Source organism: Hippichthys cyanospilos, chromosome 10 (genome assembly GCF_059441005.1).
Source record: "Hippichthys cyanospilos isolate Australia breed blue-spotted pipefish chromosome 10, RoL_Hcya_1.0, whole genome shotgun sequence".
Classification (NCBI taxonomy): Eukaryota; Metazoa; Chordata; class Actinopteri; order Syngnathiformes; family Syngnathidae; genus Hippichthys; species Hippichthys cyanospilos.
In genome coordinates, this window is record NC_142378.1 from 16,535,769 (window position 1) to 16,607,154 (window position 71,386).

Genomic DNA, 71,386 nt, shown 5'->3' on the forward strand with positions numbered 1-71,386 from the left:
CAGCGCGCAATGTTTTCAGCTGATTGGTGTGAAGTGATACTTCACCCAGCTGTTCTAACCCTCGGAAAGCCCCTGTAGACACGTAATTAATCCGGTTGTGACTGAGCACCAGGAGACGCAGCTGTGTAAGATTTTTAAAGGTGTCGTCTTCGATACGACTCAGTTTGTTGTCATACAGCCACAACTCTTGCAGAGTCATGGGACCAAACACGCCTGCATCAAAGCTTTCCAGCTGGTTTTCATACAAGGAGATCTGCGCTAGCAGCGGAAGGCGTAAGAAGAGTCCCTGCGGAAGAGTCCTTAGTTGGTTGTTGGAAAGGAACAGCTTTATGAGCTTCGGAGTCTTTGAGAACAAGTCGTGTTGGAGATGAGTTATACGATTGTCCTGTAGGGATAGTTCCTCCAGGTTTCCCAGGCTGTCGAAACTTCCACTAGGGATAGCTTTTAGCAAATTTTTATTTAGTCGAAGATATTTCAATTTATAAAGGCCCTTGAATGCTCCATTAGGTAACTGACTGATATTATTTCTTGCGAGCGACAGGTACTCCAGCTCAGTAAGGGAATGAAAAGTTTCCAAAGGTATTGATGTCAGCTGATTCTCAGATAGATCAAGGGCAGTGAGAACTTTGATTGGGGAGAACCATTTGGAACGGAGTGCCACAAATTTGTTTCCATTTAAATTCAGAGTCTCAAGTTTCTGAAGATTTTGGAACAAGGCCTCAGGTAGATCGTGCAATTCTGTTCCGCTTACTCTCAAGGCCTTTAGGTTCACGGGGGGATCGAATGTGCCTGGCTGAATGTCCCTCAAATCAGTGTCGTTAATAGCAATCCATATTGCATTAGTTATAGAAGAAAAGTCTGCTGCTTTCAAAGAGGTGATGTTGCATTTGGAGAGGAAGAGGCCGGTGGTAGATGCCGGCAGAGGAGGTACATTTGAGATACCGGTGCATAAAATTTCTTCTTCCTTACATTGGCATCCATCTGGACATGCCCAAACAGCAACGTTGAAGGAGCAAAGAAACAGGAGCGCATGAAAGATGAAAGGATGATCCATCACGTCCCTAGAAAAAGACAAAAGTTGAGCTTTTTTTTTTTTTAATTCCAATGCATTTATTTACCTGTTTCATTTAATGCAGTCCTGTAAATTGGGGATGAGACCGGACACAAATCGCACAAGACAAGATGTCTCACGAGATTGAGTCCATGAGAATGAGATGACATTTTAGCAAATTTTGTCAAATGAAATAAGGAAATATCATGAAATTATGATTAGTATAAATTCAATTTTTTTTAAATGTTTCCTTTTTATTGAGTGGACTGCAACAAAATTAGTGCTTTAACGGGCAAATGTAAACAGGCAAAAAAGGTAGTGTCAGGCTCATTTTTCAGCTGCAGATGAGATCTTTCCTAATACTGAATATCTTAACAAAATGCATACAGCTCCCTGTATTGAATAACATACATTTTTTGCATTGTTTATAAACTGTCTATGCCTAATCTGTCAATGTCATCATTTTCTTCAACTGGAAAATCAAAATTTTGGCACAGGTGATTTGAAAGTATTCGGACAATCCTGTATTTTTCCTGTAGGGCTGTAGACATTGAGTCTTTTACTATTACCGGGAATTAAATAAAGAGTTTAATTTTTTTTAAATGTTTTTTGCTTGGTGAAAAAAATATGAATGCAGAAGACCAACTTTTACACCCATCCACTTAATTAGGAAAGATCAACTTTTATTATTAACTTTTTTTTTGTTGTTAAGTATAAAGTGTGACAAGTCTCTCCCCACAAATTTTTGTCAGTGAGGTGAAGGGATGTCAGAACCACAGAACACACATTCTAGTCAGCCTGGTTTGTTAAAAAATGATCAGTAGGAATGGCAACTGTCCCAGGCCAAATTATGTCTATTAAACTGCCTCTGAAATGTAATCCAACTGCACTCGCTAGCCAATATAAAGCATTGCATGCTTCTGGCTAGCAGTTAATTTATGGTACACGCTGTGCTAAACGCTGGCAATGGGCACATACAAGAAAATGTTAGCGTAATTAAGTAGTTTTTTAGCTCCCTTTCAGATCGTTGTTTTGTTTGTATTGAGAATTAGGACTTGCGACTCACTCTAGCAGCAACATGTTTGTCTAGTAGAAAGAGCCATACATTATTTGGTACCATATGGTTTATTTTGAAGTTTGCTGGCCTTCTTACCACATCAGGTGAAATATTTGCCTCTCTGGCAGAGAAGTAACAAACCGCATTTAACATTAGCAAGCAGTGCTTTCTCTTGTATACTCCATTGCCCAAAAAACAACCAGTAGAAAAAAAGATTCAATATTGTGCAGGAATGAGGAAGCCTCGGGTGTTCTAATCTCGTGAGAACTTGTCACATGAAATCTCATCTCTTCCCTGCTGCGTGTACTTTTACATTAAAGGGATAATAAAAATACTCAGTCAATTCAGTAGTAAAAAGATATTTTGCTTATAACTACAATTTAACTTATTTTAAACGTAGCAATTTCTTATGTATATGTAATTTCCTTTAAAACCTTTAATGCCACTTGCTGTCGACTGGAAATGACATCAGATGTACTCAGGGCTCTAATGACAACCAACCATGACTAACCTGTTTACTGTGTTTGGTCATTGTGACGATTGGAAGATTAGCCGCGAATGGTCGTTATTTGGGACAAAATACAGTATTAACTTTTTAGTGCAGAAAATGGCAGAAAGTGGCTAAATACTGTGTTTAGTATCCCTGTAGCATTATTTATTCTCACCCAGTAAGACTTCGATTTCTATTTGCATCCATTGTTTATTCAGTTGGGTTTTCTATTCTGGTAATGACTTGCTAATGGACCCTCAGTAGCTGCCCCTTTGTCTAAATGGATGCTTTTCTACAAGAATGATAACATTCCCAGTTCCCTATCTCTGAAGTCTATGGGTTGGGATTTGAATTGTCAAAAAATATTTCAGAGGGCAATATTTTTTGGAATCCTCCTCAAAAATTTGTGTCTATCATGACAATCAACCATAGCATTTCCTCTCAAATATCGCGTGAATAAAAAAGTTCTACTTTGATTCACATTATAATACTTTAGCTTGGGTGTGACCGCCTATAATGGACGCGTGTGCCAAATGTGTCTTTTTTCACTTCATCAGGAAGCGCTTTAGATTTTTTCTTTTTAGGTGTGATTCAGTTGAAAGGACAGCAGAAATGTGTTATGCACATATTTAAGCAGAATTAGAAGATGTAACAGAAAACCAGCCTCATTGATGAGCTTGTATTCAGATTCAGTCCTGTATTATCATTTCACGACAGAGGGTGTTACTTGCCAAGATTAAAGAATCAAATCTTCTCTGTCTTATGAACTTACATCAAGTCTTGGCAAGAATGTTGCCACAAATCTAATAAACCGCACACAGACAAAGACAAACATTCGCAATTGCTTACCTTGAATGGTGGCAGACGATTGAACACATGCAAGGAGTTGGTGTTATCTCTCATACACACACTGCCTTCCTCTGGAGCTTATGAAATGCTGCGCTGAAAATTTGACACTTACACTATCACATTTTCCCTGTCTTCATCACTCGGATCCCTTCATGCCTCAGTTTGTCTTTTTCCGCTTTTGAAATCTGTTGCTCATGGCCCTCATCAGCATCGTCACAGATTCCTAACAGTCCTCACTGTTTCTGCCGCAGGTTTTTGCTAAATGAGGACAAATGGGTAATGGGGGAAGCCCCACCCTCTGTGGCGTCAGAACTGGTCTGAATGCACATATTGGGCTCTTGAGATCTTGGAGTTTGCATGTGTTTGCAATTACTCTAAGTTTGCAGCAGCTTTGTGTATTGTTCAAGGAAACAGATGCTGTCGTCGAGGTTGAGGTTATGCGGAAAGGAAGTGTTTTTTTTTTTTTTTCATTGTTTTTCTTAAAAGAACAAGTTGCAGTGTTTTGTCATGCAATGCTTTTTCCCATTGATGATATGCTCAGTTGCTCCAAAATTCAATGAAAGGAAATGCCTATTGTACAGTTTACAGTATATTGTGTTGCTGAATGAGACTCAATTAAAAATCTCCTTCAAAGGGCTGAGCGATGTGGCCTAAAATTAAAAATCAATGTTTTTTTTAGTCATTTTAGTCAACAGTTTTAATTAACTTGCAAAAACATTTATTCAAAGGTTTGGTTTGCTTATATATAAGTTAACTTAAATACAAGTCCTGTGAAAATGTTCTGAAAACAATCATTTATAAGAACGTTAGATCAGTTTTAATGTAAACTCTTCGATTGTGCATAATTTACTTAAATGCCACAATTAAGTAGTTAATAATATTGTAAGCAGATCTTTTAATCCAAAATTCTGTCACTTGTCCAAAACCTCGATTTCACAATTTAGTTCATTTTCAAATGGTTGATTTTTAAAATGGCAAACAGAATTAATTTGATTCATTCTCCAGCCCAACTCTTTCGTAACATCTTTAGAAGGCGGAATTCCACAATGACGTATTCATTTCTCTCAGCGACTTCAGCATTTGGCTGCAATGTGGAAAATAACCAGAGTTCGCAGTAAATCTACAGGGAAGGTTGGACAGCATGGTTGAACCTAAACAAACTCCTTTTTTTGACCACAAAATCCAGATAGTGAGGGTGGAACCGCTGTAACGAACAGACCCCTATCAGTAAACACACAACATATAGGAAAGTTGTGTGGTCACTAGGGAGTACAGTATGTGGTGAAATACATGAAACTGGGCTGTGATACTGATCAATTTGCTAAACTTGTGTTCTTTATCACATTAATCATACCTTCCAAGACTTTATATTTAGGAGTGCCAGATTACCAGATTGAATGCGGTCAATTAATTGCAGTCATAAAGCTTTATTTATTTATTTTTAATTATTTAATTAATTATTTTTAATCACATTAGTCTTATTTTAGCCTCAATGCTTTGTGTATAAAGTACCGATCAAATCCCTTTTCACGCATCAGGATTTCTTCATCCATCTGCACAGCCACAGCTAATGATAGCAACAAAGACGTTAATGTAGTGAGCCATAGCAAAGCTCTTTGCCAAACCAAACTCAAGAACAATCCCCGTTTGGGAAAGTCTGCAATGGACAGGATGAATGTCGTTTTATTTTTAATGTTTTTTTTTTTTTTCCAAATATGTTGCGATTGACATAGGAAAACAATGCAACCTATTCGTGGATTCTTTCCTACTAATGATCAAAAAAATTTATAGCCAGCAAATTTTGACTTGTCAATACAGCACAACGTCAAGTGTTAAAACGGCATCTGGTAATGTCTGTCAAAGAAAATAAATCACTGATTTCACACTTTTGTATTGTAATGATCCCTTGTGGGTTACCTATTATTTTGAAGAACTGTTGTTGCTAAAAGTTTCTACATTAAAGGTCGTTTAACCTCAGTTACCGTATACTACAGGACCTCTACTAAATGATGCTCACAGGACTTACTAAAATGAACAACGCCTTACTTTTGATTGTTCTGAAATTGTTGTACTTTTTTCTTATGAAACTTTCATCCCGTGAGTCACTGCTTTTTTTGCAATATTTCCGCTTGTTTTTGACTGCACCATTTCCTCTGCCATATCTGCGTGTGTGTTGTGGGAGCTGGTTTATACCTCCTGTTGTGTAAAACCAGCCTACTGGAAAGTCCTAATCACGTCGTTGTCATGGCAATGAACTTGGGAACAGCTCACTAATTCATCCTCCTATTGTTTGTGGCTTGTTTTAAAGTCATGGAATTTGCGGCATCTGCAGTCATTATATACCGGTAAAAGTTCAACTCATTTTAAAAGCTTCGATTTGAAGCTCTTGGACTCTCAGCCCTAATTCAAAAGTAAAATGTATTATCATTGTGATAATTGTCCTGAATGTTATTATGAACACAATCTCATACAGATGCTAGACTTGCTATATTTTTGGAAAGTATCATTTTCCTCATCATAAATTGTAAAAAAATAGATTGGCCTTTTAGCTTCCTGCATACTTGACTATCTATAGAGTCGCTATTTGGAAATATCCGGTCATGGTTCTTACTCAAAGGGGAAGTATGATCATACATTTATGCATCATAGCCAGAAGTGCGCTGGAAGATGTGAAGACTTTCATATTCTGTAGCTATTAATGTACACCCCTATAGGGCAACTAATACCAAAAGTTTGAACCTACCAAAGTGAACATGCAGTTAAAAATTGCATACAATTATGAGCCTCAACATACCAAAACCGGGGTAGAAGTACACTTGAAAGGTACATGAAGGCAATTCAGGGCTACAGGTATGTGAGATTTTACACGGTTTCTGTAGATCAGCAAATCCTTTCAATCCCGTTTTGCATGCAACTAAAAACAAATGTAATGCTCACGTCCGAGTGCATTTGCATAATGATAGACAATGACAGGAACTGTGTATTTTTTTTTCAATTTGAGAACAAATTAATTAGAACATGACACAACTAGTATACCCCAGCCTATTTTGCTCATAGTAAAATAGTACCACAACATAGTATTTGATATGCACCTTTTCTTTAAAAACTGTCTTCCTCCTTGTACGCCATACCTCGCAATCTGTTCCGCCAGCAAGAGAGCCGAAAAGCTTATTAAAAAATATTCATTAAAAAATACGGAACTGGTCAGCATAAGTCAAAAACATATTAAAGTATTAAAACTTTGCGAATGAATTTTTACTATTTTTGTATTAATCTAAAATAAGTACAGTATATATCTGAACTCTTGTTTTGAAAGGCGTATAGTGTGGTAACTCGGGTGACGTGTGACCACAAATGAACATTTTATTTTTTACTTGTTCATGATGACAAAAGCCAAAGTTATGCATAAAATTTCTCAAGGAGCATCTGTTAAACCATGGAGTGATGAATCGCTGTCAACTATTCAAAGCTTTTTTAGTGCCACGAAAGAGATTTATTATTTTTGCATCCTGTTCTTGCCGTGTTATTGGAATTAGAATAATAAATTGCAAACGTTCCATATGCCATGTTTTGTTTTTATCTTGCGCATGCGCTACAAATTCCGTGTAAGATTATATACAGATATGTACAGTAAGGACAAATTACAACTTGTTAGATTTAGTCCACCGTGGGGCTGACAGGTATGAGCAGCTTGTTTGTTAGTGTAGTGTGTCGTGCGTTATGTGTTCCAAACACTTTTCGTTACACAGAAAGGAAACATAGCACTTTACTTCTTTGGGTGTGGAAGAGCCGACAACTGTTTATTCCACCACTCAGTCATCACCCTGGGATACCTCCCTTCAATCCAATGCTTACATTAGCAATAACTTGTGTTACAATCAGATGCTCTTTTCATATAGGGTTAGGTTTAGGGTTTTGTCAAAAAAAGGATGACTGAAAATTGGCTGGGGATATGAGTGGTAATTCTTGCACCACATTTAAGTGTACTTCAAGCCATGGCACATCTTGAAGCCACTTTTCAGAAAAAAAAAAAAAAAAATCAGCTTAAGTTCGGTTGTCATGGATAAAAGAAGGTAGGAGCGCAAAAGCGCATCAGTGCTTTCTGTCGCAGATACGTACCTGCGTGCCACTTATGTGCACCGCTGGTTGTAGTGACTCTTTTGCTTTATATTGTATGCCTTTAGTTTGTGAAATTTTATGTAAGAGATCTACTGTGCAAGAGGGACTGCATGGTAGCAAGTCTGCCTTACAGTTCAGAGGTCCGGGGTTAAATCCAGTTTGCCTCTGCCTTTCTGTGTGATGTTTGCCTGTTCTACCTGTGTCTGCTTGGGTCTTATTCGGGCACTTTGGTCTCCTCCCACATTCCAAAAACATGCTGGTAGGTATACTGGACATCCCAAATTGCCCTTAGGTGCGATTGTGAGTGGGAGTGATTGTATCCGTGCGCCTTGTGATTGGGTGGCAACCAGTCCAGGGTGTCCACTGCCTACTGCCCGAGGACGGCGCCAGTGACCCGATGGATGGATGGATGGATGGATATAAAGGCAATAAAACTACAAACTCTTTTAAGTCATTTTATTTTTCACATCCAGAAATGCTTGGAGCTCTTTAGGAGGTACTTGACTGATTTTTTTTTTTTTTTCACAAAACATCATAAAAAAATGTTGAGAACTACTGCTATATACAATACAAAGGAAAATGTGCACATACATTAATGAGATATATATAAATATATCTTTTTTAATTTGCACAATGGACTAGGTGTGAATAAATCTTATTGTATTAACTCTCTACTCAATTTTATGTACAATAGCTGACAACATATAATGTCTTAAATGTTTACATATTGTGCCTTTATCGCCTCCACCCTCTTGCTAAGAAGTTGCATACCATACATTGTAAAAAGAATGAGGAATATGCCCATAGCCACAAGAAAGATGTGCGAAAACATGAGAAAGCCTGTCAAGGCTGTGTTGGAGGGCAAAACCCACACATACACCCAACCACTGTGATAGTTGTGGTGGACGAAGTTGGGTCCCTGTTCAGCTACAAGTACGTCATAAAAAGGCGGTGAAATGTCATAAGTAAAGGACGTGATATCTGGTTCAATGCTGGGCTGGGGGTGTTGAGAGGAAGTTGTTTCAGGAGCTGTCATCAGAGTTGTAGAAGAGGACTCTTGAGTTGTTTCATCTGTCAGAATGACACTTGGAGTAACTGTTGCAATGCAATTGTTTAGTTCCTCATCATGTAGAGAGTCAAGGGGACGGAGTATTTGATAACGTGGGCTGTGACACATGACATTCTCGCTATCAAGAACTGCATGCTTGTTATTTTTTATCCATCTTGCAAAACCTCTAATGCTGCAGCCACAGTCCCACGGGTTGTCACTCAAACCAACTTTTACAAATGCGTTGGACTGGAAAATATCTTCTGGAAGGTTTTGGAGCTGGTTGTGTGTCAAATCCAGCATCTGAAGTTGTCTAAGATCCTGAAATATGTTTTGGGGTAGCTTCTTGAGGGTGTTGTTATTGAGCAGTAGTATGTCCAGTTTGTTTAATCTGGAAAAGTGTTGTGGATGAAGCTCCTGAAGGTTGTTGGATTTCAGTGACAGCTTTTGCAATTTGGGCAGACAGCAAAACAGATCTGGAGGCAATTCACTTAGCCTGTCATTAAAATGGAGGTTTAGGACCTGCAGCCCAGTCATGTTGGCAAACAGATTTCCAGGCACCGTGATGAGGTTGGTGGCATACAAGTAAAATTCTGGCATTTCAGGCATGTGTCCCATCAGCTCATCTGGTAGCGACAAAAGCGGGTTATTGTAAAGGGTCAGCTTGAACAGTTTGGGCATGTTATAGAAACTCCTCTCAGGAATATATTGAAGTTGGTTTGTAGACAAAGTGAGGTTCTTCAAGTTCCTCAGTGACCAAAACACTCCTGGAGGAATAGTGGCTATCTTGTTGGAGTAGATAGAAAGATACTCAAGATTCACTAGTCCATCAAAAATCCCAGTTTCTAATCTCTCTAATTGGTTCTTGTGAATGCTCAGATCATTAAGTTTGATCAAGGAGTGAAAGCTCGTAGGTGGAAGGGCTTTCAGGTAGTTACCACCAATGTTCAGTTTCTCAAGGTTGATCAGTCCCCTGAAAATTCCAGAAGGAACCTTGGACAATTTATTGAAACTCAAGTTTAGATCCTGCAAAGCAACGAGTCCTTCAAACATGTCGGCGGTAATGGTCTCCAGTCGGTTTTGATTTAAATGGAGTTGCTCCAGAGTAGTAAGTGGGCTAAAAACTCTTGCATCAAGTGTGGAGAGATCGTTGTATGACAGCTGGAGAGACTTGAGCTGCGGTGCCACCTGGAAAGCCCGGGGATGGATAGTATGGAGGTGGCTGAGAATTAGACTAAAACGCGTCGTCAGCCCCCTGTTCTCCAGACTCCGTTCATTTATTATATGCATGCTTGTGTTCCTCAACTGCAGTGTATACGTGTGAGTAGGCAATTGTGATGGTGTATCGATGATAGCATGACTCGCGCACACGACGATCCCGTTGGTAAAGCACGTGCAGACACTGGGGCAGGCTGTATTGTAGGTGAAAAGGGTCAACATGGAGAAGACTAGTATCCGTACCAATTCTGCAAAAAAAAAACAAAAAAAACATTATACATTCATAATCATGTGAGTTTTCACTAGATTTGTTAACTCATCAACGCAGCGTAAGGTTCAAGGGATGCTCAACTTATTTAGCCATTTTCAACAGTAATGAATGTTTTCTACGGTTAATTGAAAAACTGACTTATTTGTTAAATACAATTGATAACTTTAAAACACATTTTCCACTTGCTGTTGACCAAAAATGACCTGATGTGTACTCAAGACTTATTAAGTACTGCTACTAGAGGATCCGTTACATACAGGAATGTGCACATACTGATGACGTCAATCTTTATTAATATATTTCTGGAATATATTTGCCTCTACGCCTGTCATCCCTTGGTTGTTGCATTTTTATATTCAAGTAAAATAAAAGGAAGTGTATTGCTGCTGCATTGGCCAGGCGTCTCGCACGCGTCACTTTTGCTTATGCCCCAACATTTCCTGAAAGCTTCCCGCGCGAGATATGATCGAGCTGCAGAATATGAAATACTTCATATAAAACATGTCCAAGTTTTCCTTTTGAATAATCATTAACACCAATCTCGATTCCCAGACATTGCTGTGGTGTAAATGCTGGATACTGATGATCTTTGATCATGGACCTGACATGACATGTTTTACATGTGCTGTTGAGTAAAACGTTATTGACAAGGTTGCAGGTCATCCCACCTTTTTAGGAGCTCAAGAAGACGACAATTGCCTCGCCAATATTGCAGTAATGCACTCGTGTTTAAAAGAAATTCATAACCAACAAATGCAACAGCCAGTTGGTGAAATGGAGGGAAAATAAAGTGGTAAAAAATATAGTATATTACAGAAGTTTTAGTCAATGGTGTCATCATCAGCAGTTGCATAAGTGTTACAAGGTGATAGCATTGTATACATACAAAAACATAGGAATGGTGCCTGGATGCCACCTTAAAGCCATCTATCCTCCTGACGACCAGCAGTTCAAATTTGTCCTCTGTAGAGGACATTTCTAAACCTAAATATCTCCCACCCAATACATCCAATCGCATTGATTCCTTTTGTGCTCTATAGAGGACATTCAGAGCTTTCTAATGATACCAAATTTGTAGGGGTGGGGCTTTGTTACCTTGACTACACCGTAGAAGAAAATGGCTTCCCTCAATGCAAGCACTTTTTATGGGAAGAGGAAAAGTAAGTGTTCAATACTTTTTAACAAACACATTTTGTCTTGAAATGCTGTTGGCATTTTATTTATAAGACTCTTATGAACACGTTAAAGTGTCTTTTGAGTTATTTTAAGTGTATTTGAGCCTAGTATTCAAGTGTTTAAAACATGTCCTCAGTAATGGACATTTGAAGTTATATCGTCCATTTTGCTCTTTTTTTCCCAAATGACAAGAAAGGGAGTCATTCTCAGAAGCAGAGAGAATTTTACTGCGGATTGTTGATGGAAACTCAGACATTGAGTTATCTGATGAAGATGATCAAGATCCGCTGTTTGAGGTAGAACTAGAGGAAGATGATTCAGGGAGCTCTGAGGAGGAAATTCAGGCAGGGCTAGCAGATGCAGAGGATTCAGATCAAGCAGCACTGTCCACATCTAAATCCAGTCGACGTCTACTATGGAGCAAGAATACAAAATTCAAATCCCAACTTGATGATCCTCCCATTATTCAGAGCAATGATGCTGCAAATGGTTCATTTTACTGGTCGATGTCCAGTGCGCCAGTATGACCCAACTGGACTGGAGGTATTTGTCTTGGCTGCACCAACTGGTCTAGTTTTGGATTTTGTGGTCTACCAAGGCTAGACAACTTTCTCAGCTCCAGGAGGAAAGGGCATCGAAGAACAAGCTGTTCTTCAATTGACAGAGTCAGTTCCCCAAGGCACCCACCTGTTCTTTGACAGTTACTTTACAACAATCAGCCTCATTGACACCCTGATGACAAAAGGACTGACAGCAACTGAAACCCTCACGAATAACAGGGTTCCAAAGGACTGCAAGATCATAGGTGATAAGCTCTTCAAAAAGAAAGAAAGAGGGTCATCAGAGATGGGTTCCCTTGGTTGACCACTGACTTGTTGTCCAACCATTTTATGACAGCAAGTTCAGGTGTGAAACCACAGCCAAATGCAGCTCTGAGACACTATGGTGCTGTGCATCTTCCAGAGATGGTGGATGAAACACATGCATCAAGGTGTTGCCAAGCTGGCTGCAACAGTAAAACATATGTTCTGTGCTCCAAGTGCAAGATTTTTCTTTGTGTTTCCAAGAAAGGGAATTGCTTTTTGAAGTATCATACCAAATAAGCATAATAGAAGCAAAAGTGAAACAAAAGAAAAGAGATGATGGACAGTTATGTTTATGTTGAACACTTGTCAAGTTGACTTGTTGATATTTTTAGTGGACAAACTTTTTCGAAATAAAGTTCTGTTTCCCCTGTATTGGGTTCCGATGTCCACTGTAGAAGACACATCATAGCTTAAAAACAAAAATAAAAATTTCAAAAATTTGTTTTGCAATATTACAATTACTTCACATAGATTGGGGAATTTCAAAATAAATGTGATCGGACAACATTTTTATTCCTGGTAGTCAGGAGGCTATAGCAAAGTTTACTCCTGGCCAACTTTTATGAAAGGATATTATATTAGGTTTGGTTTTATGCATTCATACAAAAAACTTTTTTTTTTAATTAAAAGATGCTTGAGGCATAAAGGTTCAAAGGAAAAAATTAAAGAATGTTGTCCTTTTCTATGCTGGAAAAGAATAAAGTTTTCATTTTTCCTTTACCCAATGTCGTTGTCCTATTAAGGTGAAAGTAACATGAAGATTACACTTTTTTAACCCTTATTTTCTGAATTTCATCATGTGATGGTCACAAGCTACGCCATGATTGGTCATTGAGTTTTGTGTAATTGTATTTTTTTTCATGTGTAATTTTTAGTCAACAACAAGAGGAAAAAAAGGCCTTAAATACATTGTACATGAAAAATAATTTAATTATCAACTTATAAAGAAAATATTAGTTTATTCTTTCATCTCAAAATTGCTAAATATGTTTATTATCCTTTTAAAAATTGAGATACTGTAATGCGATCTACATACGTGTAGTCAAGCATGACAAATTAAAGAGTGATATTTCACTTATAAATAAGAGACTTTAATTATTAAATGTTCTACTGACCTGAACAAAAAGAATCCATCTTTTCCAATGTTGCCATTATAATGCTAAACCCAAACGAATGTTGGATGACAACTTCTCCAGTGCCTGTCCAAAACTTTGTCTAGGTTTTCAAAAATTTCTAAGCAAAATTAGAAGTCCTCTCCACAATGTGTTGTCACTGATAACCAGTAAAGAGTGGCACACGGGGATGCTGGATCATTTCCTTGTACGTACACTGACTGATGTTATGTGACACATCATAATTTAATAAATGAACAGTGTGGGGGAGTTACAGTTTGTGTCTTGACATAGTGATATAATTACCAAGAGTAATATTGAGAAATAGTAACACTATTGGACTGCTGTTGCTCTTGATGACTCCACTTGTTCTATGGGGTCTTTTATTAACTTTTATAACAATGAGTGAATCCTCTCGCTCTCTAACGACTATCAGGCAGTGATGACATATGTGTTCACTCATTATTTTTTCCACAGATATGCTTTTAGAAGTGTGGTTCAAGCACCATCCTTAAGGAGTTAATTTTGAATTTAGCACCTAAATATGGTTCCTCCTCGTTCTAAAAGTATATATATATACCCACCTGCATGGCCTGCACTATATTTATCAGCACGTTTTTTAAAATTCAGGATGAGAAAAAACCAAACCCTAGCTGCAAATTTACAAACTATACTCTGGACTACAGACATTTACTCAATGTCTGGATCACAGTCAGTCTGCTTTTGTTGAGTCCTCCACTCTTCACTATGGCGTGTGGGATTTTTTTTCACAGCAGTTCTCCCTTTATTCTGGCTAAACCCAATGACTCAGCTATGTCACGCTCCTCTAAAACTTCATTGCACATGAATTCACCTGCCACGACAGAGGCTACACTACATGTCAGATCCTCTTTACTCAAAAACAAAGCTCCAGTGTGACCTCATTTGCTATCGAAGATAGTTATAAAGAGAAAAAAAAGAAAAAAAATCCAAAGATGCTCGTTACAATATTTAATTACAATATTTAATCTGTTGTTTTGCCAGAGATCGCTAAAATCACACAACACACCTTTACATTCATATCATAATTTATTTTTAAAATTAACAATGTTTTTATGATCAGAGACAGGTGTTAGGTTTGCTGGCAATTTACAAAAAATGTTATGCTCCATTCTGCCACAAAAGCGCGACATGAAGACACACAAAAGCGCAAGGCAAATCATAAAAAATCTGGTAATGGTCAAGTATTTTCTGTGTGTAGCAGATGATGTAAACCTAATAGTCTTAGAATGGCATCCGCTTGATGAGAGCACCTCGAAGCGACGTTTTATTAATGACGTGGATTAATGATGGTCCGTATTGCTGAAATTAAAAGTGTTCACATTTGTGGTGTTGTTGGTTCTTAAGGCTATGTTGGGCTTTGCAGCAAGATTTCACATTGGTCCTCATTTCCCGGAGTCCCATCTTACACACAGTATTTCCAGAAACAAGCTGCAGACAAAAAAATCATTTGTGAGGTTACACGGGACATGACTGCGACATAAATTTAAACGTAGAATCATGGGTACAAATGAATGCGGAAATAATAAAAGCGACTTACGTTCACCCCTTTTCCTCGTTATTGGTTTGTCTACGAAATTGGCTGTGATTTCTTTCTCCAGTTCCAGATTGTCCCTCAGTGCCTCCAACTTCAAAAAAAGAGACGGGCATTCAAAGTGAAATACTGCAGCGCGTTTGCTTTTGAATGGCTTGTCGAGAGCTGTAGAGATTAATCAATAAAAATTCAATTATCAAATTAATGACTTTTTTGATAATCGATAGATTGGTTTGGGACTTCCTCGATATTTAAGTTCCTCGCCAGTGAATGTTCTCCTATTCCTGTAGTCCTCCACGTAAGATGACCTAATATCTGTGTTGAATCACGTTAAAACATTTGCTTTTCAAATTTTCATTTTTTTATTTTTTTTTTTTTCTTCTTCTTATGGTATAGACCAAACCAGGACCTGAATCTTTGGCCAAGTAATTATCTTAATAATGACATGTCTTTGAATGGCAATAAACATTTAAAACTTTTTTTTTTTTACATCAGCTCCATCGATCAATCACAATAATCGACAGATTAATCGATGTTTGAAAGAATCGTTACTTGCAGCACGAGTCTATGACACTTAATATCCATTCGTAAAAGCCTTACCTCTTCTAAATCAGCTAATTTGTCGACCAGCTCAAGACCTGTCGACAGAAGAAAAAGTCACCATCTGAGTAACGTCCCATTGGTAGAATTCCCTCAATTTGCCCAGTTACAACCATCTCACCTGGAGTGTCATTCCTTTCAAGAGGTACTAGGCTTTTGTGAAGCAGCAGCGATAGAATTTTGCTCTGGATATCTATGTCGTCTTTCGGATTCAAAACATGGTTACCTGTAAGAAAAAAAAAAAATCTGCATACTCAATACTTTCAAAACTTGCCTTTCAAAAACTAGATATTGAAAATCAATGAACATACCTGGGTTAAATAAGGTCCTTCCTTGCACATCTATTACACCCCGCAATAATAACAAACCCAGAAGTCCCAAAATGTAGTTGACAACTCTAGCCCTATCCATGACACTCAACGTATGGTCCCAGATGTAGCGTTGCGTCAACTCCTCAAGCCGGCGATTCTGTTCCCAGGGTCCGTTCCTTCAATATATGTATGGGTTCCGAGGCAGAAGGCGGAGCCAGTCATCCACCCGCGTATTAAATCAATATCGTGTCACTGTGTCGTCAGTAGTCAACCACCTCACTGAGGCTATAATGCAACTGACGGAAATATGACGTTATAGGCAAGGCCAGCAACTCTATATCACTTTGACACCAGTGAATCAAGCGTAGAGGGGATGTAATCAATATAATTGATGGTTATGAGGGAACTGAATCACATTTTTTGGCACTTGCAAGTCTTTTTCTTTTATATTAATTAATCCCTTAAGTAGCTTCATAGGATTGTGTTGGTACAAAAAAGTAGGGCTAAGTAAATTGATTCTTTCCCAAAGTGCATTTCGCAAGAGATGAGCTCCACAATCTTGGCTGCAGTACTCATTTGGAGGTGAGGTTGCATTTATCATAGCAGCTGAGCCAACTAACCAGCACCTCACTATATCACTATACTTTGTGCGTCAATGAAGCGCTGCCAGAAGAGCAGGTATCGTGCGGGCATGGTGTTAAGGAAATGAGCTGGCAGGCAGCAGATGAATTTGGCTGGTCAAGGTGTCATAAAATTTCCTGCATGTCTCCACGTCTCGCATCCCTCGTCCAAGCACCTTTTTGCGAATCCATCACTTTAGTTATTTTGCGACTGAATTTAACCGGCGCACTGGGACTCAATGAAGAGTGAATTGCCATTGCGCTAAATTAAAGGTCAGACCTGGCTCTCTTGAATTGAAATGCCAAAGTCTGAGCTGAAAAAAATAAGTTGTGATGAACCAAAGACACCATTTATTTTCAACCAGTTACCTTGTTTTGAGTGTCGAGGTGATGCGGTGTACATTCAGGATTGATAGTGAAAATATTCTTTATTTCTTAGTGCTGTCAAGACATCAACACATTTAGATGAATTAATACCTCTAATACCATACCATATACCATTTAGATACATAGTATTATTGTGAGCGAATCAAAGGATCGATATAAAACAAAAAGTGGCTTTAATCATTTTTGTCTTTAACAGATTTGGCTGTAATAATTTCGCCTCTGCTGAATTTGAGCATAGTCCCAAGTGCTAACTGCAACCTTTAGTCAACCATTAAGAGGAAGGTGCTTCATTCTTTGGTCAACCACCAAATACAGTAATTAGAAATTAACATTACTCAAACATGGATGTTCTCGGGTTTAGCTCATTAAATTGCTTTGCTCTGCTCGCTACATTAGATTGTTTGTTGCTATCATTAGCTGTGGCTGCAGTCTCAGCTGGCTACAAGTCAGTTTTTTTTTTTCATAGCCCTCATCACCACAGTCTCAAAGGGCTTCACATATGAAAAAGAAATCACAGATAGCATAACACAGAACATCACAAATACACAATGGCATCCCCTGAACAAAGCTCCCTGAAGAGGAAGGAAACACTCAAAAGCCGCATCTGGGGAAAACAGGAAACCATCTGAAGGGGCCGCAACTAGGAGGAGCCCCTTTCCAGGCTCAACAGGCTGCACTAGATGCCAAGAGCCAAAGATAACATATTGTGCCGTATTAAGCAATAATTTCCAGTGTGAAGATGAAGACATGACACCAGGAGATGCCATCGGGTAAGATCTTCCTCACAATCTGACCAGCCAGTCAATCAGCACATGTCCACACCGCAGCCTTCAATTCGTCCCTCAGCATCTAGCCCCCCTCTCCAAATCGGGAGAAGGGAGCAGATAGGAAAAGAAGAAAGCTGCTGTCAAACAGACCTTTTAACTAAATGCCGTAGTGTAAAAATGCGTTTTTAGTCAGGATTTAAAGATTTCTACTGAGGTGACTGCGTGAACTTCCATAGGTAGGCCAATCCAGAGCACTGGCACATGAATAGAAAAAGCCTGGGAAGCAAGAGATCTCTTTTTTTTTAGTTTTAGGGACAGCACATACAGTGATAATAAGGTATAAATGTAGGTAGAGTGCTTTGGATTTATGTGTTAAGCTAAAATTGACCTGCTTCTGTGGTACTAAGATGAACAGTAACACTCAAAAACACACCTTAGGACAATTTAGAGAGTTCAATTCACTTATTTAACATGTTTTTAGGATGGAAGAACCCTTCAAGAAAAAATAAAGCTTTTGAATAGCTGCCCATTGTTGTGACCACTACACCAGAAAGGAATTTACTCCCCCCCCCGTTCTTTTGAAAATCAAGCTAAACCTCAGAAAAAAAGACATCAAACAGCATGTATTTTTAATGTGTACCATCGGGACTAGATAGCAATTAGAAATCATGTCCACTGGGGAGCATACACACTCTGCTGTGATTCAGACAATTATCGCTAAAAGAATTTATTCAGTAGGTTTTGTACATCATCTGTCACATACACTACAAGAAAAAGCAACTTTTTGCTGAGCTTAATTTACTAGATACTGTAATGCCTTTTTTAAAATGTCTTATTAACTTGAATTTCCTGGCTAAGAGGCAATTAGACTGCGACTTTGCAAGATACCCATTGGTTACTTGAATGCTATCACGTCCCAGCCATCCCAGAATGTTTTGCTATGTGGAAGCAATTCGTTCATTCAAATTATATAAAAGCAAAATAACACAAATATCTATTAATACTTAATTTTAGACGCTGTTTTTTTAGGCCCATGCAATTAATGTGTTGAGCTGGGTTGTGTGCAGTATACATTTCAGTTCATAAAAACATGACTGAAATGCAGCACAAACATTGAAATTCCAGCCATGGCTACTTTCAATGAAGATAACGTGTTGCTGTGTGCCATACATAAGGCACTCATAAGGACTTTTTCTTCTTATGTCCTCATGAGCTGTTGCATACTAATACTTTACTTGTCAGCCAGTTGGCCATTCCTGGGTGCATTTACATGTGCTGGCTGCCCATTTAGCAGAATGTTCACAGGGATGAACAACCATTCAGGCACACAATAACACCTAAGGACAATTTAAAAGTGTCCAATACACCTACCATGCGTGTTTTTGGAATGTGGAGGAAACCAGAGTGCCTAGAGAGAACCCACGTGGGCACGGTGAGAACATGCAAGAGAACATGCAAATTCCACACAGGAAGGCTAAAGTGAACTGAAATTGAACTTTGGGACTCGTAACGGTGAGGTGGGCATGCTAACCACTCTTCCATTGTGCCACCCATCTCTACTTTAAAATCATATTTCTGACTATTTTCAGCATTGTGACTTTTAAATTAGACACCTGATGATTATCACAATTTTGATTGTCAGAATGTTTACTTTGAAGTGATGGGTAGTGGGACATCTGACTATAATTCCGACTTCAAAGTCAAACTTCTGAGAATAGTAATTTTGATATGTCAGATTTCTGGCTAAAGATAATCCTGACTAAAATGAGAATCTTAAGATTAAAGTCGGAATGCTGATATATAGTAAATGTGGGAATCCCAATAACATTTTTTCCCACTGGCCCTAATGCTTTTCTGCAGGAATTACTCCATGTTGGAAATGTTTGAGCTGTGCAGCCATCATTCCAGTTTAACTTTTATGAAAAAATCCAGGGTCAATTTGGCTTTTCTGACCATAGCATGATTAAAAATGGACATTGTCTGGAGGAGCACACTTAATGGTGTTATTTATAGTCTTGTAAATGGACCGCTAATGGCGAAGTATTATTACAACTTTTACCAGGCTGATGGGTCTGTTGGACACTTTAAAGCGGTGTTTCTCAAGGAGGGGGGGGGGGGGGGGGGGGGGTAATTGTGATATCTTTTTACAGGACCTTTGATGCACTTGGGTTTTCTTCTGCTTGGACAAACCTTTAAAACCTGTAACAAAAAAAGAAGAAAAAAGTAGCTAACAGTTGTTGAATTTTTTTTTTATATATATTGGCCATTTTTATATTGTTTCTTACGGGTCTTTGCAAAATATAATTTAGAACAACTGCTTTAAAGAAACGAAAGCCTGACACTAGAGGGAGGCGTTCCATTAGCATTGTGGTCTGTGCTGAGGTTTAAAAATTCATTGTGTAATGTAAATACGAGTTTTTCACGGTGTAACACGCCTCTCGTATGTATGTGTACATTCTTGATTTGGGCGCAAACCCAAGCCACCCAATAAAATATTATTCATGTAACTTATATGGCTGCTTCGTCAGTGTGGAAGTGTACTGCGATTCGTGATGCGTCTGCAGCAGCTGCTGCAGACACAAGCGAAAGAGTAATTTGTCAAGGTTACGGTATAGGAGTTATGACGGAAGTATTAACGTATTTCTTTCAAAATAAAACATAAGCTAATAATCAAGTGGTCAAATCTGTAATAGACAATCACGTCTCGAATAAAGACAAATTTTAAATGGCTCAATATATAAATTATTAGAAAGTTAAAACTTTATGAGCGTTTTCTCCGTCACGTCGCAATTATGTTACTTAATTTTGACATGACAAACCAGAACCCGCGTTCAAACACAGTATTGGGTTTGGTAGGCGTGAAACAAGAAGGAGATGCTTGTCAACCTTAAACACGCTAGCTGGGGCAGGATTGTTACCATCGAGAAAGAGAGAAAAAAAGTGAGAGAGCGAGAGCGTGGCCACTGAAACCAATCAGGGACCGTTCGAGCACCTGAAGCATTGGTTGGGTTTATGAGTTAAGGCGATCAATCAGCCGACCGGAGGTTTAACGTTTGGGGGGAGAAACGCAATTTACGGTCATCGGCTCCTTATTGGTGACGACATGGCTGAGTGTAACGTTAGCATCGACCAGGACAAACTGCCTGGAGTGAAAGAGGGTAACTTTCATAACACACTTTGTTGAGTTGTCACATCTAAACATGCATACACAGCTAACACAGTCGATGCTAATGCTAACAGTTAGCAAACACAGACAGGTGTTTCCTGCTGCGGTCGCGCCTAGCAAATATAGCTAGCAGATGCTAGTACGTCTGTCTCAAATCTCAGCTGTTGTCTTTATCTGAGTCGGTATCAGTAAATGTGCGTTAACGAGGAATGCTTGGTATTACCTGAAATGCATGTTGGGAATGGGTTAACATGTGTATTCAATTAATTTACGTGAGACTTCTTTATCGGACCGAGCTTTCAAATATGAGTTTATGATACATTTTTTGTCAGCATAGGCAGGTATTAATTTCCTGTGACATATTTGAAGGACGCCATTACTCTAAAACCGTTGAAAATGCAACACTTTCTTTGCACTTTAGGCAAAGTCAATGGGGTTCGAGAATTGAGATGTAACCATTGTGTTGAGTCTGAATCAGAGTTCCAAACTTTGGAAGCTTTATTCATTTTTATCAAAAAAAAAAGGGAAAATATAATTGGAAAGCTTGCTAACGCAAAAGCAAAGTACTAGTAGTTTATGAAATGATTCAATTTCTATGTTATTTAGTAGGTAAATATCAGGATAACTAAATTGTAATTTGAAGAGTAGAAATCACATTGAAATTTCGAACAGTCTAAAACCCTTTAGGAAAGCAATATAATGTACACATCTAAACTAATATAATTGTGGTGAAGCTATTGACAGTGCAAAAAAAAAAGATTTTATAATAGGTGCCATACAGAGAAGAAAAGTAAACCTTTACATGTAAATGAATTTGCCAAATTTTGTATTGGCTGGTGCCTTTCTAATTTGAAAATGCCTCCCTTCCCACTGACCTTAGTCCTTTTCTCGCCCAACTGCAAAGGTGATTCACAGGTGAGGTGTCGTGGCATAGTAAAAAGAGTTTGGCCATTTGGGATGTTGCGGCTGTGAAAAGCAGCAGCTGCTCACTTGGATGCTTGTTATTCTGGTCACAGAGGCCAGCTAGGCTAGTCTGCAGAGGGACGTTGGCAAAAAGCTGCAGGGGAAGGGCTCTATTTCACTGTTAACATGGGTCAAAAAGCTTCATGACACTATTAATGTGGTTTAAACAACTTCATGACATCCGAATGACGTTGACTTATGTGACCAGTATTCCTTTTCTCATGCAGAGTTCCAAGGACTGTTACTAAAATAGTGATATGTTGCTGGTCAACACTGATTTGTCAGCTAAAATGCATCGTAGGTTTCCTGGTTAAGAAGATTAAGCACATGGTGGGAACATGTTAATCAAATCCCACCATGCTTGTTGAGTCACCAGGCGCTTTAGTCATCCAAGCATCTGTTCAGGCCACTAGAGCTGCAGTACAAATTTGGTTTAACCATGTATAGTATGTCAAGCTTTTGTTTTAAAAAGACAACTGTTCAGCTATGATACCCATTTGATGTCAATATAGTTTGCTTTTTGTGTGTGTGTTTTTTTGTGTGTTTGTGTGTGTGTGTGTGTGTTCTTCCATAGTAGAATCTCCAGTGTTGAACAAAATGTGGGATTTTGCTGTAGCACTTTGTTTGCATTACAAAACTTTGTTTTTTTTTTCCGCCGTGCATCTTGGTCAGTTTTGCTTGTTGAGGATAAATGATAATGAAGTGCACTGTACATGTAACATGTGATTCATATCCTTGAAATAGCTTTGTCTGAAAGCGCTTTTTTTAAAAGCAAATCTCCTCTTGCGAACAGTGTGAATGTTTCCACAATAAATACAGCCAGCAAACTACTACTTTTGAAGCCTGAAATGAAAACTGAGCTGCTGTAGTTTTTAGGTTAAACAAAATTGTTCTAAGTATATGCTTGTAAAATTGAGAAGCCACAGAAAGGAAACCATACTGTTATTTTTAATCTTCAGATGCAAAGGGGCAATGTTAGCCAGCTGTTCTTGTTGTTTTTATTTTTAAATATGTCCCTTCTTTTCAGTGCAAATGAGTTAAGTTTACAGAAGTTTTCAAATAGGGATGCAAACACTAAACACCCTATTCGTGAAGAATGGGACCGGGTCAACTTGTGAAATGTAATAATCCACTTATTGAGAGCCACTGAAATGCCCTGCAAAGAAAATTATTTCTTCACAAAATGCTGAATGAATATTCAATATACAATTACAGTGAAAATGGCAGGGAAATTAAAAAACAAAGAAATGGAATAAGTATTACTAAAAAACGCTGAAAATTGAATTACTGTTGACAAGCTGACAGGATCCACAAATAAAAATCCTAAATTGGTGAACAGTTTTTCAATAGGCAGTTAGCAAACAGCTAGCTTTACCCGTATCCCGCGTGAAGTCGACATAGGTGAATATGTATGTACGTACATACGTACGTACGTATGTATGTGAATGTAAAATGGAAAAGATTTGAGCGCATCAAATCAAACCATATAATTATTTACATTTTTAAATATCTGGAAATAATGAAATTATGCTTTAAGATTTACACCCAATGCCTGTGATATGTATCTTACATCCATATTTTTCTTAAGAGATTTCTCTTCTAAATACTTATATACATACAAAGCCACATTACACCCATCCTCATTTTCTTTATTCTTACACCACAGGAGCCAAGTTTCGGGCATTGCAATTAACTTTAAGGGATATGTAAATTGGCTCGGATAATATTTATCATGGAAATTGGCTTTAGAGGCTACAGCTGTTTTATTTATGAATTGATCATTTGTGAACAGTGCCCTTTTTCTATCAGCTGCTTGAGTGTTTTTTAATTGTATGGGGGAAGTTAGTTCTGAGTATATTTGGTAAGTATTTTTGTTAACTGGCTGCCACTGGTCTTTGTTATCCAGCGTATAAGTGACTTGGAGTTGTCCTGGTGTACAGCTCAACCAGGCTAGTTTCTGCGAAGTGGTTACTATACGATGGTGTGGTCAGAAGCAAAGCGATCTCTCCCCACTCTCACTCTAGCCACTCTCAGCTCAAGTTATTAGTTCTTTTCACTTTACCTTTGTGTAGTCTTCATTTTTAAAGATCCTTATCCCTTTGCGATTACTTGGCTTATTGTACAATGGTTGATCGACCCTTGAACGTCAATAGTTTAACAAGCAATTCTTTTGCCTCATCAGCATTTCTTAACTCTCCAAAACCTTTTTGTTTTATGACATTTTTCAAAGTGTTTAAGTTGGCTTTTCATTATGGTAAAGAGCGCTATCATGTTAAAAGATAGTCTTACATCATATGAGACTTCATAAGCATTCATTACACTTTTAAACTAGTTACATTTGGGTAATATTTTTAATAAGTGAAAATCATTGCTGACGTAGTGACAGGGGTCTTATTGCGTCTCTAGAAGAAACATCTCTTCATAGTCACACTGAATGACTTGGCATTGTACATTCTATTCTTTTAGTATTTCTGTCATATCATCATTAGCTTTAACGAAATTGCACTATGCGGCAACGACAGACTTGTGTGTACTTCTGCTCAGTTTGATGTTGCGAAAGTATATTTAAAAAAACACTTTGTGGACCTGAACTCTTCCATCAACATGGGCATTTTTTGGGGGAGTGGGGGTTGTATGTCCATTTGAATTTAGTTGTTCTCGTTCAATTACCTTTTATTTATTTATAAAGCATCAGAAAAGGAACAGAAAAGCACACTGGTCCATCACTGGTTGTGGTGTTTAATATCATTAAAGGGGACGTCAACCCAAATATTTATTTTTTAATTGTATGCTCTATGCATCCCCACTATTCTAAATGCAGTTTTCTGTTTGATAGTGCATTTGTGGAATACTTGTGGAATACTTGCAACTTACAGTTGCTGAGTGCTCACTTAACTACCATTCATGGCTAGGCTTACAAACATCACATGACCACACTCAGAAAACAAGTGATTGGTTATTACCTGAATGATGATGTCATGTTCAGACAACAGCAAGTGGCAGCCCCATGAAATTGATAGTCATAGATTAGTCAGCATTTGAGCTAGTTGGGCCACATAGAACATATTATTGTAAAGATTTTTGGGGGCGTTGACTTTCTTTTCAAATAAATGTAAATGCCTGAAACCATGAACCGTGCTATAGCTGACATCTGTTCACTTATTGATTATCCACACAGCTTTAGCCACACAGATTTGCAGAGAAAGAGCCTATTGTGGAAAGAAATTACTGTATTCTTGTCTAACACTGTTATTCTCTCCTAGTGTGCAGAGACTTTGCTGTTTTGGAAGACCATTGCCTTGCCTACAACCTCCAGGAACAAGAGAGTAAGCCCACTCTTTTTCCCTCCGTTTTCCACGAAGCAAAAAAAAAAAAAAAAAAAATCTCTTGATGTTATCGTTAACCAGGAAGCTGAGCCAGTTTAGATGGCTTTGGCCTCCCACTTCCGTTTAAACACTCCTCTGTACTCCACAGCAGACACATAATGTCACATGACTATTTTCAACGAGCCGCCTGGCAGCAATACTGGGCCGCGCTATGTTTTGGCTCCAAAACTAGGAGTGGTATATTTGAAGTATAATGACGCAAACAGCTTATTCTCTGGATATTATAGCGAGCCCAACCGGGCAAATGGCAATAAGCCTCAGTTGTTGTGGGAAGCCATGCAGTCAATTGTGCGAGGGTTTGAGGGAAGATTTTCAGTGATATGTAGGGACTGTGTTCATTCAAGATTAATTAACTCCTTCCCCACAATAGTTGTAAAAACCCATCTGAAAATATTTTACCCAGGAGTGATTTGCCCAATTTGATTCAGTGCATTACGGATGCACCAAAATGAACATTCTTGGTTGAAATTGAAGACGGAGAAGAAAATTAAAAAAAAAAAAAAAAAAAAAAAACAGTAGTGAAACCCAAAACACAGAAACAAATGACCGAATCACCTAAAGAAATGTGATACGTAAACATACGAAAAAAATCACAGCTGCATATTGAAAATATTTAACCCTGCGTCGGTCACTTGGGTTTTCAAACATGGTTGGTCATGGGGGTGTTTGCAAACCCCAATACCAAACCTTTATAGCAGGGGTGTCAAACTCCTTTTAGTTTACGGGTTCGCAGGGAGGAAAATGTATCCTCAAGTGGGCCAGACAGGTAAAATCATACTTTATATTAAATAAAATAAACTGTCAAGAATATGTAGATTTTTTTTTCTTTTGTGCACAAACCTGGACTAAAACTAAATGTCTGATAATGCGCCAAAGGACAGTCCCCGTTCATTGTGAATCTCGACGTGCTCTACATTCTGTCACTGAAGTGATCAGCAAGCTATATTTCTCAAGCTTGGCAACTGGTCACTTTGGCTTGTAAGTTGGATTTACTAGCCAAAGTGACCATTGGCCACGCTTGGGAAAAATAGTTTGCTCTATAGCTTGCAAAAGTACAGATTTTTGTGTACTGTAATGATTCTTTGTTGTTGTCCTGTCACGAGGAAGACTGCAGAGGAGGACTTAAGAGAGTTAGTTGTTATCCGGAGCATTGAGGCTAACAGCATCTCGGGACTACGCGCCTATTTACAGTTCTATTTCTTTTCTTTCATAAAGTAGCGATCCAACAAATTGAGCAAATCCTTTAGCACATGCAAGGGCATTACAGCATTATGGACAGCGGACTAATGGGTTCACTCCTATACATGTTTGTAATACTTCAGAAATAACCTTGCAAGCCAGGTTAAACCTCCTCGAGGGCCGGCTCCAACCCATGGGCCATACATTTGACACCTCTGGTATTGTGTTACTCATACAACTGGTTCAAAGTCAGCAATGTGCCTGGGAAGAGAGACAAAATTGTAATATAGAAATTAAAATTATGAGCTTTAAAAAAATTTAAAAAAAAAAAACCACGGGACCAAAGCATCGTTGAATATGTGCCAAAGTACTAAAGAAACTTTAGTATTTCTTTCGCAGTTTTATTATACCAGATTTTTCAGACTAGAAGGCAAACTGAAGTATTATCATTGAATGATTGCATTTTCTCCAAAATTGACAGTGTACATTATCACATGTGCCTGATGCAAGTCAGCTTTTATGTTCTTCATCTGAAATTTTAAGATTTCTTCCTATGTACTTTCATCTTATGGCCTGAAAAATATGGTATAGGTATGTAATATTCATCCCTCCATTCTGGATGGATTTTACATGATATTCCTTGATCCTGTGAATAAATATATATGGATATTCTGTGATACTGTGACACCGTGATGTGATAGAATAGAACAGAGTTGAATTGAATTGAAATGAATTGAATTGGCATTGTACACATGTATAGAAGAAAAATGGGAGCTCTGCTTCAATTGGTGCATATTAATAATAATATGAACAATACATAATAAGGATGAATAATATACATATAATAAATATGCTACAATATAAATGAATTGAGATAAATATTTTTCCTCAGGTTATCACACCTGCAGAATCTAATATCAGTCCATGGCTAGCTGCAAGATAACATTTATTTTGGACACTGATCTGCACTTTCAGAACAATGACAATAAAGTTTGTTCTCATCAATCATTTGGGTGAAGGAAAAAAAGAAAAACCCTCAAAGCCAGGCTTTAACACACAGCGTAACACACAGTTTTTTGTTTTGACTTTTACAAACTTGGCTTGAGGATGGCCTGTCTTTGTGTTGTCATTAACCCCATTTAAGGCTCTGGTTTGAGCCTGAATTACTTGCTGCACAATTTAAACACAACCGTTGCTTCTAAGTGAATGCCGTCAAAATTACAGAAATTAAAAACAAGTCACTATTTCAGTGCAATTATTTGGGTATTTGTATCATGTATTTGTATGTGCATATGTTCCTTTCATAGACCATTGTGCCTGCTGTCAGCCATAACAATTCCAGTGTGCAGTCTCACACACCCAATACCTTACAGATTTGGGAAGTCTTTTGAATGATGTGACACCTGTTCAAGGTCTTGGATACGTCAAAAATATTGAGTAATAGACTCCTTGGCTGAGCTTTCAAATATTTCATGTATTGTGTGCTTTAAACAATTGATCAGTGTCATGAAAGGAAAAAAAATTATGATTTGATCAATAATGACTATTTCCTCAATTTTTAACAGCGGTGACTCATCATGCTCCTTGTTTAACCTCGGCAGCCTCGCGCTAGAAAATTGCCAAACGTACTGTAGTTTGAGTTTGTTCACAAGGAAGTGGCTCAAAGATGGATAGTCAGGTGAAACATATCTGAGTGAACGAGTGAGTGATGTCGTCCGAGCTTAGCGAGCGCCGCGAGTGCGTCAGGCAGCGAGATTTATCTTCTGTTATGGCCACAAAGTGCATTCCGCTAACCTTGAAATGGCACGGCTACCACAAACATTCATTTCTCAAGTGTCTTTTGAGTTTATCACCAGAGAATGACGAGTCTTCGTCCTTGCCATTTATCTTGTTCTCAACAAGCAATCCAAACAATACAGCAACTGGAGAATCAGAAGATATGTCTTTTAGTATTGGTTCTGTGCTTTTCCAGAGTAGAGTGAAGCAATGCGCTTTGTGTTACAGTCGAGAGCCACTTGGCATCCAATGTCCACAAGAGCCGGCTGGTGCACCAGGATCTGCAGGTGGCCAAGAAGCTGCAGGAGGAGGAGGATGAGATCGCCAAGGTCGTGATCAAGAAGCAGCATGTTGCCATGTGGGTGTCTCGTACACGCTGACGCACTCTGCTTTTTGCCTTTTAAACCATTAAAATAAATAATCAACATTAACAATACAACATGTTATTGTTACAACATAAGCATAAAACTAATTTAAACAAGTACAGTGGTGGCTTGACTTACAAGTGCCCCAACTTAGGAGTTGTAAGAGTTGTGAAACCTTATTTCTAATAATGTATTTTACAGGCAGTCGTTGGGTACTCGTCTTGACTTTATGACTTCTGAGTCTCATCCGACATTTTGTCCACAGTAGCCCACTAGTGTAGAGTGTCGTTCTGTGCTCTGTAATTTTCAGGTGTACACTACGTTTTCACCCATTTTTTTACATCGTGGCTCCAAAAAACGATAATGGAATCTTCCAGCGATGGTGATCCAACCACAAAGAAAGCCATAACGATGGAAACAAAGCTGAATACAGTATCATCAATGTAATGTAATGATGGACAAAGGCGAAACGACAACATGTATTTGGGTAGTTATTGAGACATTTAGGTGGTATGTTGGGCTATTAAAAGGTTAATTCTGATAAATGTGGAAATTCGGGTTACCTCGCCGAGGACTGTTTCTATTTACTTTATATTGTGAGACAGAAATTGAAGTACAAGCAATCTATAAATATGCAGCTGGTCAAGTAAAATTGGAAAAATATGGAGCACTTAAGGCACTGTGAGGCCTTTACAAGTGGGTTTGGAGACCTTATGTGTGTTGATGACGAAACACTTGAACGTGACTCCATCCATCCATCCATCTTCTAAGCCACTTATCCTCACTAGGGTCGCAAGCTTGCTGGTGCTTATTTCTGTAATTGTCTACCAACTGCAACATTCGCTCTTTAACAGATTGAACAAGCCTGCATATTTAGTCCCAACATTATGTTCCTAGAAAATGGATGGATATTACCAACAGAATACTGCAGAGATAGTAAATATCAGTTCAAACTCAAAATCAATACTTTGATAGCATTCTGTCTCCCGTTTAATTGAGAGATTATTTCAGTGAACATTGCACACACTGCAAATACATGGTTATTACAATCATAAATTTATAAATACAATCATATATACTGTATACTGTATATCAAATTTCACGTCACAAACTTTTATACAAGATCTTATTAAATTTAGACCTTTTTTAAAAAGAAAATTTTTAATAATATATTTTAAAACCATTTTTGACCACAGCCATTGATTCACCTATTTTCAGTTCTATTTCATAGTTGTTCCATAAAGTGACTCCTTGAACACACATTTGCTCGACCAGTGGGAAAAACGAGCAGATAAGCCGCACTGGAATATAAACTGCAGGGCTCAAATCATGATAAAAAAAAAAAAAAGTCGCGGCTTATAGTCCAAAAAATATGGTAGTTAAAATGCACGCGGTTCACAACCTGGAAATGTAATATGTCATAAACCACAAAGCCCCTATACTAAGCAGCATAAGAAAATCTTGAAGAACTAATGATGCTTAACTTGCTAATTTGTTTCAGAGCTATTTATCAAATAAATAATGTCTCCTTTAATTAGTCTAAATCTTTGCCATCACAAAACCTTGACTAAATGTAAAGGGAACGTGTTTGTGACATTTTAAGTCTTGCTTGTCGCACGAGTGTAAAAACTACATTAACCAAAAGTATCAAAGTGATCAAGATAAAACATCAAATTTGAATTACTCTCACTATAATGGGCTGGAGCCAGGTGGTTTTCCCAGCACTACTGTCACCTAGTGCTGTTTTAAAGTTAGTGCGAGAAACATGTATTGCATGTAACAACACATTTGGTTCTCATGCTTGCTGCTTTTGCTGAGTGGGTGTGAGCTAGATCGCTCTCTCCTCTGCTGCTTCTACCAATTAATTGCCAGTGTGTCTTCAACTTTTACAACAGTGCCCCACCTAGTGTTTCACTGTCAGTACAAACACTCGGAAGGCCCAGTGCAATGTTTGGCCTATTCCCATTTAACACCGTGGCCCATGTGCTCAAAGTGAAGAAAATAATAAAATAAAAATATCACTCTGTATTTTAATGGGACACTTTGACTGAGTCATAGTTGAGTCTCCAAACAACACGTCCTGCCCCTGTGACTGGAGAGAAGCATGACAGTGTTGCTTATGTTTGCTCACCAATGCATAAGTAATGTCCTTATGGCTCCCTGGCGCAAGGCTCCTGCAATGGAGGCAGCACGTTAGACATCAACAGCTTAAATGTGTCTAAAGCAGGAGCTTTCTTCTTGCATGTTCAACAATGTAATATCAATATTATACACACATCTAAGGTGTTCATTATCAGTAATAACATTTACAGATACCATAGCAAAGCTAAACCTTTGTGACATACTGTATGTTGCATTATCTGCCCAATGTACAGGAAGTTAGGGACAAGAAAACGGTCTTAATGCCAAAGGCATTTCAAATACAAGTATCACAAAGACAAGAATTGTCCTTTGTGGACATGTTCGTGTTGTCTTTGCAGAAATAAGGTTGGAATAACAATACAGAGTTGCATGGAGCTGTCTAATAATGAGCAAACTCAAGCAGTAATTCTTTTGGAAACAGTAGGTGTGCATTACATGTTGAATGAACCACCTAAGAATAGAGTCATTCTTTCTCCAAGGTAGTTCTCATATCAACCAAGCCCCATTAACCAGGGACTCAGTATCTACCCTCCTTAAATGAATCTGTATTTCTTAATCGCAGAAAAGTTCATTTTGGCATACCAAAGAGCAAGAGACTGCTGGGTAACACGAAAGTCTCACGGAATGCATGAACCAACCACAAATAGTCAGTGTGCAAGTATTTTGAATGTAAATTACTAGGGACGGGCAAGTACTGATGACAACTATGTTGCTTGCTTTATTTCAAGGTATCACTACTCACGATGGCAGCCAATACGAGTATTGTGTGCTCTCTGGTAGCAGTTTTACGATCCTGAACTTGAAATTACAAATTAGAAGAATATTGTCTTTGGGGTTGAACTTTGGGCTATCAAAAGTATTAGTGACATTTGTACTTGGTTTTGGTGACCTCTGTTATCGATCGGTCAAAAAAAAGGAAGGGGGTATTAAACACAGATTACAATGTATACTAGAGTAGCTATTAGGCCCTGACCAATTAATAGCCAGCATTAGCTCAATCCACAATACATAATACAAAGTTAATGAAATTCAAGCATATTTTCCATGCACACACAAACAATGTTGAACAATTGCTCAAGGGCAAACTTTAAAATCAAAGTTCATTATACATGTTTTTAATGAATCTAACAAATATTCACTTATAAGAATGTCATTCACGTCTTGTCTTGAGCTTTGAGGGACCAAAAATAGATGTTAATGATTCTAAATGTTATCATCATCCCAATAATTGGTCATCGGAATTTTATTCTTCCAAACTGAATCAGCCTAAAAAAAAAAAAAAAAAAAAAAAAAGGATCGCCACCTAGGCCTAATTATATAATTTCAATGTAAAAAATGCGATACAAATGTTTGCCATGTGTTTGTGTATTCCTTTTGTGTAATACCATTTAATCACAAACATGTTTTAAATGTTGTAAATGTCATAGTAAACTGACATTTGTCAGTTTCTTGCATCCCTTCATTCAAACTACCAAGCAAGATGAACGACTTCGCCCAGAGTCAGTTGTCTTATTTCATTTAATAAGCTTGCTTTGTCCTCTCCCTTTCCCCTCCCTACGTGCATGGCAACGCACGCAAAACTCAAGAGAGCGCCAAGATAACGAGATTGCCCATGAGATTCAAGATCAACTGGTCCGACAAGCTGAGCAGCAACGTAGACAGCAAGAGGAGAAGGATGCGGTAAGGAGGTTTCCGCACAAATGCACACACACACACCACTTAGTATGACTTAAATGCCTCGCCCGCTTGTTAAAAAAAAGGAATTCCCACCCTACCTGCTCATGTTGACAACACCAATGAGGTGCCCAAATATTGATGTTTGATGTCAGACGTCCTATTGTCATTTATGATATCCTGAAAAAGTCTAAAATTGTGTTTTCTAAAAACAACACTTTTAAACAATTGTGAAAAACTAGATAAAATTAACTCATTCAACGACCTTGCTGACTATAGGTTGCACGGGTGCATTATAACTGTGAATTATGTAAATTAAACTTTAGAGGAATTTGAATTCTACTTTTTCAAATTAGAATAGAATGAATGGATTTTGCGCATGTGTTATGCTTTCCAAACAACTGTTAATTTAATGAGTTTCATATAGGGTTTCAACAAGGTTTCGAGAGTCAAATTATGGTTTCAAGTTTGATTAAGGTTTAAAATGAGGGATTCTAACAACGTATGATTGAAATTAAGGTTTCAAACTTAGGTTAGGTTTTTAAGTTTTCTAATACAGGTAAAGGTTTCAACTTAGAGTTTTGATTAAGTCGTAGGGTTTGAAATAAAGTATTCAAACCTGTTAAACAAGGGTCAGTTTTTCAAATGATTATTTCAAGCCACAGTTGAACTTTCAAAGTAGGCTTTGAAATCACAGTTTGAAGCCTAATTCAGGTTTCAAATTTGGGTTTCACACAACGTTTTTTTTTTAAACAGGTCATGGTTCGTCAACAAATATCAGGAAACGCTCCTCAGACTTAAAGCATTCACTGCCCTTGACGGCATTTGAACTGGGCTGGCAATGAATGAGTTAAGTGAATGAGAGGTGTCCTTTAATCAAGAAGTTTGTCACTGCCTTCAACCTGCAGATACCCTGTACATCAGAACAGTAAAACATTAGATTTAACGATAACAAAATAGTATAATTTATTTGCATTTATTCTTATTGTGCCTCCGAACATGTCCTCCTTGCACGTGCATATTTGCAGGCTATTGCTCGTAAGCTGCATGAGAAGGAGATGAAAGAGGAACGACGGCGACAGAAACACCAGGATGAAGAGTACTATGAGGATCCAGGAGGTGAGTAGAATACTGTTGCTTTCCCAGTTTTTCCCAGTTTTTCCCAGTTTGTGTCTGTGCACTTTTGGATTGCCCAACTCTTGACAATTGAGTGGAAGGAATAACGACTGCTTAATAGAAGGGAGAGAAGAAGCGAACACGTCGACCTCTTTGGCTGCATCACACACAGGCACTTAATACCGGCAGAAACATTATTTCCGTAGTCAGCAATGTCCTGTTCCTCATCCTAAAAAATGGTGCTGAGAGAGTTTAGGGCTAAGCAGCTTCAACAGGCTTTCGTCCTCTCCTTATTCATACTGTGGTCAATCACATCGCAGATCGTCAGATGCCAGGAAAGTGAATTGCTTTTAAAAATATTTCCAATACTACTTGAACGCATCGCTGTATTAAAGCAAAAAGTGAAAGGTACTGCAATTGCTGATTGCATTCTATACAATGTCAGTTCTCCATTTTGGTTCCTTTTTTTTTTTTGTTTTAAACACACATTTCCACTGCCCCTATCTTCTTAAATATTCTAGGTAACTAACCATCATCATGTTTCGTCTACTTGTTTCTTCCTTGGCAGGTGCGGCAGCTCATTTACTAACTACTGAAGTTCATATTTTGAGTCTTTATTACTTTTCACGTTTCTGTGCTCCTTTGAACCATTTTGTTTTCAATATCGGTTTCTTCCAAACTTTTCTCCATCCGCTCAGCTACCAGACAGCCTCTTGACCTGGACAAGCCCACGCATCACACTTCAGTCTCCCCAGGTCCTTATGATCTGCATCCTCCAGGGAGCTCCCAACGTGATAATTCGCCAGATTCTAATTCCATAGAGCCAAAAAAGAGCAGACAGCCCAAACAGGATCCGGCAGCACTTCACAGCCGCTCCAGGTACCCCGAGCATTTCCTGGCAGAGGACGGCCGGGGGAGGCATGTAGATCCGTACTCTGATAACCTGCCATCACCCAAAGGCAAGCGTGGGGACAGGTACCCTGATTATGAACCTGCTGAATCTAAAAGAGCACAAGACATAATGAGAGAGGATCCCAATAAAGTAGTGAGAAGGAAAGAGAGACCAGCCCATTCTCCAATGAGCCCCAAGGAAAGAGACAAGGGCTGGGAGAGAGAGAGAGACAGAAGACAGGACAGAGACGGAGGCAGGGAATTAGAGCAGGACTATCAATTGAGGAAACACCAAAGGTCGGACAGGGAGCACGACGTAAGGATGGCGAGAGGAGGTAGAGAAAGGGAGCGCTCCAGAGATCGAGGACACATTGAGGAGAGGCCTGAAGGGAGAGACAAGCATACATACAAAGGCAAGGACGGACAACGAGCGAGGGCCAGAAGCAGGGAACGGGTGCGTCGTGATGATTTCATTGAGCTGAGGGGGAACAGAGATTTCCGGGAGGAGGACGACGATGACACAAGGGGGGCCAGGGGCCGCCAGCGGGTTCAGTCGGGCCCCGACGATGTGTTTGAAGAGCAAAGGAACAGCAAAGTAAAAGGTGATGGCAGAGAGTTGTGGGAACCTTCTGGCAAGCGTCCGCCCTCCAGCGGCGAGACAGGTACCACCCGCAGCCCCCATCTGGGTTCTGTAGGGCTTTGCTTTGGTGTGCTGCGGTTGCTTATTGATTTGGCAATCTCAGGTGGTGGGCTGATTGAATTGGAAGTCTTTAATGATCACCTTGATTCCATTGGTCAATGTTGTGGTTTGATGGCTTGACATGATTCTTCATGCTGCTTTTCTGCTGTGGCTTTCCCCCTTTTATTGTGAACATTTTAACAGTGCTGAGAAATAAGTGGATCAAAGATAGGGTTTTCTTGTAAATTTTGGGTAGAAGTGCAAGACTATGATTTGCTAAAAGGACCTAAGGGCTGCGCAGCAACTTGCCTGGTCTGTTTGATTTCAAAGGTGGTCCAAAGTAGTAAAGCGCACACCTGCACTGCCCTTAAAGGTACCTTAATAACTTCATAGTCTGCTATATCAATGACAAAGAAATTGAATTGATTTTTTTTCCCCTTTCAAATAGAAGTGATTTTTTTTTTTTTTATCAGTTATTGACTTTCCACCTCTTTTTGGAAATTAAAACAAGTGAAACATAATTTCATGAGGCTATTGTTAGGTCAAACCTGTACCATACTGTTTTGAATCAGTAATACCAGGCATTCACTTCCGCAGGTCGAATTGTGCACAAAGGGAGCGGCGCATTTGTAGAAGGGGAGTATGGACTCGGCGATGCCACCAGGGGCCTGACCAAGATGGATCTGCGTGAGCAGGAACTCAAGGACTTGGAGGTGGCCAAAAGAATGCAGGAGGAGGAAGTCAAGGTGAATGCCTGAATGCATACATTGCACTGTTTGTATATACAACATACTGTAATTGTGGCCCTTTGTACTGCATGCATCATAGCACATCCTAAGACAAATAGGGATAACACAAAATTTGTATCGACTCTGATCAAGGTCAAAATACCTATCGGAATGTGTTTGTTTAGAACCAGTCTGATCCTATACTCAACTTTGTGATCGTCAAACCAGAACTACAACTACGACAATAGCAAGCGAGATGTTTCTTGTCCAGTGTTGTGCCAATGTTGTTATTTACTCTTGAAAGTATTATATCATGTTCGCTTTGGAGCACGCATTGTTGTGAACACAGTGCCAGTGAAATTACTTGAAGACATGAAGAACACACTTTAGTGTTTTGTCGATTTTTAGTTTTATAAGCAAGGGTGTGCAAAAAAGAAAGAAAGCAAGTAATGTAATCATGCTTGGAAGGAGAATCTATAGAAACACTCATTCATTGCACCAAACAGCAGTGACTGGTATGTCAGCACATTGCAGTAGGTGATTAAAAACATTTTATCATTTATTTGATGCTTGAAAATTGCTGTGCCACAGTTTAATGTTAAGAGTAATAAATTAACAAATGTTTCTGCGTACCTCTGCAATGTCTTCACTTAGAATGTACCCCTGTTTGGAAACAGTATTAGGGAAACTGGAATAATAATTCTATCGTGAATGTGGGGTTTTAAAGTCAATATCAAGCAAAGTACATCAACGTATTAAAAACCTTTACAGTAGCACCCCCTCAAAACAAAAAAACAAAAACAAAAACTTGAATCTGTATAGAATAAGGGTGGCTTGCTCACAGACAGGTTAGCACGCCCACACCTTACAATGCAGAGGTCGCAGGTTCATTTCCCGCTCCAGCCTCTTTGCGTGGAGTTTGAATGTTCTCCCTGTGCTTGCATGAGTTTTTTCCAGCGACTCCGGGTTGCTATCACATTTCAAAAACATGTACATTAGACATATTGAGCAGTCTAAATTATCCTTGTGTGTTTGCACTGATTGTAAGGTTGAATGGCTGTTCACCTTTGTGCCCTGTGTTTGGCTAGCTATCAGTTAAAGATGTATCTGGCTTGCCGCCCGAAGCCAGCTAGTATAGGCGGTTAAGATGATGGGTGGTATAGGCCAATATCTGAGGCTGCAGTATTGGTATCGGACATGAAAACGTGGGAAATGAGCCATCCCTATATATGTAAATGGGCATTATTGGACTGTATCTTCAATCTCAGGATGTTATGCCAGTGCTCATAATGTTGTGGCTGCTCAATATATGCGTACTGCATGTGCGCCACACCATCACAGTGGGGGAATCATTTCCATTAAACTGCCAAGCAATACAGAGGGACCCTAAAACTGTCTCTTGTGCGGTCTTAGACTGTTTGTGATAAACAACAATGTCATCAGCCAATGATTCAATATATGACACGTTTTATTACAATAAGAAATATTTATGTACATCATTTTATCACCCAGTTGAAAGAGGTAAAACTTAACCCTTTGTCAGCAGGCTTGTTTTTTGCACCCGTTTGAACTAAGTGTCATGAATATTTTACCAATTTTTAATTTAAAAAAAAAAAAATGTTTATCTGTTACAGGCAAGCAAGAGTCATGTGCGTGCAGCTCAAGTTGCACAGGATGAGGTGCGTTGGGTGAACCTTTTCTTACTCTTGACTTTTCATGTACTTTAAAATTGCTCTGTATGCATTCCCACATAAAATGTAGAATAACATCTCCATGTCTCCGATTCATGTTTATTCATCAGTTCATTCTTTGTTCATGAAATTTAGTCTAGATTCGAGTTTGCAGATGTGTCAAGCTAGAAGTACATTATCAATATTGGGTAGAAACCTATAATGTTAAAATGTTGTCATTCGTTACTGTTTACGATGTATAGGTCAGCTCCCATTTGGCCTTGTTACATATTAAATAAATAATCGTCCCGATTGTGTATAGTTAAGTTTTTTTTGGGGTGGGGGGGAAGCTGACGGTATTAGAGTTCAGAAGATTTCCCTTGACAGTAGTGGAATGCAATTGACACTGTCTTAACTGTGACAGGAGATGGCCCGGCTTCTAATGGAACAAGAAAAGAGGGAGTACAGAAAACATCGAGAGAGGGAGAAAGAACGGGAAAGGGAACGTGAAGAAAAGGAACGAGAAAGGGAAAGGGAGCGCTTGGCAATGGAAAAGATGGCGATGGAAAAGAGGCGACCAGACGGTGGGGACCACAGGGTACGTTCCAATTGATTTGTCATGGATTGATTGTTCTGATTCGAATTTTGGTCATCTGATTTCTGGAAGCTACTTATCAGAAATTACAGTGCAATGCATTGCCATTTCAAAGCAATGCATTTTAGAACGAGCCATAATTTATAGGGATGGGACGAGACACCAATCCCCCAAGACAAGACGTCTCATGAGATTAAGTTCATGAGAACAAGAAAACAAAACAAAAAAAAATTAATATAAAGTCTATAAGGGCACTTATGTGTGGCTTTAGTGATTCTTTTTTTTTGCTTTGTTTCCACATACATTTGCAATGGGGGTCCTTGGAAAATCTGCTTTCTAAAAGGGGTCCCTGACTCCAAAAAGTTTGAGACCCCCTATTTAAACTACCTTTCAAAGGTAATCTGACTGTTCTTGCCTTGGCAAGACAAAGTATGTGACCCCTTTGGTATTTCTTGGAATTCTGCATAAATTGCTGATAAAATGTGTTCCGGTTTTAATGTAAGTCACAACAATACAATCGTACATTCTCTTAAAGTAATACTCCACAAAAAAAGGGTTGATTTTTTTTTTTTTTTTTATTGGGCACAATATGTAAACATTCACATCACAGGGTGGAAAAAGTATGTGAACCCCAAGGTCAGTGACTTCTACAAGAGCTAATTTGAGTCAGGTGTCATCCAACATGGAGTTAAATTAGTGTGACGAGTTTGCAGAAGTTGATTCAAGCTGTCCTGCCCTTTAAAAACCTCACACTAGTTTTGAAAAAGCTGTTCAGAAGATGCATTTCATGGGAACCATGCCCCACACCAAAGAGCTTTCTGAGGACCTGCGAGCAAGAATTCTTGAGATACATAAGGCTGGAAGGGGATACAAAAAGCCTTGCTGTCCATGTCTTAACAGTTAGACAAATAATGTACAAATGGAGGTAGTTCAAGACAGTTGCCACTCTCCCCAGGTCCTGCAAAGATGACCGCAAAAGCGCTGGTCAGTGAGGTGAGAAGAAATCCCCGCGCATCAGCCAAAGCCTTACAAACTACTCTGGTGCATGCAAACAATTATGTTCATACCTCCACAATATGTGAACGTCTGAACAAGAATGAATTTCATGGGAGGACACCACCGAAGAAACCTCTGCTGACAAAAAACATTGCTGGACGTCTGATGTTTGCAAAAGACCACCTTGATGTTCCACAGCAATTCTGGGACAACATTCTTTAGACAGATGAAATAAAAATCGAGTTATTTGGCAAGAACACACAACGGTATGTGTAGACGAAAAGTGTCACGGCACATTGTCAGAGCAATCTATGAAAGAAGACTAAGACAAGCCCAGGCTAGGCTGCAAAATAGTAACTCAGACCACAAAGATTGACTTTTCTTGCTAGCAAGGGACAGCAGAAGGTCACGCGCCCGTGTTCGCTTCAGCATCTGTCCAGTGAGCTGCCGTCCCCGCTCACTTTTTATTCATTCAGTGAAGCATTGCACATTAGAAGACATAACCAAAACCCCAACTGCACACAGTCGGGCGCCGCTGGTCTCAACAACTGGGAGAAAGTTCAAGTACACACTTTCCTCCGTCAATAGCTTTATCGAAGAACTTGGGCGAGATGGACAAGCACTGCATAGATGGATTCTAATACATGCTATTCTGGTTATGAAATAAACACATAATGATAACCTCTTAATCTACGCTTTCTCTCACATATACCAGCATCAGATCATCATCCCAACAGTGAAATCTGGTGGAGTGAGCATCATGATTTGGGGCTGTTTTGCAGCCTCAGGGCCTGGACAGATTGCTTTCTTCAATGGAAAAATGAATCCCAAAATTTACCAAGACATTTTGCAGGAAAACATAGACCATCGGTCCACCAACTGAAGCTCAAAAGAGGATGGGTGATGCAACAAGACTTCAACCCCAAACATACAGGGAAATCAACAACAGAATGTTTCAAAAAGAAGAAATGGTATGTTCTGGACTGATTCAGGACCTCAACCCCATTGAGATGCTGTGGCATGACCTCAAGAGAGCCATACATACCAGACAACCAAAAAATATTGCTGAACTGAAACAATTCTATGAAGAGGAATGGTCCAAAATTCCTCCTGGTTGTTGTGCAGGTCTAATCTTCAACAACAGAAAACATTTGATTGAGGTTGTGGCTGCAAAAGGAGGGTCAACTAGCTACTAAATGTTAAGGTTCACATACTTTTCCCACCCTGTGATGTGAATGTTTACTTCTTGTGCCATATATATAACAAAATATAACATATTTTTGTGGCATTACTTTAGTAGAATGTATGATTGTATTGTTGTGACTTACATTAAAATAGAACACATTTTATGGCTAATTTATGCAGAAATGCCAAAGGTTTCACGTACTTTTTCTCACCATTGTAGAGTACTCGAGCACTGCTAGCTAGTAGCTAATTTATGTTCTAGGCTTTGCCAAATGCTGGGAGCAAGCACTCTACATACAATAAAATGCTAGTTTAATTAAAAAAAAATTTAGTCCCCTGGATTGGCAATTGAATGTGAATTCAGGACAAAGTTGTGTTGTTTATATTGAGTCGTGCAACAGGTTGCGTGGCATAATGACATCCTTTTGGGAACAACTTCAAAATAAAAGCCTGCGTGTCACAATACAAACATTCATCTCCATACATAATTTGATATAGTCACATTTATTTTGTTAAAGTCTAACCAGGTTTTGTTTTACTGTCATGTACCAAGCAAACTTATATGCAGGAAAAAAAAAATCTTATTTATTTGGTGGCTTTCTAATTTTGTGAGCTCGACAACCCCAAATAATTATCATTATTATTATTATCATCATAGTTGCAGGTGAGTTGGAACCTATTCAAGCTGACAGGGCCAGATGTTGTCTGCATCCTGGATTGGCTCTAATTGAAATCCACAACATTTATAACTGTAAAGCAGAACATCCTCATGATCAAGACGTCGAACCTAGAATCTTAATACATACTCTAAATTTAACAATGAATCCCTTTTCTGCTCGTGTCAGTCAAAACAAATCCATTAGGTTTGCAAAGGCGCAGTGTTGAATGTAGGTGGACCTATGGCTGTTATGTTTATTTTATTGATTTGGTGCTTTCCAGTCAAATTCCGAGGATGTCGTGCGACCTCGAACACGTGATGACTTTGACCACCAGAGGCACAGGAACCACCACAAGCCTTCAAGGTAACGACACACTTCTCCATCCAGTCAAGAAGACAAACGTCATCCTTTTATTTTATTGTGTTGTTGTTTTATGTTTTTTTTTTACATAACATTCTTAATGACATTGACATTGTCACCGTTGACGTCCCAGGCCTCCTCATCCTCGCACCCCCGAGTATGAGAACGTGAACCCCGGTTACGGCTACAGCGACCACGCCGCTCCCCAACGGGCGCCCGCCAGACCTGAGGCTGCGTACAAAGGTCATTTGTCACATTAATTCAACACACATAATACAGTGTAATTTCCACATTCAAGCACCACAGACAGAGGTCAGAAACAGAAGTATTGGAAGCTCAATGTCATCGGGGTTCATTACATTGAAATACCCAGTGACGCGTGCGAGACAAATTGTTCTGGAAAAAAAGAAAAGTGAAATGTAAGAAAGGAATTGTTTGACCTACGAGGTTTGACTCTCCTCACTTTAATCAAACCGCTCTTGACTCGCACGCATTAAGAGTAGCCAAGAGAAATGATGCCAGCTGTAATAAAGGAAAAACGATGTCTGGAAAAACTTCAATTCCAGTTGTGAGCCTTCTGATGGATGTCGTCTACTTTTACAGGTGCCTATTACAAGCGGTGACTCAGGCTCCAGACAGGCACTCAGTCCTCCTCTGTCTTTGTCTCCTCCCTTATTTATCCTTTTGTCTTCAACCATTCACTGCTAACCAAAAGCCTTGGGACAATCTAATGAGTTGGCAATGTTTTTTTTTTTTGTTTTGTTTTTTTTAAAATCAGCAATCATCTCGTGTGCAGGAACCTCACTCATATTTTCACTCCCCCAACCATGTTGTTTTAATAGTCATAAATTCTGAGTCCTGTACCTGACATCAAGCCTAAAGAGCAATGTCACCTCAAGTAGGCCCTCCCAATAGTTCCCGGCAGTCAATCCAGACACTGGGTTGGCTGCGATGTCATCACAAGGGCTCCGGGCCTCTGCCCCTCTTTGCTCATCGGCTCGCATTCCTTGACATCTGACCGTGTTTTGATTGGACGTGCCTGCTCAGTCCGATGTGGCCTCAACATTTGGCAGCTGCTTCCCTAAAATCTGTCATCACCGTGCCATGCAACAAAAATGCAAAATAGTCTTATTCTTTTATATATATATATATATATATATATTCCAGCAACACTGAAGTTGCTGCACTGCAGAGGCTTAGGGAACGTTTTTAAAGCTCAACATGCCTTTCAGCATCTTGTAAAACAAACAGGTGGGGAGCTCATGCTGTTTGGTGAGCAGTCAATGGCCTGCTGCACAAATCCAAAACTTAACTGACAGGAACTGTTACAAGACTACAAATTCTTATGGAGTACAACATGAAGCAAATGTATACTAAAGCACAGCGATGCAGTAGCACATCAGTCATGTTACGTGTTAGTGGTTAGCATGTGCGTAAATGTGCCCTCTGATTGACTGCCTCACGCCCAAACCGAGCCGACAAATCTTCTGAGAATGATTATTGTACATGTGATTTCTAAGTCACATTTGCTTTAATAATTCGATCATGGCAATCAGAGGGCTTTCTAAAATTGCCTCTGATAAGAAATGTGTTTCCCACGCCACCCATTTAACTCTTACCCTGCTCAACAATATCTCGTACATGATATATCATTGTTTTCGGCCTAAAAACTGCATACAGACTGCTTGTGCTCTGATGAGATTGTAAAGGTTTTTTTCTTTTTTCCATTGTTTGTTCAAATATTTTATTTTTTTCATTATGTATGACCGAATTTGCAAAAAAATGGGAACAAACGGAATTTGTCATTTATGTCTGGCTAGAAAGGGAGACATTTGATTTAAATTTCACATTTCCGTCTCTTTTCAAATGGAAGAGAAGCACACGCGGAAGACGAGGGATTCATTCAAACAAAAATACAGTTCTTTAAGGGACATTTTCTTTCAAGGTTTTTGCTGCTTCCTGTTCTGTTTTTTCATATTGAATAAGTAGAGCCTGCAGTGACCAAAAATAGAAAAATCAAAATCTTTCATTTGGTTTTGAAGGGAACTGTATCACCCTCCCCTTGTACCTCCAGCGTTGTCATGTATGAATTGGTGGCTTTTTTTTTTTTTTTGTGTGTGTGTGTAAGATGTGCGTAGTTGCTCTTCTCAGAAAGGGATATGTGCCATATTTTGTCCATTTTCAAGCACTTGTAAATCGAGAGTGGGCCTCCAAAATTTAGCGTATGATGAGAGCCCCACCTTGTGGTCTTTTTCAGTACAAGAGCTGTATTTGTTTGTCTCTGGAAAGCAGGGATTCTTTGGGACTAAGTTTCAAAACTGCTCAGGATGTGTGTGTTCATTCAATTCATGTCCAGGATTGAGCATGTTTTTTTTGTTTGTTTGTTTTATTTTAACAGGGCCTATATGCAATCTCTTCTTAAATCAACATGTGCTGGAACATGCTGTAAAAGTTTTTTTTTTTTGCTGTTGTTTTTATTATTTTTATGTCACAAATGATTTCTTTTACTTATTGCGTCCCAAATTGTAATAAATCCGCTTTTGGAGTCATTGACTTGTTCTTTTAGTTTTCATGCCAGCTTCCCTTAACCACAAGTATGACACTTTAAACCTGTAGTGCAGGTGTTCGTGTTTCGTTCTAACCTTCTTAAGATAAGGACATCTGCATGGCAAATACAAGTGAAAATAGTGTCAAAGTTATATTTTGAGCCAAATTCTGTCTACTTTATGTGAATGTTTGACATTTCTCCAGTGTCAGCCTGCCCCTCTCGAGTCAACACGAAATGAAAGGGAAACCAGTTGGTGGGAAAAACCTGTTTTTAAGTACATGCGCACCTTCAGCTGTGTGCATACGCAAATAATAACTGCATTTATAACGTGGAAGATCATTGATGACCACGTTTTCTGAATATGAGCTACAGGTGCATCTCAAATTAATACAAAAAGCTCACGCATTTCAGTAGCTCGTTTCCAAAACAAAGATTCATTAAACTCATTGGAAATTACTCTCCATTAGGGGAATTCTAGGAATTATTTAAATTATACAGTAAAACTTTTAATTTGTTCATTCGTAGCATATTTTTTGGTATAAACTTGTGTTTTCAATGAAAGCTTTAAATTTGTTCATTCGTAGCATTTTTTGGCTATGATAAAGTTGTAGTTCATTAGCCGTGATAAACTTTTAAAGTATCCTGTTCTCACTGTCAAAAAATGGGAGACTGGTATAGCACAACTTGAAATAGGTTTATTTGTCAATCCCAGGTGTGGTTTACTGTAAAACCGACACACAAAAAGCAAAGAAAATTCAAATTGTAGCTAACACAACGTTAAACTAAGCCAAACCATTTTCTCTAAAGAACATATGCCACCTTCAAGCTACTACAACGCAAAAATGGAGATTATGATCATTCTATACCTTCACATAACATATAAAAATGTATATTTATACAGTATTCTCTCTGCTTGATGGGAACAAGGATTACCAAAGCACAAAAGGGTGTATGCTTGGCATTAAAATACTTTTAAGAAACAATTGCCTAAAAAAGATGTGGTGGGGCTTCAACAAATACGAATTAAAACTCCACAAATGTGCTAAACAAAATGAAAATAATGAAATTCCGAAATGATCGTACGCCTGTTCTTATCCTAGTCTTTAATTGACAACATTCTCAGTAGCCTCTGTAAAGGGAAAGGGTTACACCCATCGTCATCATCATTAAGTTGAGCTGGTTCACCAACATACCACACATACTCACACACAGTCTGCATGTGGCAACATCACTTCTGTGGCCTTATGTCACCAACAAACGGCTAGGTTCGATTATAAAAACAAATATTTATAGAGTAGTCACTTTAAACACACTTAGCAATAGTTGCATCCCAACCTGAAAGCTCCCATTTGTTAACGAATATCCACACTTTTGCTCGGATGCACGTTGCACACACGACCAGAAACAATGACTGAAATGTTTCAGGCGACAAATTCCCAGGCAAAGTTTCTAGCGGTGCGGGCAACAGAACAGCTGTGAAGCACTACCTGTGGGCACAAAACGTCACGCAGATGTTAGCGTATCAAATCCCAAAGCATCTGACGCTGTCTGCAAATCGGCTTCGCGGCGCTCACCTGCTCCGGCGACACGTCGGACAAGAAGCCAGCGAGTCGGTGGAGAGTCGCAGGTGAGTGTTTTTCACTCGTGTGTCTCACCTTGGCAGCTCAGGTGCGAGTGCAGCTGTCTATCAAGCCCAGCACACCGTGTTGAGACACGACGGATGACACACCCACTGGAGGTGCACACCCCCCTCTTCTATTGCTCTCATCCAGACATTATGTAAATGTGTTTTAAAAAAAATAGCTGTGTTCTTTTGTGCCAAGCAACTGAATGTCTTTAACTTTGAAATGTTTGTTGTTGTTTTTTTTAAGTTTGTTTTGTTTTTTAGCTATTAGACCAAAAACGCCTGGGGCACCTCATAAGGAAGAACCTCTTAAGGAGACCCACAAGGTAATGATTTAAGCCCTTTAAACTTCACATGTCAATGAACTGCATCAACGTGTGCACAGTTTCAGACTTTTTTACTCAGGTAAGTTTTCCTCTACTGACAGGCAATCCCCCGAAGGGCCACACCCTTCCACAGAGGTGATTGAAGTGACATTTACACATTTTTTGTTGAACGTATAGAACAAGGAAACGTTTTAATTTCTGGATTTGAATATGACACCGAGGCCAAAACAAAAACTGATCTGCTTGGGAGTCTTCAAAAGTGAGATGGGCCGTTTGGCCAGGGGGCACTTGCTTACTGTGCCTGATGTAGGAATGATATCTGACTGGTTGGAGCAGGAGTCAAGCCAAAACGTACAGGGAGTCAACTTTGGATGCGTGACAAGGCAATTATGAGTGCTTTGTTTAAGCTTGCACAAAGGACGTAGTGCTGCCTCATGTATTTTTAGGGCTAGGCTATTGATCCTATGCTGCTGTCTCAGAATATGACAATAGGTCCATGCTGTTTTTCATTTGTTAGTGGGGATACAGCTTTAGACACAAGCATTGTTTCAGATCAATCAAAACAGTAAGATATCTTTTGTCGTGTTTTCAGGTCGAACGTAACGAGGTTCCGAAAATTCCGTTTCTTCCCCCATAAGTAATGCAAATGGAACTTTCTACCAAATTTGTGCCCAGCAAATAATATGCATGTGACAGTAAAATACATTATTTTATATAAAGCAAAGTGATCTGTCTTCATATTTAATGAATACAGTTTGAAAGATGAATAAAAGTGATCTAGTCTTTCACTACCGATTTTTTGTTGTTGTTGGTGTCGAACTCCAGGCCTCGAGGGCTGGTATCATGCATGTTTTCTGTTTTTCTCACGCCAACACGCCTAATTCATATAATTAGCTTATTAGCAAGCTCTGCAGGAGTTTGAAAACCATCCTAATCATTTAAATCAGGTGTGTTGGAGAGAAGTTTCAAAAACGTTCAGAATACTGGCCCTCGAGGACTGGGGTTCAACTCCAGCAATCCTAATCGTTTGAATCAGGTGTGTTGGAGAGAAGTTTCGAAAACATGCAGAATACTGGCCCTCGAGGGCTGGAGTTCAACCCCGATGGTTTATAGTGTTACCCCTGGGTCTTCGCATCACTACCTAGTAGTCTGATGCAGGGGTCCCCAAACCTTTTTCATCTGAGGGCCACATTATTCTTCTCCTCTAGAATATATTGTAAAGAAAATGTTTGCGGCCACTTCGACCTTTAATTTCACTGTATATGTGATGATATTTCAACTATGATCTGGGGTGTGTGTTACTATCAAAAGATTTTTTGCTTTACAATATATATTTTTGTTGAATGCCTGGAATGTGCTTAGTGTGGTGAAAAATACTAATGGCATTTATGTTAAGATGAATGGATGGATAAATGGATGAGATGGCGTCTGTCTGAATATTTGACATCACACAAGGACAATGCAAAATGGTGTAATTGTTCAACTTTCGGCTTTGTTGCTGTCAGTTTTGGCAGTAGGGAATCTTAATAAGTTTCTGGCCTCAGATGGTGAAATGGCGTGCTGTCGCATCCATTTCCATGAACATATTCTTGGAGCATCGTAACTGGCTGACAAACAGGAATTCCAAGTTTGAAAACATGTCTTGGCAGTGTGGAAGGTTTTCCACTAAACTTGACCCCACACACGTTTCTAAGACATAATGAAGCAGTATTAAAAAAAAAAAAAAAAGTCGGAAAATACAAGTTTTCGGGAGGAGGTGTCAAATGATCAGTTTATGTCAGCAAGTGGTTTAGCAAAATATTGGATACTTTCAATAGATATTTAAAAAACCCAACTGTTCAAATACCAGATTTTTTTGGTGATATTTCTATATCACTACCTTTCTGCTTTATCAAAAAATCAAAAGATCCCGAGATAGCGGACGTAAAACTGAGTGAGCGAAATCTTCCCGTTTAACATTAATAGTACTCACTTTGGATTAAGACCCACAGGGAGGAAGCAATTTGGGACAAGGAGCCGTCCAAGACCTATCGTTGGGTTATACTTACAAGCACACAGTTGATGGCGTCTTCCTGACATATTATCCTGCTTAACTTGTTTGCAGGGCACGTTGTCTCACTGCAGGTGGAGCAGACTTTATTTATTTATTTAAATCTTAATTTGTTTGATCTGTCTCATATCAAACATCCTTAAATTGTGGTACCATAGTCTACAGCAACTGTGAATTCAATCCAATCAAGAAAGAAAGAAATTAAGAGATTCATATCTTTGAGATTATTTTCATTTAAATGTACTTCTTATTCCAACAATGGAAAATGAAAAATGTTCTTAATTTTAAAAAGTAAACACTCAAATGAATGCATTTGAAATACATGTTTTAAACAAGTATGCTGTTTCGCTAAAGGAAAAAAAAAACAAAAAAACAAAATCAAGACGTCTGTTTTCACTTGATCAAGAAAACAATACACCCAACCTGGAAAATGAATTAAATTCATAAATGAATATGTATTATCATTTGAACATCTAATTTAAGCGTTTTGATTGTTTTTATGCTTTTGTTATACACGCACACACACTCACAGTTCAGCCTTGGTGGATGTTTGCCCTCTGAATGACATTGTAGTTACAGATCATATCGGATTTTTCTGATTTTATCCCTATTTCATGTAAACAAGTAAGATATGTAAACAAGTGAGATCTTAGGTCCTTGATGCAGTATTTGAGCTAGGAGCAATCATGTTTGTATCATATAGTTTGTAGATATGATCAGAATTAAAGTTTGCATAGTTAAGAAAACAACTGAATTGACTTGATTTGGCTTAATACATTGAAAAAATCCTTCCTTCCTTCTGTCCTGTTTATAATCTGCAGACACACTGTTGATGACAAGCACACTATTTTAAAAGACTGAACATATGCTGTATATTCATAGTATATTGTCTAGTCAGAAATCAACATCTTTTTGCCAGATGTGTTGTAATCAATTACAGTATGTGTATGACGGAAAAAAACTGTTTTAACTTGAAGCTTATTGCAGGAAAGGGTGGAAGCTGATGCAATCAACAAATGTAATCTGTTTACAAACTGGCATCCCCTTCACCAAATATGGTCAAATGGTTTACTTTAATTATCTGTGTGAAATAAAGACAAACTTGTTTCCTGTAAACACATGCTAGCCTCAATACATTTCATTGGAAAAAAAGATAATTGAGCATTTTCACCCTCATTTATCAAGCTGATTTATTAGACCTCCTACTCGTATTATTTGTTGTAGTGGTAAGGAAGGTGAGGAGGAAGTTATTTCAAAATGCAGAAAGGCGGAATGTACACAAAATTATAGTTTAAGTCCGGAAATGTGGCCAAATAAAACAGGTTAAAAACGACAGAAATTATATCAAAAACCCAGAATAGATGAATACAAACAAGACTCAAACACATGTCGCGGAGAAAACAGGGATGTAACTTACAGAGGAATTCATGTGGTGATCATTTCAGCGACAACGGAACGACATCATCACAACAACAATGACTCAATGAAAACTAAATGCAAACAGGAAAGTAAATACACTCAAAACTGAAAAGACAACTGAATACTTGGAAAAAAAAACACAGGAACAGGGCAGCTCCCTGTCTTAGCAATGATAGAATGATCCCTTTCTTTTTATACATAATATTGATTTAGGGACATATCAATTTAAATTGTAGTAAGTGAGAATCATGATTCTTATGACAATCCATTTTTGGCACACCCCTATCCCCGATCAATTTACATTTTTCATTATTTATTCATTTATTTTTTTCAGCATCAAACTGTTGAGTTGGTAAAAAATGGTTTTAGTTTGAATTAGGATTGACATTTTTTTTTCAGGCACTTTGATGAACTTCAAGTTATTTTTTTTCAGATTGAGAATAAACTGTAACCTGTATCAAGCCGTGTACAAAGTAAAGTTAACATTTCTTTTGTTATTATACTATACATTTTTAGGCATACTCATGCATTTTTCATAGATAATTAACTCATTTATGGTTACCGCAGTGTTTTCATTTTCCTTGAGGGAGCTTTGAAAAATAATTGAGCACCTTGCAGTAAAAGATGAAAGGTGAAGAATTTAGGTGAAATTTGGTAAAATTTGTGATTTGTCCTCGATCCCAAAACTAATTTGAAGATTTATTTAGTTTACATTTCATCTCCAGAAAAGGTTTGCTTGGTTTTATCATTGATACCAGTGTGCGTTTGTAAGCCTGTGTGAGTGAGTGTGTGTGTGTGTTTTTATGTGCATGCATGTTTGTGTCTGATGGCAAATTTGATTAAAGAATTTTGTCCTAAGATTATTTGTCATTTGGTGTGGTCTGTGACTAAAGTCTTTGGCAGTATTTTATCATGGATATTACACCTTAATTGCATTTAGCCACAAAAAGGAAATGAATATACAGTGGACCCCCGTGTTACAACATCTCTGACTTACGTTATTTTCATGTTGCGACCTGGAATACAGAGTTTTTTTTCATCCCCTCTTCATGATATTTTACCGGTTTTGCGACAAAAACAACTGATGACCCTAGGGGCTTGGCTGTATTTGTGTTGTTTTCGTCTCCATCTGCAGGCGTTTTTAGGTAATTACACATATTTTCAATTGCCGTCCCTGCAACATGTCACTACACTTCTGGTCTGCTATTTGTTGGTGTCTCCTTCTTGGCGTCTGCTAGTGGTCTGCCTCACTCATTTCAAAATGGCGGAACAGTAAAGCTTTGTTCTATCGTATTTATAGTGCATTTTACTGCTTAATTCAAAGCTCAAATGGTTAGCCATGGGTCCCAAGATTCCTAGTGATGTTAAAGAGAAAAGCAAGAAGATGATATATATGGAAACGATGCTGGAGATAATCAAGAAATATGAAGCTAGCCTAGTCTAGGCTACGCTTACTAGGGAATATGGGAATAACAAGCGCCACTCAAAGGTAAATAAACCCTTTCTGTATCTTTTATTTATGATTTTTTCTGATTGTATACATGTATATTATATATACGTGGCACTTACTATACTATTGTGGTACCAATTTTAATACATATGTACAATTTTGATGTTTTTACCTGGGGTTCTAAATGCATTAGCTATTTAACCTAGGTTCGGATTGCCTGTCAAACGGCGAATTCGCCTTACGACCCCCACCGCGGAACGGATTAATCTCGTAACACGGGGGCCCACTGTAGTTCAATACATTTTTTAAAAAGTAAAACAAAATCAGCACCCTAAGTCCCCTCAACTTTGGTGTGTCCATTATGGAGCAGGGGTAGGACTAATGGTGACGGCTTTTTGTCGGCAACGTTAACATGTTCTTTTTAGACTTTATTTCCATCCCACTTAATAAGGCAGAAAGTGGACTTGTCACAAGCATGCTCGTGTCATCATGAGGAAAATGTGCGTGAAATGATTACATTGAGAAGTGATCAAAAGATTACATGATAGACATTAGATTAAATTACATTAAATTGTTACATGACATTATTATATGCAAAGCATTTCAAAACTTTTCCACTAAATGTAATTTTCAGTCTGACTCCTTCCTTTATTTATTGTAGTTAAGTGTAATATCAAAGTAAATTCATTCTGGTAACACAGTTACAAAGGCCTACGCTCATTGCATTGACATCCATGCATTATTTGTTGTGTTTATTTTGAAGGTGGCCCTCGCAACACACATTCGAGTTGTGCTGTGTTGAAGTGTTGTTCGTCTTGGTAGGTCTTTCATTTCTTTGGCTCACCCGTAGTCCCAGGAAAAAAGTGGAAACCTGTAGCGGTATTTACTCAACCCGCTGGATTGCTTTACTATGCAGTCCTCTCCTTGTGCACCGGTGTAAAATTCAGACAAAAGTTTTTCGCGTCATCACAACAAAGGTCTTTCAGACGAAAACTGATTTATTTATTGTAATTTTTGGCCCCAAATTGCCTGAAATCCAGTGCATCCCTAAATCACTTTTCAAATGTCGGTCAGTGCTCGTAATAGTGTTTAGGCTGGCGCTGAATAACTCGTTGGCCCACAACCAGTACCCAATCAACAAATATGGTGTTGGATAAAATGTGTGTCAAAGTTCACTGCATTCAAATGGGATGTTTTCATCTATTTGTGGCGGAATCAGATAAAGAGAAGGACTTCCCATCATTTGGTACCGTTGGAGCCCGCTCATGCGTCACAGACGGCATAAATAGAGGCTGCAGCACACAGCAGGACGACACTCTGAACACACAACACATCACGTCTCAATTAACTCAGTTTTTCGTTGGGGTTTATGTGTCCCCCCCCCTCCCATTGTGCTTGTTGCATCCTGCTTAATCTCCTCTCTCTGGATGTCATGGCCAGCTCAGCACTGCAGCTGCTCGGTTTCTTCCTGTCACTGATTGGACTGGTCTCCACAGTGACCGCCATCATCATGGTGGAGTGGAAGACGCACGGCCATTCGCATCGCATCTATGAAGGCCTGTGGATGACCTGCAGCGTTGGCCACAGGACCACTTGCGAGTTCCACGACTCTCTACTCAAACTGTCAAGTAAGTAAGGCTGACACTTGATACAGGATGTGGAAAAAGTAGTTGAGCATTATTCCAAAAAGGAACACACTCTAGAAGTGACTTGGAATAAAATGACCAAAAATGATTGTGGGCAGAGACTTCATTGATTTCTCCACGTTCCCAGATCAGGTCCAGATAACCAGGGGGATTCTACTTTTGAGCTTGTTCCTGTCGGCCGTGGCATTGATGGTCTCCACTCTAGGAATGAAGTGCACCCGCTTTATGGAAGGCAGGACCAATGCCAAGGGCGTAGTGGCTAGAATTGGAGGGGTTATGTTCATGGCTTCAGGTATGATTTCTGCACCAATTTACCGTCCTTATTGTTTGAAATTAAATCAGTTTTCTCAAGAAGCATGTCAAAGAAAGGTCAGTCGATCCAAAATTCTTAGAGCAAAAAGCCTCGCTTTGGTCATAGCCACCTCATCCCCTTCAAGGAGGAGAAGGGGGGGGGGGAGTAGGAGAAGCGGCAGTAAAACAGGCCAAATAGATGTCAGTAGAAGAGGTATGGAAAAATCTAGTTGCATTCAAAGTGTAGTCTGCAAGTGTAAAAATTTGCCTTGAGTCAAAATGTAAACATTTCTTCAAGCGGTAACTACTCTTAGTTTTAGAGAGTAGTGCATTCTTGAGTACCAGAGGCAGATTTTTAAAATGTGAGACCACACACAAAAGATGAACATTTTTGCCATGTGTGTGCCACGTTATTGCTTCTTTTGGGTGCGGTGTATTTTGTTATTGTTTTGTTGGTTGCAGACTGATGAAAAAATACAATAACTAAAACATAGAGTGGTAGACTAACAAATAGGAGAAACAAGGCTAACTGTTAGCTTTTCTGGTGACTATATTATTTGATGAATGAATTTTCAGCCACAGCGGGCCAATTTTTACATTCACTCTTCTTTGCAATCAAAGTGAGCAAAAACATCCTTACCGGATGTCTTGGAATAATTATCCCAAGCGATGATCTTGTGACGTGGATTGTCTTAAAAGCCCTTCTTCCTTCCTGATCTGTTCACAGAGGCGTCTGGGGTGATAATCGTAAATGTAACCTGTTCAATATTTACGATCACAAATCCTCTTGTGTGGTCAAAGCTGAGTTTGCAAGAAGCAAACAGAGCAGCAACTGCTTTTGTTTTCAAAACCGACCATGTTGAAAAGAAATGTCCAATTTCTTAGAGCGCATACAAATGAAGCCACCTCAAAGCGGGTCGAAAACGGACGACCATTCCAAAAGTGCTTTAATTCCACCACTAAGTACTTAAATGATTTATTTTAGTTTGATAGCACCATGATTAACTTTTCCTTGAACTTATATGATAGTTAAAAACTATTACGAAATTCATAAACCACTCCCAGATGTCTTAAAAAAGTACCTGACATTCTTTGGTGAAAGTGCACACGGGAATCACAAAATAATATTCACTTGTCACTCAAAAGCTGGAATCAGTTGTTTTTTGGTGGGGGTGAGGTTGGTGGGAGCAAGTTTCTACGCTGCTTCCTTTCACTTAGCCCAAAGATTGAAGAAAACGCCAGTCCATGTAACAGTAAAGTAAAATCATCATTTGCATATGAAGTGCTTTGTTACTCATGCTAATCCGTGTATAGATCCATACACATGGGAATACGGTCCACAAATCAAACACAAATTCTCTTGATGTTGACAACATAGATGAACATTTGAGAGTCGGTTTTCAGACGCTAATACTTAAACGCTGTTAGCTAATGATGTTCAGCGCTACTTTTACGTATGTCCTGTTTACAACTGCGATAATTGGAATGAGTCTTTCACGTTCCCCTGCAAGAATTTTGGACCACTCATCTTTGCAGGATTCTTTCATCTTATTTTGGATGGATAACGAGCATGAAGTGTTCGATCAATGTCACATGACAGCATCAAAAATTGATTCCAGACTTTGACTTGGCCACTCCCAAATCTACATTATGTCCTTTTTGAACTATTCTGAGAAGAACTTCCAGGTGTGTTTCGGACCATTGCCCTGCTGCATGACCGCAGAGCACTTGAGTTTGAAACTGATTGCCTGAAGTTCTCCTTCAGGATCTTCTAATCAACAGCAGAATTCCTTTTTCCCCTCAATCGTCGCAAATTGTTCTGGTCTCAACGAAGCAAAGCAGCTTTAGATCATCACGCATCCGCCACCATACTTTATTGTTGAGCATTTTCTTTTTTTTCAAAATCTGTGCTATGTTTACGCCGGATGTAAGAGTACAGTCCAACTTATTCCAGTGAGTAGCTACCTGGTACAACACCAGATTGTGTTCTAAAACCAGAAACAAATATCTCATTCTTCATTTGCTGTCCTGTGAAATGCTCAGTGTCTTTCTTACAGTTGAGTCATTTTCTCCATTTTGTAGTTATTTGCTTTGACACTGGTTGGCTGGAGCCCCGCAGCCTTGGAAATGGCTTTGTAGTCACCTTTCAATCACCTTTTTTTTCTCATTTCTTCTGGATTTCCTTTGTATCGTGGCATGTGTTAGAAATTGTGCATTTTGTCTCTTGGTTACCAAGGACTAAGCCAGTGCTTCTCAATTATATTTTACAAATGCCCCCCTTTGGACAGAGAAACATTTTGCCCCCCCACTTGCCACGCCGACCATAAATAAGATTATTATCTATAAAAATTCAACTGTTAAACCAACTGTTTACTACTTTTTGACAGCATTTATACAGGTTAGAGGTTTGTCTAAGTCACACCTTCTCAAATAGTGTGATGGGCCCCCTGGGGGGGGGCAGGTGATGCCAGCGGGGGCTCAGATGACCACAGGTGTAAAAGTTAACATTTAGGCTTAATTTTTAACATTTGTTGAAAGATTATTTATGTTGCTTTTCTTCTTTTGTTAATGTTAAAAAAAAGAAAAATATGTTATACTTACACATTTTTTAGACATAATGACCTTATTAAGCAGAAAAAAAAGTGCATCAAAGTGCCTGGAAAAAAAAGATGACAATCCTTGTTTTATCACAATTACACTTCACATGGCAAAAACAAATCCTTTTCCCTGGGGTCATCTGCACCTCCCCTGGCATTGCCTCGCACCCCCCAAGGGGACCCGCCCCACTATTTGAGAAGGACTGGACTAAGCCCAAATGAACGATCAGTTATGCACTTGCCCAAGAATGCATGTTCTTATTCTCACAAAGGATTACCAATAAAAAATTGCACTTGCGCCTGCAATTTTGTTTCTCTTTATATCCAGAGGTTAACAAGTGTAAAAATATCAGGATCCTGGACCATTTGTGTCATTTTAAGACAACTTTGGTACTTCTCAACCCGCCAAGCAGATGAGACAAAATAGCGCCGACTTTCTCTCAGCCCAGTATCTTACACAATTGTCCAAACTGCCGTTATCATCCCATCCTCTCCGTCTTCATTCCAAATGGAAGGAAGGATCGGCTTGCCAAGGATCTTTTTCGGACTTTGTCACCTCCCCGTCCTCTAAACATTTGACATACAGCTTAAACAAAGAATTGCTTATAAAGTAAGCTATGACTGAACAATCTGCTCTTTGAATGTAAACGCTTCAAAAATACTCATTAAAAATCAAACTTTAAACTGGGAAAATGGTGTCTAATAATGATGCTTAAAGCGCACCAGTATTAAATGACTTCCAAAAACAATATTTCAAAGTAATGCCAAAGCAAAATTAAATGAGAATATTAAACATCAGTGTTTGACTACATCTGAGGTCAATTATTCAAAAGGGATATGACCATGATGTGTTTGTTCTTGGGATTTGACGTTCTTCGGGCAATTTATTGATTCAACGAAGGGGGTGAAAATCAGGTTTAGGTCTGGCCTGTGACCTCAGCTTTGCCAAAACTGCTGTTACAGTTGCTTTGCGATTTAACAGATATTTTCAAGTCAGGTAGTATAATATATATATATATATATATATATATATATATATATATATATATATATATATATATATATATATATATATATATATATATATATAAAGCAGTCTTCCAATAATATCCTCCTAATTTTCACTGGACGTTGAATTTCAGCTCAAAGAGAGAAATGCAAGCGACATGTCAACACTCTCGTGTCTTATCTTTGCGCAGGTTTAATGACGTTCATCATAACATCCTTGTATGTCAAGAAAGTCGTCGCAGACTTCCATCATTCCCATCATCTTCACACGTAATGCCACCCCACACATACACGCATGCATTCCCGCAATTCTCTGTCTGATTTTTATTTTTTTATAAATGTCTCTTTAATTAACTGTTCAACTGTGCAGCTTTGAGTTTGGCAAGGCGGTGTTTGTTAGCTGGGCTGGAGGATTCCTCACAACGTTTGGCGGAGCGTTCCTGACCTGTCAGAAGTGCTCAAGGTCAACGGCATCCAGGTCTATAAACTCAAACGGCATCTTGCAAACCAACAAGCCCAACAGCAATTATGTTTAGTTGCCAGGAAGGAGTTGCCATCATTGCCGTTGCCGTGACTGATTAATTCCTGTTAGTCATCAGCAGGCCTTCTTTGTCCTAAAATGACTCACACCTGCTTTGCACTGGGGTTTTTGATGCACGGTGGAACCTCCAAAGTTGAACAAACTAGATTTTCTGATTACTGCATATATGCCCCAAAAGTCAAACTGCCATTTTTCAGGGGGTTCAGAAGCCTCAGTGGTAATCTCTTCAACACAATTTAAATTGTGAGATAAAACATCTAAAAATTTGGTTAATGAAGAATGTATGTGTTTACTTACTTTACAATATTTCCTGCAGGGAATTATTGTTTTGAAATCACAACAGTGAGAACACACAAGTCAATCGGTGTGACATATTACTTTTAACTTTGGAGGTTCTGTTGTCTACGACGAATACTTAAATGTACTACTCACAAGTAGATTTTGTTTGTATGCTTTGTTTTTATTGTTACATACTATAATCGAATTTATGTACAGTATTTTATTAGAAAAATAAAATTGTGTTTATCTTTCTTTTTTTTTTTTTTAATGGAGTGTAATTTATTGGACAGGGTGTGGCAGTTTCTGGATAAGATGTCCCCGCATTTCTTGGGATAGAACTGAGCAATTAGCAGACATGAGACATACTGGACACGTGACAAAACACAATCAGATTGGACAGAAAGATTAGACAGTGCTTGTGCAGGAAGAAGTTACTCCTCATCAGTACTCTTCAACAATCTACATTTTTTCCCCCCACGCAACTATTTTAGGTATGCAAATAACAGGTTTTGGACATTTAAAAAAAAGTTAGAATGATGCATTAAAGATACATAGATAGATACATTAAATTTTAACATTTGTATTACATGTCTGTATTGGTTTTACTCCTTGATGACGGAGGGTAAAAGCGTTTAATAGAAATTTCTGAACAGTGCAAATCAAACCTTTACAGAAGACGCATTCAATTTTTGCGAGCTTCGTCTTGGCACGCCCCTAATTGTCGTATCGAGGGTAAATGAAATGCAGTCGTTTTAAAGCAAGCTACGTTTTATTTCGAACAATTTACGCAAAGTAGCGCACTTATTCAAGACTGTCTAGTTCGCCAACATAAGCATAACAACATCTGGTCGGGCGCTCATCTGTTTTTCAAAGTAAAAGCATAACAGCTAGTACCACACTAATACTTCTGTAGTATGCCAATGCCGTCGTATGGCTGTGAACAGTATGATACGGTAAATTAAATATTCGAATCGGTCTGCTTGGGTTCATTCATTCATTCATTCATTCATTCATTCAATATTAATAAGTAAAATGGCCTTTCAGTAATCATTGAGAGAGGAAAAAAATAATAGCTAATTGCGTACAAACTATTAGACAATAATAAAGCAAAAGTTTATATCAAATTAGCTTTGGGCTCCTCGAATGACAAATCCAATTTAGTAAATGTAAGGTAGGAATAGGGTGTATGTAAAAAGTCAAAAACTTAACGCAGACCTGTTATAAAATCACCAATGTGGACATTTTCATACTCACGTATAACTGATTTTTTTTCCTCACTCGATTTCCGCTCTCTTCAAAAGATTTCTTTTTATTGTATGAAAAAAATCTGCCTATCCGACATGTTACGGAAAGCGTCATTGGAGACTCATGTCGCACAGGCAACAGCATTTTCCCCCAGCAAAGTACGTCCTGCCTTGCTTCTTCATTGGAAATAACGGAAAGGTCTTACTCTTACCGCATACATTTTTTCACCACAAACAAAAATAAAGAGGTTTCCTAAAAATGATATAGCATTTTATTCCCTAAAACAATCTACCTGCAGAAATTTAAGAAAGATATAGATATTAATTGCAGTCTTTGGTGATGAAAACAAACATTAGTTTATTCTGGTCTTGTACAAAAACAAACAGTTTTTGTGAAGATTATAAGATTCCTTATTGACAATATTTATCCAGAATTCTCTAATGCATTATTCGGAATAATTAATACAGTATATGAAAAGACTATCTGCTTGCGATTTTCTCTTAAAATCATCTTAAAGATTACAGTTCAATGTAGTTTACAAGTTCAAAGGGAGTAGGAAGAAATCCAAAGCTACCCTTGTTTTCTATATCTCATATTTTGTTCATAATTGGTTATTCATATCCTAAAACAAAACAGGACACTCTCCTCCCACCCAATGTAAGAATACACGTAAAAACCATCGTATAAGATATCAAATGTATTCTGTATTGGACGCTCTAAATTGTCCTTATAGGCGTGATTTGGTGCATAAATGATTGTTCCTTCCTGCGTGCCCTGCAGTTGGCTGGCAAAAAGATCAAGGCGCCCCACAACGATTGCCCGAAGTCAGCTGGGGTAGGAATTGAACTGCCATTGAACTGCCACGTCTTTACCTAGGAGTGCATGTCTTTTCGACTCAAGCTTTCTTCTATTTCGTTCATTGTTTTCAAATGACATCTACAGCTATACTGCATTTAAATAGAATTATTTAAAAAAAAAAAGCTTGTGGGAGACGAAAATAATTTTCTTCCATTCGTTTCCTGTAAACCAATTAATTGCATATTACTTAATTTAAACAGGGAACGAGACTTTTGTTCACGTGATAAAAACAGCAACAACAACAACAAAAACACTCGTTTAAATAGAATTATTTAAAAAAAAAAAAACGTAATAAAAACAATGACAACAACAAAAACGCGTTTGTTGACGCCGGTGATTTGAGAATGCAATCGCGATATCTGCAGTAAGTGCTAACTACCACTAGAGAGACACCTTGTATTTCAATTGGAAGAATGAAGTCAAGTCGTGAGGAATTCTTGGGAGACAATAAGAGAAAGTGGGTAAGAAAGTTTATTCAACGTTGAAGTTCTTTTTCTTTTTTTTTCTTTTTTTTGCCACTTGAACAAAATGATCTTTTGAGTCGTTCTTGTGACCGATTTATGTGCGTTACTTGGAATAAACACTTTATTGACGACAATCGAGACTCGCCGAAGACCCCCAGTGGAGAGAAGAGTGTTGCCCATTCATTTGAAGGAGGAGGAGCCACCGGAGCCAAAGTGGGGGCCCGACCAGTTCGTAAACGTGCGTTCCAGAAGAACCCTTTACTCTCCCAGTCCTCCGCCCCCAGCATGCTGCGCGACACCTCCGGAGCTTTTAAATGGGCGGCAAGTCAAGGTTGACGGCCTAGTGTCGACTGACAGCCACCTTGAGTCGCGACGTCATCGCCAGCCACCAGAATGGACGCCAACTTCTTCGTCGTCTTCTCCGCTGCCCTGCTCGCCTGCGTCCCCTCGTCCTCGTCCTCCCTGAAGCCTTACGACCTGTTGTACGAGGACGCGGTGCGGGCGTTCGACGGCGGCGACTACGGCGGCGTGGTGCGCACCATGGAGCAAGCGCTCAGCAGCTACGCCGGAGTTCGGCGCTCCAGAGTCCGCTGCCGGCTCAAGTGTCAGGACCAGCATCCGTTCGCTGACACCTTCTCCGAGTTGGACTTCTTCGGCGTGCTCCTGCGCAGAGCGGCGTGCATGGACGGCTGCATCGAGCAAGACATCGGCGTGCAGTCAGTGCATAAAGTCAGCGAGGATGTGGTGCAGGACTTCCACAGGCGGATCCCTTACAACTATCTCCAACTGGCTTATCTCAAGGTAGGCACTGACAATGGTGGGGTTTCTCAACCACTTGTGAATGGACACCATTGTTGTCCACTCAGCGGGGTTGGTTGATGTCCCTGCTGTTTTCCTCCTTCTCCTCCTCCTCCTCCTCATCATCATCAACATCAACATCACCATCATCTGTTGCTGATGGAAGATGTTGGTAGTTAATTAAAAACAAACATTCTCTGCTGCCCTAAGCGCTGACCTTTACTTTTACAAATGACATTTTAACATAGGTTACTGGCAACGTGATAGTGGTGGTGTTTAACTGTTGAACAAGTCAGGTATCCCCCCCTCCAAAAAAAAAAAAAAAAAAACTTTATAAAAAACTTTTACTCATGCAAGGAGCATGAGTATGCAACATCTGACAAGGTAGGCCTACATCAACGGTGTCCAAACTACGGACTGCGGCATATAGAAAAAAATGGCGTTTGATATGGCCGGCAAAGACAGTGCAAAAAAAGCGAGAAACATAGGTAAAAAAAAAATATGATGCCACTAGTATTAAGAAATCACTATATATATACTATATATATATATATATATATATATATATATATATATATATATATATATATATATATATATATATATATATATATATATATATATATATATATATATATATATATATATATATATATATATATATATATCCTACACAATAAATCAGCAGATTTTCTAAACACGCAAGATATAATGAAAAACAATTGACGACAATTTGTACTCCAAACACAGTGCCGACTCAGGTGCTTTTCAGTGTATGTATGGGATACAGGGCACCCAAAGAATCTTGAAAATTCTCTAATTATTTGTCTTTTCACTTTCAACTGAAAATAATTCAATAGCACTTTATCAAATGGGCAAAACAAATAAAAATACAAACTATATATAAGTGCTTCTTTGACTGATCATTCTGTGTTTAATAAATTAAAGGCAATGCATTTTAAGTGGCCCTTGCATCCTTCCAATTTTATGTATGTGGTCCTGAAACAAAAAAAATGGACATCCCTGGGCTGCATGCACAATTAAAAGAGGGTCATTTCACATCATTTCATCAACTTTCTAAAAGTCTTCTCTGAATTTCTTAAAAAAATAATTAATTACCAAGACACAGTTGTTAAGAATAAATCCAAAATTTGGTCTCTACTGTCAATAACTGGATCTCTTTAGAACAATGGTGCCTGTGTGTTTTATATAACCTGCAAAAACATTAACTATGGCCCAAAATGTAATTATAAAAACACACAAAATTGCAGAGGAACTCTTATTAAAAGTCCCCAACTGAAATGGCCCCTTTAGGAAAACAACCGCTGTGCAGACTGCACCTAATGAAGTGCCCAATGAGTATACACAGGGGGGACTTGCATCATCATTTTCTGCATTAAATCCAGACGCATCTCAAAAGCATCATTGTTCAATCAACCGTGTAGATTGATGGCTAACACAGATCAGAATGCGCTGTAATATTTTAGCACATTCAAGATTCAAAGTGTTTATTGTCATGTATACGCTAATGATGATGTTTGTCATCATGACAACATGTCACAAAAACTGACTGATAGTTATAGGTGGGCACGATACATTACATTTTCGTCACTTCTCTATCATTCTATTTCAACATTTTTAGTTCATCTGCTGATTTTCTTTGCCTCCAGGTATTCAGGCAGACAAATGGAAGTGAGTGTATTTGCAGGTAGTTTTATACAGATCTCTGCTAGTTGTGTCTTCACATGAGACATTGAAGCTATTTGTTCAGCATTCTTCACATTTCCTGAGCTCTATTTTCCCATGTGATCCATGTGTTTGGCTGGGATGTTGTTGATCACCCCGCGTGGGAACAATTCAAAACACTGACAAAACACTGATAAAAAAAAAAAAAAAATAGAGGAGTGAGCAACAAAGTGTAATTTTAAATGTACACCACAAGAGTGGAAATTGTGTCTAAATCAGCAAGGACAGATGACTTTTACATCATTGCATAGTAATCCTGAAGTAGCTGACCAAACAATCTGATCCAAAGAAACGTAAGACTCACGTAAGAGTGGTTTCCCCATGAAGCAACCCCTGAAAAATGCAGGTATTCTGTAACCAGCTAGGAATTGGTTGAAACTAGTAGCAGGTTGAAACTAGTAGCAGGTGAAAAGTCAAGCATGACCATGTCTTAGCTGTATTAGGTGAAAATGTGAACTTTTTTAGATGGCTGAAGAGGGTAATAGAATGAGTAGAGTTCATTCAATGAGTGAATTAAACAAGTAGTAAATGTCTTGCTCTCCTGGTGGTCATAGTATTCAATTTTGTGTGTGAAATATTGTCAATTGGCATTGATGCAAAATGGACTGCACTAATTGGCTCATCCAATGAAAGGAGACCTATTATTGTATCATTGCAGCAGATTTTTTTTTTTAATGTCTATGCTAATTAGACTTTATAAAATCTGAATTTTTGGGGCCGATCACGATACGATCACTAGATGCGGCAATAAAACTGTTTTAATACCTTGTTTAGGTATTTCATATTCTTGTACACTGTTTATAAGGGCATCAGAAAAAGTATTTGTATAATAGTTATAAAATCATTTTTTTTAACAATATTTTCCCTGCCCAAAGTTGACAGAGATGAAAGTACAAATTTGAATGACCGACAGTAGGCATTCAAGAACTGGCCAGACACAAAGTGGAAGTTGAGTCGAGACAAACAAAAACAACTGTGAAACACAAATATTACACGCAACAACTTACTGTAATTAAATTATTATATGTTAATTCAGTTACTTTGCACCACTAAGTACAGAAGGAATTGATGATGAGTAAAAAATTCCTCTAATTCTATAATTTGAGGAATCACACAAATGAAAATAAAATTTGAATCCAAAAAACAATGAAAACTGAAACGATACGTCTTAAAATGATGCATGAAAATATATCACAAGGGTCAAGGGGGCGCTGGAGCCTATCCCAGCTGTCTTCGGGCAGGAGGCAAGTGTAACACCAGGTTGCTAGTCAATCTTAGAATATCATAACATTTAGCACAAAAAAGCTGCATTAAAATTAAAACACTGACAATACTCATTTTCAGAGCCATAGTTAGCAGTTTTCTCATTAATAATTTCCAGACTTGTACGGGATGTTGCTTGTTATGTTGCAGTCCCTAAGTCGATTGGCTGCCGCGAGGTGATGTTTGAAAAAAAAAATCCCTTTTTTTCTTTTTCAACTGGTGTTTCCCGTTTTTGGCCAAGCATTTGTGATTTTCATTTTCGGTAAAACATTTTCATTTCGACACATCCCTAATTTACTGGAAATACTTTACTCTTTTTGAAAATTTACTCTGTTTAGAATGTGACCAAATTGACAAAATAAGAGTTGAATGCACTGGATAAGCTTTTTTCCTGTTTTACACGACTCCTCTAAAATACTAGTCTCCAAAAACCAATTACTTGATGGATTTGGTTGTTGATTTCCCCTGTGTTCTACCAAGAAATAGTAGTCAAATGGCAAACTTTAGTCATTATTACAACATGATAGCTTCAACCATAATCTGCTTTTCATTCTTGTGTGTAATAGTTTACAATTAAGTGTTAACCGCAAACCCTCAGACGGTCCACTTTCCACATTGTCATCTACTTGGAGCTCAAATGAGATGCTGGCAGCAGCCCCTCACGAGGAGCTGAGAGCCATTCGTCTGACATCGCAGCTCCGCATACCCGGTGATGACGCACAACTTCCATGCTCAAATTTGGATAGATGTTGTGCGACCCGGACTTGTCTGGTTTGGACATTTCCTTTGGAATCAGCAGACTAAACTGATTCATTCCCAAAGCGCTGAACATTTTGTCATCATCCTTTTTTTTTAATTTGAGTCATGGCTGTGAAGTAGCTTGTCTATCAGTTGAGGCGAGGCAGAACTTGGTTTTTCCTATTGGCCAGACTGTCCGTTAGTGCGCACGCGGTGTCCTCATCTTGCGTGTTTATAGTATAGTAGGCATGCACACTTAAGCTCACGTGTACTTCAGAGGCACTCAGTGGTATTTGTGTAAATAAATATCGTTCCTCCTGCGCTCAGAATTCCACCTTTACACGTCTCGTGTCGGTACAATGCGGCCTTTTGGGCCCATTAGAAGAGGCATCCACAGGCTCCAAATGTTGGAGCCGCTCCGGGTTGCGTATGTCCCTGCCTCGCCAATCATTTAGCGCTGGCAAATATTTTATTTTCCTGTTGTGGTCTGTTTGCTTTGCTTTAAAAAGAGTGGCGGACTGTCGCACCGACTGGGCTGGAACCTTGTGGCCTCCACGGGTCTGGGGAACCGACCACAGAATGATCAAAGAGCCCAGGCGTCACTGCTCCTGATGCTATCAGCAGCTGCCGGGCTCTTAATCAAACAGTGCTGTTTATTGTTCCTAGTCTCATTTGACCTAAATGTATGCTGTAAGAGTTCATTCAGTAGGTGAGAAATGCAGACGGTCGTGCTACTTTCTATATTCCATACGTGCTAACTTTGGATTTTGAAGATTAAGGAGATGTGTTCTTCTACGAGATTTTTTCTTTAACGACATTTGCATAATATTCGATGGGGTTGGAGCAGGAGCTGTGACTGATCAGGAGATGGGGTGGGAAATTGGGAGTCTATCGCAAAAACTGGGTTGTCAAGAATTAAATTCAGAATCACGACTGGATGCTGTTTTTTTTTTTAAATATTATCATTAAACATATGTCTTTACTTCATTGGGGCCAAATTGTGTAGTGTGTTTTGACTGGTGTTGCAGCTGAAAATATTTTTGCTGTACAAACCCTATCAAACGTGGGCCAAAACATATTTCGTCTTGGGTAAGCAACGTGTCTACTGTTGTTGTTTTTTACCACCTGTGTGTTTGTCTTTCTTTTAGCTAATACTTGTCAGTTGAAACCTGGCAAAGGCATTTATACATTTGTTTAAATTAGAGTTGTGAAAGCAGTAACATTTTTTTAATTCATTAATCACAAAAAAAAAATCACAAATTAATCATGATTAATGACATTTTTCTGCAACTATTTTAGACCGACTTTCTAACATATTTTATTGAGGAATTTCTTGGAATGAACGAACTAAATAATGTTTTAAAATATTTTGTTTCAAAGACTGTTGTAATAGAGTTCTTTGCTCCTTTTAAATAATTATTTTCTCGTAAAATACGTTTGAGCTCTGAAATTGTTAGACATTTTTCTTCTCACAATAATAGTTCTCAAAAACTTTAGTTTTGCTCATTAGCATCACATTCCAGCAGCCTTCGCAAGGACCTGTGGAAGTCACTTGAGTTGGTTGTTTTGCTTTGAGATGCTACGTCAAAAATGGACAACTAATGCGGTGTTTGAACTTTGCTTTGCAAAGTGCACAATTTTTTTATTTTTCTAAAGAGCCATTAGGTAACATTTTAAAGTCAATCTACATAGCTGTCCACCTATTGCTACTTTGAGACAGCAGTTTGAAGTGACCCAATTTAGATTTTTTTTTTTTTTTGCCATCTTCTTTTAATGGCAGTTTGAATGACACATCGTGGGTTGTTTTTTTTTTTTTTTGCGACCTAGTCCCGAACCCAATCAATATTCGATGTTTTTGTCATGTGACATCAGTTTGAACGGCCAAATCGCTTTCATCTGACCAACAAGTGACTAACGTCGCAATAATGTGCTCAAGAAGGCGGAAGTTTGTTGGAAATAACAAAACATAAAGCAGGACGAAATAAAAAACTTCACCTTTATCCTCTTATCCAATTTCCTCCTGAAATTTGACAAATTGAAAACAATTCTAGCTCCATTACGGCAACCATTTCAACAATGAAAGGTACTCAATTTGGCCGTCCATTGTGGTGCGTCTGTAAACACAAACAATCTAGTCAAATCTGTAAATTTAATTCAAATTAGTCAATGTAAGCCTTGGGAATTAATTTAAGATTCGTGAAATGGTTCATGACTCATTTTGCAGGTTTTAATTGTGTAAATCAAATTCTCTTGTTTGTACCTACTGTGGAATACATCTCAGAGAGAAAGCATGTGCGGGCTTCCTGTGAAACTTGTTGGTGTACTGTATAGAATGGTCATGTGAAATGTTCATGAGCCACTCAAGTAGAATGTTTTGACTTGACCACAGCACAGCAGGGAGCTTAATGCTTGTGTACGTTTTTTTCAGTCATGGAAAAGGAAGTCTTCTAGTGTGTGCAGACATGTTGCCGTCCAATAATCTTTGTTTTTTAACCAATTTACTCCTAGACATTAAATCAATCAGCTAAACAAAATAGCTGTTGTTTTAGGAGGATGTGTTCACGTTCTGTTCCCCCCATGAACTTAGAATTGGACCAGTGCTTGGAATTTAGATCAAGAGTTTCAATGGAAACAATGTTTTTGAGGATCAGAGTGAAATAAAAGGACAGATGATGTTTTTCTCATCTGTTGGAAAAAAATAAGGCGAGGTTAAGGAAGGGTGAGAAAAGCTTGTCCTTTGCATTATTTCAAACAGATGAACACATTTCTTTTTTTTTTTTAAAGACAAGTTGGTTTGATTGGTTGTCACAAAGTTGGATTGATGTGTTCAGTGTATCCCCTGGGTCACAGAGGGGTTAAGGTGGTTGCTAAGTAACGGTGAAGCTAAAAGACAAGGTACCAGGATCCCTGTAGATTACAGCCGAAGGCCTTTCTGCCGGGAGAGCCAGACAGTGTGGCACTTGGCCATGCCAAAGGTCTCCTGCATGACTGGACTTGAGCTGATAGCACCTGATAGGAATGTGTGCAGTTCAGGACACTATATTGTATATTCGCCTAATGAGGTAATGAGAAGGAGTCTGCTTGTTGGCTTGGTGATCTTATTTGAGCCAGTTGGTTCAAAAGCAGGACTTCATTTGATTTCTTCTTAAACTGGAACGCAGGCTTGCGCACCAGACCTCAAAATCCCCTAACAGTGTGCACAACAGCTGGCCAAGCACATTTTACATATTGTACAGTATGTAAAAATGGAAGCTTGGGTGTGTCTGTGTGTACACACTGATGTTTCTTGTGGGTGTATTGCACTTGAAGTTAGAATTAGTCTGACATAAATAGGGTGAACTAAAATGCAATGCGTCTGATTCAGGTTTCCCTACTGTCTAGCATGCATGATTTTTTTCTTTTGGCAGCTTTCCACAAGTCAGCGCAGATAGCATCACAACCTGTCATCCTCTGAACACAACCTATTCCCTTTTAGCCTCTCATCACAACGTGAAAAATGTCGACAAGCTAGTTAATAAACAAATCAGGCCAGTAGGTGGCAGCTAGTTTGTCGAGAAAGACTCCATATCACAAACACACGACGCGTACATGTACAATTTCTTGGTTGATTGTTCAAGTGTTTTCAGCATTGATGAACATTGTCTCACAAAACTTCCTGTTATCACACAAAGCATTTCCCTAAACAGCCGTGGGTAATGTTGAAAATAATGCTACTGGAAATATTTTAGATCACTTTGCCCTATGGTGACAGACTTTCCGTGGACAGTTCATTTTGCCTTATTGACCCGTCGGCTTTTTTTTTTTTTTGAAAATTCAATGAAATGGAACTCAAATCCTACATTATATGGTTAAAAAATAACTTTTTTGTATCCAGTCATACTTAGGGATGGGAATTTATTAGATTTTGATGATTCAGATTCAGTTTTTGAATCATTTTAAGGATTAAATTCTTTCTTGGCATTTCTATCCACTCCTCTATGGAAATAAAGGAATAAACAGGTAGGTTAGCCTCCATTCTAATTTTATTTTGTATGTGCGAGCGTATCTGTGCGTGCTCTCGCATACATGTCGACTTTGCTTACTTTTTTCATCCTTCCTTGTAAAATGTAACCAAGCGTTTGAGCGCTTGCACCATGAGGCACCATGCTGCGTTACTACTATAATAACGTTGCCATACATTTGTTGAGTTGACGGTACAGCGTTCGTAACATCTTCCCAACGCTCTCTTGCATCCTCACCATACTCCTTGAGCCGTGCGTTCTCACTGGCCAATTAAAGATCTTTCCTAGTCTTTCCAAAAATGCTGGCCTCAGCACCGTCTCCCTTTTATGGAGTTCCCATCACTTACTGTAGCTTTCATTGGCCAAACTTGCTTCTATGCTGTTTAAAATGGTGATCAAATCTCCAAAACGACCCCACTAAAACAACCTGAGAAAGCCAAAAGTAGCTCCAACACGTGGCTTTTTATCTAAAGGCCTCTGGAGATGGTGGGATGTATTACAGTGTTAACCTTCCATCATCAGGCACTCAGGCCAAAGATTCATTGCAGTAAATGTTCCAAACAGTGCAGATGGTGTTTAATATATTAAAGGAAAAAAGTGAAGTCAGCTTCACATCATCTCCTTCTGGCTCATTTTAATGACAAACTAAACTGATTAACAGAGTGAAAAGTGAGACGAATTACTCAAGGCAGAAAATCCTTGACAGTTTTTTGGTTTCTTACCTTTTTTGAGGCCCAAACGAAGTCCTCACGAGTTACGTTTGCTGGAGGCATATATGCAATCAATGATTTTCTCAAGTCCCGCTATCACTTATACCTGATGTCAATTTCAATAGTTAAATGATAACATCTTTTTTGATTTGTCATGGCAAACGTAGCTTTTTGCATTTTAAAGTCATTTGATTGCTATGATGTGAATATTCTACCTTAAACCACATGGCTTGATTCCAAGTCTCTGAATCATACTGTTTAAGAGCTTTTAAACCAGATTGACCAGATGTGTGCGCATGTCCATCGAATCATCAGTCAAATTTTGCACATGTGTCCGGCACTCAGCGGGCGTAAAGCAAGAGACCTTGGACTATGAGCTTGTCATTATCAATTAATCAAATTGAAAATACGTACATTGTCATTACCTCAGAAGAATTATGTTCAGAAGTGAACCCAAAGTCTATCCTCATTCCCAAATTAAATGTTCGTGAATAATGTGGCCTCATTCAATTCCTCTAAATTGCCATCTGCAAACAATATTGGTTAATACAATAATTTTCCACGTTTGGCTTGTACTTTGGCAAGTTTTAGTGTTTATGGTCACTACTATTTGCATGTTTACTTCATAGTTCAGAGTTAGCACGGTGTAAGAGCCCATCAGAGAAAGTAAACTTTTTGGAGGATAGAACCTCGGACAGACACTTCAAGGCAACGTCTTACCTCACATGGATCCGCTGAAGGGAAGACATCAGTCTTCTGCAATATTAACACTGGACAAATAATCATTGCACACATGTTGCTATCATAAACACTTGTGTGACATGGCCAAGGCTTCTAGAAAGCTTAGCAGTTGAGTGGTGTCCAATGTCAGGTTTTAGGAATAGAAACCGCTTGAATTTGATGTTATGAATTTGAAAGGACAAGAGTTTTGGGAATATGTAGTTTTGGGGGGAAAAAACTATGTGGACGGCGTAACAATTTGAATTGACGGGACACCAAACGTGACGCGAGACAGCCAATCAGTTTTGGGATGGTTAAAAACATAAATATTGATAAATATTACTCAGCCATCAAGAGTAAAAGTACACGTTTTCAGAGTGAGATATAACTGAACAATAAAAACATAAGCGCTTGAAGAATTCTTAACACAATTCTCAACACAAAATAAATGAAACCAAAAAGGTAACAACAATTGTTAACACGAATACGGCTAGGACCTAAATGACTAACGGAGAAAGTAAACAGGAAATACAGCGCAGCCTTCTAGATTAAAAGCAGATATTTAAGATAACACTGCTAAGGAAAAATTACAAACTGGAACACTTGGAGAATTCATAACAGAATAAATCTCATCTTAATGCCTCTGCTTATGAACACAAATGGATTCAGATGTTTGTTCGGTCTGCTTGCTTCTTTTGATGAAAATCATGTGGTACAACCTTGCTTAACAAAAGATGCTGTAAACAACCACTCTGGCTGCTGACACCGAGCTGATTCCATCCGCTTCCACCCTCCCAATCGCCCCATGATCATAATTATTGTAAGAATATGTTTGAATACTAATGTAAAATGTGTGTTCTTATATATAAGGAGAATTGTACATTTACAACATTTGGACATTTAAACCAGATGATGAGTTGACTAAACAAGATTTCGTATGTGCAATATACATTTAAGTTTCGTTTAGTGTTCTCCAATATAATTTGTCATTACAATTCAAATTTAATAAACCTTTTATCAAATGTACTACTTTAAAGTCACTAATATCTGTCTAGCATCATTAATAGCTGCCATTCAGTAGCTGGATTAAGTTATTTTTTCCAAGCAAAACATCACTGGCAAAATGCCTTCTCTTCAATGGTGAATATTGAACTAACCTTCTCACAAGAGTTAACAGCTTGCAAGGTAGAAATTTAATTGCTGGTGTAGTAAAAATCCAGAGACTCTAAATATTCCTTTCATGCCTCTTTCCGTGAAAACCCAGTCTTGCTTTTGGTTAATTATAGGTGTGCTTGGTAACGAAATCCTGCATACCTCTAGCACATGCTTGCTTTAGTTGGGCTTCTTGCCCCAACTTAAATAAATCATACACATTGTAAACGACGTAATCCCCTATACGTAAACATAACCATGCACTATTAAGACTCAAATCCACTGTGCAGTCATTTTGAAGAAGATCATCTGTTACATACAAATTACTTAAGGGCTACACCTACTTATTAACGGAAAGCCTTCCAAAGGGCTCACCTTGTTGCCTGGTTACTAAGAAACCGAGACACAAACAAGGCTAATAACAGGGATGGAGCTCTGTATGGTTTACCGTACAGAATCTCCTCATCTGTAAGAAATTTTGTTGAGGCTTGGGATGAGATGGCGGTCTTATCAAATTAACATTAGCTACTAAAAGTACAGCAAAATGTTCTCACTTTTAGTTGAGAGCAGGGGTGACAAACTCATTTTGGCCACATGGAGGAATACCTATTCTCAAGTGGGCCGGACTGGTAAAATTATGGTATATAACTTAAAAAGCATTCAGCTTGTAGATTTTTGTGTCATTATATAATATTGTAAAATATTTAGTGATAGTTCCTAGTGAGAATTTGCTGCATATTTCGTTTTTAGTGAACCTGCAGTGTTCCAGTTTTGAAATTCAATTGAAATTTTGAAAATCTGGTCGGTATTGTCAGCATCTGAGAGTATTTGAGCTCTTGGTTTTCATTGACATGTAAGAATGTAAAG

General features: G+C 38.6%; 6 protein-coding genes across 9 annotated transcripts in view; 3 read left to right on the top strand and 3 right to left on the bottom strand.

Annotated features, from left to right (window-relative positions):
• Positions 1-3,700, bottom strand: part of LOC148417329 (uncharacterized) — a 6,700-nt gene extending 3,000 nt beyond the window's left edge. Inside the window, exons 1-2 of the mRNA XM_088426597.1 lie at positions 3,448-3,700; positions 1-1,061 (exon numbers count right to left, since the gene is read on the bottom strand). The exon at positions 1-1,061 is cut by the window's left edge and continues 3,000 nt beyond it. Coding sequence (XP_088282723.1) covers positions 1-1,061; positions 3,448-3,476 — 1,090 coding nt within the window. The 5' untranslated portion in view covers positions 3,477-3,700. The remainder of the gene's footprint in view (positions 1,062-3,447) is intronic.
• A 3,465-nt stretch (positions 3,701-7,165) lies between these two features.
• LOC148417330 (uncharacterized) lies at positions 7,166-23,865 on the bottom strand. 3 transcript variants are annotated; one of them, XM_088425031.1, is made up of 3 exons: positions 23,707-23,865; positions 19,669-19,714; positions 7,166-10,080 (listed from the first exon to the last, which is right to left on the bottom strand). In XM_088425031.1, the coding sequence occupies exon 3, from the start codon at positions 10,052-10,054 to the stop codon at positions 8,279-8,281; it is 1,776 nt and encodes a 591-aa protein (XP_088281157.1). In that variant the 5' UTR covers positions 10,055-10,080; positions 19,669-19,714; positions 23,707-23,865; the 3' UTR covers positions 7,166-8,278. The 3 variants fall into 3 exon arrangements, with proteins under 3 accessions (XP_088281157.1, XP_088281156.1, XP_088281155.1); XM_088425030.1 differs by lacking the exon at positions 19,669-19,714 and having other exon boundaries at positions 23,707-23,862; XM_088425029.1 differs by lacking the exons at positions 19,669-19,714; positions 23,707-23,865 and adding an exon at positions 13,261-13,480.
• uts2d (urotensin 2 domain containing) lies at positions 14,307-19,644 on the bottom strand. The gene is made up of 5 exons (XM_088425033.1): positions 15,742-19,644; positions 15,552-15,656; positions 15,431-15,468; positions 14,837-14,924; positions 14,307-14,727 (listed from the first exon to the last, which is right to left on the bottom strand). The coding sequence occupies exons 1-5, from the start codon at positions 15,839-15,841 to the stop codon at positions 14,702-14,704; spliced, it is 357 nt and encodes a 118-aa protein (XP_088281159.1). The 5' UTR covers positions 15,842-19,644; the 3' UTR covers positions 14,307-14,701.
• ccdc50a (coiled-coil domain containing 50a) lies at positions 20,374-43,594 on the top strand. Of its 2 annotated transcripts, none has more exons than XM_088425027.1 (12): positions 20,374-20,673; positions 24,908-24,970; positions 28,214-28,343; positions 32,079-32,172; positions 33,195-33,285; positions 33,981-34,835; positions 35,450-35,598; positions 37,215-37,259; positions 37,675-37,848; positions 40,966-41,048; positions 41,179-41,288; positions 41,649-43,594. In XM_088425027.1, exons 1-12 carry the CDS (start codon positions 20,619-20,621, stop codon positions 41,666-41,668), a joined length of 1,869 nt encoding a protein of 622 aa, XP_088281153.1. In that variant the 5' UTR covers positions 20,374-20,618; the 3' UTR covers positions 41,669-43,594. The 2 variants fall into 2 exon arrangements, with proteins under 2 accessions (XP_088281153.1, XP_088281154.1); XM_088425028.1 differs by having other exon boundaries at positions 20,391-20,455.
• An 8,166-nt stretch (positions 43,595-51,760) lies between these two features.
• LOC148417333 (claudin-1) lies at positions 51,761-57,076 on the top strand. Its single transcript, XM_088425032.1, has 4 exons — positions 51,761-52,090; positions 52,236-52,400; positions 56,196-56,274; positions 56,375-57,076. Exons 1-4 carry the CDS (start codon positions 51,832-51,834, stop codon positions 56,538-56,540), a joined length of 669 nt encoding a protein of 222 aa, XP_088281158.1. The 5' UTR covers positions 51,761-51,831; the 3' UTR covers positions 56,541-57,076.
• A 2,514-nt stretch (positions 57,077-59,590) lies between these two features.
• p3h2 (prolyl 3-hydroxylase 2) overlaps positions 59,591-71,386 on the top strand; it is a 56,299-nt gene continuing 44,503 nt past the window's right edge. Inside the window, exon 1 of the mRNA XM_088426390.1 lies at positions 59,591-60,192. Coding sequence (XP_088282516.1) covers positions 59,785-60,192 — 408 coding nt within the window. The 5' untranslated portion in view covers positions 59,591-59,784. The remainder of the gene's footprint in view (positions 60,193-71,386) is intronic.

Coding starts and splice junctions, on each gene's coding strand:
- LOC148417330 (XM_088425029.1), bottom strand. CDS start 13,297: ATGGCAACATTGGAAAAGATGGATTCTTTTTGTTCAG. Junction 10,081..13,260: donor GATGGATTCTTTTTGTTCAG/GTCAGTAGAACA, acceptor TTTTTTTTGCAG/AATTGGTACGGATACTAGTC.
- ccdc50a (XM_088425027.1), top strand. CDS start 20,619: ATGGCTGAGTGTAACGTTAGCATCGACCAGGACAAACTGCCTGGAGTG. Junction 32,173..33,194: donor AGCAAGAGGAGAAGGATGCG/GTAAGGAGGTTT, acceptor GCATATTTGCAG/GCTATTGCTCGTAAGCTGCA. Junction 35,599..37,214: donor TGCAGGAGGAGGAAGTCAAG/GTGAATGCCTGA, acceptor TATCTGTTACAG/GCAAGCAAGAGTCATGTGCG.
- LOC148417333 (XM_088425032.1), top strand. CDS start 51,832: ATGTGTCCCCCCCCCTCCCATTGTGCTTGTTGCATCCTGCTTAATCTC. Junction 52,091..52,235: donor CTCTCTACTCAAACTGTCAA/GTAAGTAAGGCT, acceptor CCACGTTCCCAG/ATCAGGTCCAGATAACCAGG. Junction 56,275..56,374: donor CATTCCCATCATCTTCACAC/GTAATGCCACCC, acceptor TCAACTGTGCAG/CTTTGAGTTTGGCAAGGCGG.
- uts2d (XM_088425033.1), bottom strand. CDS start 15,841: ATGGATAGGGCTAGAGTTGTCAACTACATTTTGGGACTTCTGGGTTTG. Junction 15,657..15,741: donor AAGGACCTTATTTAACCCAG/GTATGTTCATTG, acceptor TTTTTCTTACAG/GTAACCATGTTTTGAATCCG. Junction 15,469..15,551: donor TGAAAGGAATGACACTCCAG/GTGAGATGGTTG, acceptor TTCTGTCGACAG/GTCTTGAGCTGGTCGACAAA.